The 52114-nt window shown below is 35.8% G+C and overlaps 1 protein-coding gene across 1 annotated transcript; it reads left to right on the top strand.

Annotated features, from left to right (window-relative positions):
* Window positions 1–18333: 18333 nt before the first annotated feature.
* Window positions 18334–46454, top strand: LOC123534299 (G-protein coupled receptor 143-like). The gene is made up of 9 exons (XM_053520275.1): window positions 18334–18346; window positions 29056–29405; window positions 34127–34227; window positions 35686–35774; window positions 39709–39801; window positions 42083–42195; window positions 42978–43086; window positions 43770–43857; window positions 44835–46454. Exons 2-9 carry the CDS (start codon window positions 29126–29128, stop codon window positions 45048–45050), a joined length of 1089 nt encoding a protein of 362 aa, XP_053376250.1. The 5' UTR covers window positions 18334–18346; window positions 29056–29125; the 3' UTR covers window positions 45051–46454.
* The last annotated feature ends 5660 nt before the right edge of the window (window positions 46455–52114 follow it).

Raw genomic sequence — 52114 nt, 5'->3', positions numbered from 1 at the left:
CAGTCATGCCAGCTCAAGGTCAAGGTCACAACTTAGGGTCAAAGGTTTGAGCCTTCCATTTTATGTCCGCTCTATATCTCCTAAACTCCTTGAAGGATTTTCATCAAACTTGGGTCAAACGATCACCTCATCAACGTAATATGCAGAACGTATGAGTCAGCCATGTCGGCTCAAGGTCAAGGTCACAACTGAAGGTCAAAGGTTTGAGCCTTCCATTTTGTGTCCGCTCTATATCTCCTAAACCCCTTGAAGGAATTTTATCAAACTTGGGTCAAATGATTACCTCATCAAAACGATATGCAGAAATTATGAGTCAACCATGCCAGCTCAAGGTCAAGGTCACAACTAAGGGTCGAAGGTTTGAGCTTTCCATTTTGTGTCCACTCTGTATCTCCTAAACCCCTTAAGGATTTTCATCAAACTTGGGTCAGATGATCACCTCATCAAGAACTCATGAGTCAGCCATGTCAACTCAAGATCAAGGTCACAACTGAAGGTCAAAGGTTTCAGCTCTGTATCTCCTAAAGCCCTTGAAGATATTCATCGAACTTGGGTCAAATGATCACCTCATCAAGACGTTGTGCAGAATTCATGAGTCAGCCATGTCAGTTCAAGGTCAAGGTCACAGCTAAAATCAAAGGTTTACCCTTTCACTATCCATAGGAGTGGCGGGGGATTTAGCTGTCTTTCAGACTGCCTTGTTTAAAAGCTCTTACATGTCTTTGTTTTGATTCATCTGCAACAACATTCCAGTGTTTAAACTTAACATAACTAGGTAAAACGTCGTTTTTGACAATTGTTTACATTTATTTCTTTAAAAATGGCATTTTTAGCTCACCTGTCACAAAGTGACAAGGTGAGCTTTTGTGATCGCGCGGCGTCCGTCGTCCGTGCGTGCGTCCGTAAACTTTTGCTTGTGACCACTCTAGAGGTCACATTTTTCATGGGATCTTTATGAAAGTTGGTCAGAATGTTCTTCTGGATGATATCTAGGTCAAGTTCGAAACTGGGTCACGTGCCGTCAAAAACTAGGTCAGTAGGTCTAAAAATAGAAAAACCTTGTGACCTCTCTAGAGGCCATATATTTTAAAAGATCTTCATGAAAATTGGTCAGAACGTTCACCTTGATGATATCTAAGTCAAGTTCGAAAGTGGGTCATGTGCCTTCAAAAACTAGGTCAGTAGGTCAAATAATAGAAAAACCTTGTGACCTCTCTAGAGGCCATATTTTTCATGGGATCTGTATGAAAATTGGTCTGAGTATTCATCTTGATGATATCTAGGTCAAGTACGAAACTGGGTCAGCTGTGTCAAAAACTAGGTCATTAGGTCTAAAAATAGAAAAACCTTGTGACCTCTCTAGAGGCTATACTTTTCAATGAATGTTCATTAAATTTGGTCAGAATGTTCATCTTGATGATATCTAGGTCAGGTTGAAAACTGGGTCACATGCCATCAAAAACTAGGTCAGTAGGTCAAATTATAGAAAAACCTTGTGACCTCTCTAGAGGCCATATTTTTCATGGGATCTGTATGCAAGTTGGTCTGAATGTTCATCTTGATGATATCTAGGTCAAGTTTAAAACTGGGTCAACTGCGGTCAAAAACTAGGTCATTAGATCTAAAAATAGAAAAACCTTGTGACCTCTCTAGAGGCCGTACTTTAATGGATCTTCATGAAAATTGGTCAGAATGTTCACCTTGATGTTATCTAGGTCAGGTTCGAAACTGGGTCACGTGCCATCAAAAACTAGGTCAGTAGGTCAAATAATAGAAAAACCTTGTGACCTCTCTAGAGGCCATATTTTTCATGGGATCTGTATGCAAGTTGGTCTGAATATTCATCTTGATGATATCTAGGTCAGGTTCGAAACTGGGTCAACTGCAGTCAAAAACTAGGTCAGTAGGTCTAAAAATAGAAAAACCTTGTGACCTCTCTAGAGGCCATATTTTTCAATGGATCTTCATGAAAATTGGTCAGAATGTTCCCCTTGATGATATCTAGGTCAGGTTCGAAACTGGGTCACGTGTAATCAAAAACTAGGTCAGTAGGTCAAATAATAAAAAAACCTTTTGACCTCTCTAGAGGCCATATTTTTCATGGGATCTGTATGAACTTTGGTCTGAATATTAATCTTGATGATATCTAGGTCAAGTTCGAAACTGGGTCAACTGCAATCAAAAACTAGGTCAGTAGGTCTAAAAATAGAAAAACCTTTTGACCACTTTCAGGCCTCGATCTTAACCTACTTTTGCTGGTAGCCAGCAGGGCTACCAACTTGTGAAATCAAGTAGCCCGACCAGGCTTCTGGTAGTCCCATTTTGGAAAAGAAAAAAATATATTACAGTCTTCACCTTAATTTTTTTTCAGCAATTGTCCTTTCGGGCAAGTAAGTTAAGAAAACCATTTGCCAGAAAACATTTTTAATTGCCCGAAATCATTTTGTTTATAAATATGATGTATTTTAGTTTATGCTTGATTCAACATTCAGTTATTTAAATGGTAGGCAACAAACCTACCCACACTATCCATGGGCAGGCTAAGCCAACGTAAGTGGATAACCATGTTACAATATTCAAGTAACTAACAGACTGAAATTATGGAGAAAACTGTAGAAAAAAGTAGGACCATACCAGTATCTAGTTATATGCCAGGTTGGGGTTCAAATTTGCACTACCCTTCTAAAAGTTACTTTTTAGCCAGGGCCTTTAAAATATAGTGTACCGTTCAAATTTAACTGCAATAATGGATCAGCCTGGTTAGCCCCCCCCCCCCCCCCCCCCCCCCCCCCCCAAAAAAATGTTGTGTTTCTGGTGGCATGGCCAAAAAAAGTAGGGTCGGTAGGTCGGTATTTGTTTTGTTTTGGGTTTTTTTGCATTATGATCAAGTAAATGTAGCCTATTATCACAGTCCGGGGCGACGTGGACACAATAATCATCATCAACCCACCCGTGTTTAAAGCGAAAAAAAAACATTAACAATTATCGGTAATTATTCTGTTGATAAACAAGTAATTGGCCTTGTTTTCATCATCAATTAAAACCCCCTCAAAGAGCTAAAAGAAATGTGTCGGTATCATGGCATCTAAAGTGGAGATCAAAGGGGTTTAGTTGCCCGAGATTGTCATGGCATTACGTCATCTTTTCGCGCCATGTGACACATCACTGTCTGATCGTACGGCCTCGGTTCTTTAAATTGCTGAGAAGAAATCAGTAAAAAAGTATCTTCTTTAATATTTTTTAAAAGCGAATGCGCAATATTCCGTATAAACTGACAGGTAAATGTGTCAAACGATAATAGTAGATATCCTACCTCTGTGACTTATTTGCCCTCAAGGAATTTACATTATTGTTTGAAAAGAATATCTGACATAGTGTCGAGTCAAAAAAGACATGTACAAAGATTCATTTACTTATTAAACTTATTAAAAACCACAGCGACATCATACTGCTTTATTTTAAAACATTCATTGTTTTTATTTACGTTCACGAGGTCCCGTAACCTATTCATCCGCACTTGCAGAAATCTGTTTGCCAAAAATCGTTTTACTTGATTATTTAAATTGCTGCCGCTTTTTCATTATTTAAGATTTTTTAATTCTGTTTTTTGTACTTTCTTGTCAAAAGTCTGAATTTTATGACCATAGTATGTATTATTTATTTACTTTTAGAAATAAATCAATAATTAAGATCGCGCTGTTTGAAATTTTACAAATAATTGTATGAAACTTCGATCGTTTTTGTAGAATTTTGCCTACATTTCTGTCGACATCTTATTAAAATCGTTATAGAATTCAAACTGTATTATTTCTAAAGCGGTGCTGAAAATTTGAAGCGATTATATTAAAAAATGAATGCACTACAAGCGTTTTTTGTGTACGTGTCGATAAACATTTAAGTAACGGCTATACGATAGGTCGCACGTGCTCGTGGAATGGAAAATTACTGGCATGACGTTTTGATATCTTTACGATTCGCGGGTAAATTCCAGTCAATCCAGGTAATTTTTAGGGATGTAAAGTTACTTTATATATTGCAAATCTTAAGTCATCAATACATGCATAAATATACGAAAGCTAGTATTTAGGATGTACATTTCAGATTCATGAAGTTCTTTTTGTAATTATTGTGAAAATTAAGGGATTTAAATTTCGGAAAAATGGCCGACCGGTGTTATGCGGACCGAAAATATCGTTGTCATTTAAAAGGAAACATCAGATAAATCGGTGAAATTTCACGCTTTTATTATTAACATGTTTGAAAACTTAGTAGCCCGACGGACTACCCAGCTTGGGAAATTCGGTAGTCCGTCTGAAAAACTGGTAGCCTCGGGCTACCGGGCTACCGTCAAGATCGAGGCCTGACTTTAGAGGCCATATTTTTCAATGGATCTTCATGAAAATTTGTCTGAATGTTCACCTTGATGATATCTAGATAAAATTTGAAACTGGATCACGTGTGGTCAAAACTAGGTCAGTAGGTATAAAAATAGAGAAACCTTGTGACCTCTCTAGAGGCCATACTCTTCATGAGATCTTCATGAAAATTGGTGAGAATGTTCACTTTGATAATATCTAGGTCAAGTTCAAAACTGGGTCATGTACCTTCAAAAACTAGGTCATTAGGTCAAATAATAGAAAAACCTTGTGACCTCTTTAGAAGCCATATTTTTCAATGGATCTTCATGAAAATTGGGTCATGTGGAGAAGGTGAGCGATTCAGGACCATCATGGTCCACTTGTTAGCTCGACTATCCAAAGAATAGTCTAGCTATTCTACTCACCCTGGCGTCGGCGTCACACCTTGGTTAAGTTTTTGCATGCAAGTACATACAGCCATCAATTAAAGGCATATAGCTTTGAAACTTATTTTTTCTTTTTCTAGGTCAATTACCAACCTCTCTGGGTCAAGTCCCATAACTCTGACATGTATTTTGAGCAAATTATGCCCCCTTTTGGACTTAGAAAATTTTGGTTAAAGTTTAACATGCAAGTTACTATCTCCAAAACTAATGCAGATATTGATTTGAAACTTCACATGTGTCTTTGGGGTTATAAAGCTAGTTGATAGCAGCAAGTCCCATAACTCAGGGGTCTAGCTAAATTTTTGGGAGAAGTCACTTCTCCCTCAAGCTGTTTTAGGGAGAAGTGGGGAGACTTTAGGGGGAAGTGGGAAGACTTTTTCTACCGCAATGATGTTGAGTGATTCGAAAGGTGGCTGTAATTTTCTTGTTTCTTGATAAAAAACATTGATGTGACCATTCATTTTCTTAGTTAGATCATTTCCCATACAGTGGTTATCGTTTGTTACAAAATTCTGAAAAAAGTCGTTTTCAAAATTCAAGCCGATGCTATAAATGTAACACGCTGAATTTTGGTTATATCTTGTACATGTATGAAGTGTTTATTATTAACACCGAGCAGAGAAGTAGAAGTGTATTTATTTTTTATAGCTCTTTGCACCGAGTCATTCACCGAAGAATGTCAGTATCTCACTCGAAATATAAAACTGAAAGTAAAATGTGTACAGTAATCTGGAAATACATATTCAAATAAATTCATCGATGGAAGTCAATTTAACGTAGTTAACATGTCACTCTTCAAGTATTTCAGTTCTGGTGTAAAATTCATATACACATTACGCCCAATTTTGCGCCCTTATTATAGTGTATTAAGGCAGACCCTACTCGAAACATCTGTCGTGTGTTCGTGTCGGCTGGTCGAAATAACGAAAGGTCGAAAACAGCTCAGTTTTCGTGTGTTCGCCTTTCGCCTTCCGAAGCGAATACACGAAGTAACGAAACATTGAAGGCGAAATAACGAAGTTTTAATACCCGCCAACACGAAAAGTGATTCTTGAGTACAAAAGTTCGTTTGTTCGCCTCTGAAATTTCGTTATATCGCCTTCAATGTTTCGTTACTTCGTGTATTCGCCTCGAAAGTAGAAAGGCGAACACACGACAAATAAGCATTATTTCGACCTTTCGTGTTTTCGTTACTTCGACATTTCGCCTCGCCGACGCGAACACACGAAATCGCAGAAATCAGCCACCATAGATATGTGCTAAATCATTGTATCAAGACAATGAATGTATTTCTTATTCCTAAGATTTGCCATAAAAGCTGAATGCATTCAATCCATCTTGTTTTTGATAAATTCGAAGGATTATATCGGGTCAACTATATATTATATCTGAGAGTGAGGCTGTTACAAAATATCGTTATTGTTTCAATGATAAAATCCTTAGGAAGATGTTTTGGAAGAACAGAAATAATTAATAGTAAACCCGGTTTGAATGTCTCTGTTCATTAGAGGTAGTGGAACACTCCTAACGTCCCGTTATACCGAATAAAGCGGGAATCTAGTAACACTAAATGTACTATAAGGACCAGAAAATATGATTTTGCTGATACTTCATATGATACTTGTTTTATTGTTTTATCCTTGTATATATTATTTAAGACATATCATAGTTAAATTACAGTCATATGAACTATTGTATATTTCCAGTGGTTTTTCATCATTTTAATTTATTTAATACATATAATTCCGTAAGAGATTATGATATGTCTTTCTAATTGAAAATATTACTCATTTTGAGCAGACGACAAATTTCATTACCAGATACACGATGCGCACAATTGCATCAAAAAATCATACACCAAAATCCCTTGAATATAAGACTTTTCTAATCCTTGTGGATGGTGTGAAACAAAATTTCCATCTTTGTTTAGTATTCTATGATATGATTCATTGTCGCCAATAATTAAGACTGAATGGCGATTCTCGCATTATTTGTCCGTCAAAATTAAACAGAAAGAAAGCAATCAAAGAGTAATTATTTCTGAATTACTCGGCTTTGAGCCATATCGAAAATGGCATATGATTCACATTGGGACATTGCTGTAAAATGAAATTCCTCACAATAAATAACGCTTAACTCTGAAAAGTTTGCTTTTGTTTTTATTGTCTGTCCGCTGTAACAATTGTTGCTTATCATTCTTTTCTAAATCTATACAATGTGTGTATATTCGTCAAATAATCAGTGTCTTCGAGTTGTTTGTCGTCTATTTTATCGTGGTTCATAGTTCAGATGCGCAGCGAACTACGAGGGCGTTAAATTTGACGATAAAAAACGAGAAGGCCTTGACTGTTTAAAATCATGCATACATACCCATCGAAATATTTTGATTAAAACCATGCTGGATTTCATTTATGCGAGTAGAAATGAACCGTAGAATATACAGAGCTTGACTTCCTTCTTTGTTTAACTGGCAATCAAATTGAGCCATGTTAGATTATTTTATATATTCAGATGTTATAAACGGTGACATATTATATGCACACATTTGGTCAACATTAAACCTGATGACTATTTGATCAAATAGAGATGAACTTCACAAGAAACAAAGATCGAAACATCCACAGAATGGCGGTAGATCTCGGTATGTTTCCATTTTGCGCTGCAGCTGTCGTTCAACTGAGACGTGAACTGGCAAGGACACTATCGAACTTTCCTGTGCCATTTAGAAGAGTTCTGTATATAAATGTAAGGTGTTTTTCCCATCTGATCTTGGAAGATTGTAAATACATTGATTAACTACCAAATGTTTATCACAATTTCCTTCGACATGACTGATTTTTTTCCATATATTGATTGTCGTTCGGGAATGACAAACTTAACTATCTGGTTTAATATTGAAAAATCCAATCGCTCTGCATTAAGTTTCTGCCAATATTTGACCATGTAATACTGTCATGGCAATATGCTTTTAAAAAGACATACAATTCCATATAATTGTTTTCTTCACTAAATAACCCGTATATATGCCGAACATGGCTACTGAAACTCATAACGTTGGTCTGTACAGAAACTCATTTTTTAAAAATCGTATATTAAGTGTACATCTATATAGTGTATTAAGCATATGGAGTACACTAAACAAATCTTCTAACACAGCAATTAGTGTTTTGTCAAGAAAACTGTAATTACTGAATTATCTATTTTGAAAAATTACACACATCAAAAAAATATATCATTAATAAAATCTGTAAAAAGATCCTCTGAAAGCAAAGAATGCAACCAAGAAAAATAATAGCAGACTCGGTTTGATTGAGAGGTAATGAAAAGGCAACACCCCTCGCGCTCCCTAGCACCGGCTTAAGCGAAACTCTATTACAGATATGTTGAATGGACTCCATGATTCCAAAGGACCAGAAAATATAACAACTCTGAATCCAAGTAAGGGGAGAGTTTGATACATGAAACATGTCAAAATAACAGCAAAATCAAGTCATGCGATCATTTGATTTTATTTAAGGTAGTTCTGCACGTTTGGATCGAAATTTTTTCTACAATGTAGAATTTGATTAAACTCTGATTTTTCAAAACTTCAGAATATACCTAGAAAATTCAGCAAATAAAAAAGATAGGGTCGTGTGCTTGATTTTTTGCTAGACTGATTTGAAAAATTTGGACCTCACGCAATATTTCATAATGGGAGTCTATGGGAAAATCATTACTTTCATAACATTTTCGCGAATAGAATTTTTTCTATAATGTAGATTTTGATGAAACTTCTCACAGTTGTAAATAAACACATGGTCTATACTTTCGTGAAATAAAATGTATAGGTCCGTGTGCTTATTTTTGAGATATCTGACCATGATTAAAGTGAACCGTACATTTCACGCTAATTTTAAGACATTATTTTCATTATTTTAAAGTGTTATATGTTTCAATATCATATTTTGACTTTAGAAATATAGCAACAATGCCACTGTAATAAATTTACTCACATATTTCAATTAATTCATAAAATTATTTTCATTTCCGTACGCCGAATCCAGGCTTTATTCTACGTTTTCCGGATAAATGACGTTACGCCATCACTTCCGGTTTATCAAACGTGCAGAACTACCTTAAGAAATAATATATAGCTACAAATAATAGGCCTAGTGACAACAGTATAAACGTATTCCTTATTACTGCTGTGATTCAGAACGTTCAGGACGGCTTAGTTGAACTACGTCAATACTTAAAGGTTATTAGATCTGTACCGAGAAATATGCACGAGTTCTGCAGCGGAAATATTGCGCGACATTAGAAGCGCAATATCATTCCGCAAAAGAATGAGTGCATATTTCTTGATGCAAATCTAATAATCTTTTTATTACATACGCATAGGCCTACCACACTTATAATTATTATATAAATGATATAATTTATTCTTTAGTAAAATTGAAAATATCGTCGTTTAAGAACTTTTAAACGCAACAGAATGCATACAACTGACGTCAGGAATGACGTCACGCACCCGATATGAAATTTGAACATCCATATGGAAAAATATTGTCGTTTCATGTTTTAATGTAACTTAATGGAGTTTCCAAATGAGTATGATATTCTGTTAAAAACTATAGATCTATATTTGTTTTTTAATTATAGATGTGAATAGACACATTAAATGAAAAAAAGATTCTTTTCACACAGAAAATATATAGACTAGTTGGAAAATTTTCAGAGAGCAAGTCGTATGATTAATCAATCTGTTCAGTCGTTGCAGCTTGTGTGCTAACCTAAAAAGAAACGTTCTCTTTATCAAATATTCCTACGCCGTTTGTTCGCACAATTTGCGTAATTTATATGTAAATCAACCTCTCGACTGACTGATGTGCTTTTTTCCTATTTGGAACATTTCAATAACATTGATTAACTGCCAAGCGTCTACTTAATTCACTCTATATATAATTTAATTTCGAGACACTGCAAGCCGTTCGGAAATGAAATGCTTCGTTTGGACCATCTTGTTAGCTGCCGAAAGCACAATTTTATGGTTTTACGTTTCTTTCAATATTTGATTAAGTTCTTTTATAATCAGAACATCGTCCGGGAATAACGAAATAAACCTCCATTAGAACTCGACCTTAATAATCGTCTGTAGAAAACGTAACAATTGTGGTTTTTATCATGACTGAATCAGGAATTTGACTTTTCGAATAGAAGCAGAATTGTTATCAAAGAATTGTTATAATCAAGAATGGTTATACTAAGACACAATTAGCATGGTAGGCCTAATTACGGTTTGAAATTAATGAAACTTTCCGTGGCCCACACAAGTCCTTCCTTTTTTTCTGAAATACTTACATAATATATATTATATGAAAGAGTTACAAAAATAAAATCAACGCAGTAACTTTTTGAACACATATTTAATCCAATTGTTTTGAAAGACAGCCTTCTGTTTAAATTGTAAAAACATAAGGATTGTTGTGTGTTACATTTACTGAATGATGTCCTGCATTGTGAATTTATTTACGAAACTACAGATTTGTGGGTATAAGATAGAAGATATGTCTGCATTAATTTCCCCTTTAAGGATAATTGCCACTATTTGTATAGGCTGTTTTTTGACAGGTCTGTGTCAGTCCCTAGTCAATGATTTTGTTGGTCCTTAGTCTATGATATACTTTATAATGGTAATTAAAATATCACAGAAAAAGGAAAACAATAAGGAAGCCTGAGTGACAATTAATCAGTCACATACCATGTCGCAATACATTTCAATGGTTAGATGTATAACCGATTCCCAATCGTGGATGATACTTGTAAAACTTGTATATGCAGCACTGAACATTGCGTGTTGTAACAGCTAATTTATAATGTCACAGTCAGTTTGAGATTCTCACATGACCTCTCACCTTCAGGGCGAGTTGTATATAGACTGAGCTAACTGGCTGCCTTGCACATATCCTGCCCAAAATGTGACAAAGTTCGTGACATGGCAGACAACAACAACAAAAATTCTTCCTTGGGTATGAAATGTCTCAGGGTTAGACTAAGTGCAGTCAGTTTAAGGCTCGAACCTATGGCCCTCCCTTTGAGCTAGTGCTCTTTACTTCATATTCTTCATTAAGGAGACAAGTTCATTATGTGACAATCATAAAAAAAACAAGCATTAAGGTTATCAAACGATGTGATTTCATTTTCATCATCACAGGTACTTGATAGTAAGTCAGAATATTAAGCAGAAAAATGACCCCCGCCCCTCTATAAAAAGAGCTTCTATTATATATACAATGATATTTCAATCCACACCTTCATCAGGAATCTTATAATATACAGTTCTGAATTATCTCTAAATATCCTTTGAAAATGAAGGATATAGTGTAATAAAGTTAACTAATGAATGTATGTGGAAGACATTGCTCACATACAGGATAAATATGAATAAGAATGGCTAAATAAAACTTTGTATATTTCCAAGTATATTTTGTAATAGACGTGTCATTGATTCTGTGCCTAAATATTTCAGAAAATCTGAAGTTCCTATTATCTGTTATAAATATAAAACACCTGTAAAACATGTTATATTCATTAACGATAAAATTGTTTCCGACCTAGATGTTCAAACAAATACCCATTCTTACTGCAAATGTAAAAACTCAAAATTTTGCTATTCAGATGCCGGTCATGTCATCACTGGTAGTTTTGATATTACTAAAGACAAGCGTATTCGTAGTTTATTCTTTAAAAGACCTAAATACAGAATTCCTTCAAAAATTGATTTTGATGCTTGTCGTGGTCAGATTGCGGAATCCATCGAAACATTTTGTGTTAAATGGTGTTTTCATGAGAATGTTGATCCCAATGCATTATCGTCTTGGAAACGTAATATTTTCAAAATTGTCAATTCTCGTATAAAATTTTATCAAAAAATGAACACCTACTTCCACCAAAACCCAAGTTTACTTTGAGACATCTGAAAAGAGTATTCTAAGTATGCCTTAGTTCCAGTCGACACGGTGGCCAACAATATAATCGTCATTTGATGCCTACATCATGTTATTGTTTTATAAAACGAACTAAATAGCACTAACGCTAATACACTGAGTCCTTCTGCTGAACAAAATTTGGTCATAGTAGGTATAGATGATCAACAAATTAAACTTCCAACCATGTACTGGATTCCTAAATTGCATAAACAATCATATAAAGTTCGTTTCATCGCTAATTCAAGTTCTTGCACCACTACACAAATATTTCAAATTTTAAAGCTATTAACATCCTGTCTAATTGCTGTAAAAGCCCACGTGAAAAGATACTGTGATAAAGTATACGAAAACTCTGGTAAACACTTATTTTGACCGATAAAAATTCTTGCGAAATCTTGGATAAGTTTGAAATTAATAATAACAAGGTATCTTCAGTCAGTACTTATGAATTTTCTACTTTGTATACCACTTTACCATATAATATAATACATGACAAACTAACTGCCCTAATTCAAAAGACCTTTGCCAGGGAGAATGCTACATGTCTCGCTTGCAATTTCTATAAAGTTTTCTTTACTAACTGCTGCATTAATAAACATTTGCGATGTGGACCTGTGACGTAGTTTGTAAAGCCTTTTACTGTTTGTTGAACAACATTTACGTCAGCTTTGGGAATGCAGTTTTCAGACAATTAACTTTGCACCCATTGTCGCAGATTTGTTTTCATATTGTTATGAAAGAGACTCTATGTTGAGCCCTTCTCCAAATACACAGGCAGATATTATTACTGCATTTATTAATACATCGCGCTATTTGGATGATATTTTTAATATAGACAATCCAGGTTTTTTTGTTGTTTTTCTTTCTTTTTTGCTCAATTAGTGGATACTATTTATCCACGGGAGCTCCAGTTAAACAAGAGCTCGTCGAACACGAAATGACCCCCATCCCCCTTGATGCATTCAGTAATTGCACAAGGAACAGAAATTATATGCTCACTGTAAACAAAAGTTCTACTGTTCTGGTCCAATCTGACCTGGACCTTTAACCTATTAACCTAACAAGAGATCCAGGCACCGACCACCGGGCCATTTTTTAATGTTCCAAATTTCAAGACTAGCTCAAGATCAAAATCAAGGTCAAATTTCATTTCGGTACAAAACACTGTGCATGTGGTCCAAATTTGAAAGCTGTGGCTTGAGAAATGTGAAAGTAGGCCACTAGATCAATTTCAAGGTCAAAGTTCATTTCGGTAGACAGAACTATGCATGTGCTTCAAATTTCGAAGCTGTAGCTTGAGAAATGTGAAAGTAGGTACTAGGTAAAAATCAATTTCAAATTTCAATTCAGAACACAAAAATATGCAAGCAGTCCAAATTTGAAGCCTGTAGCTTCAGAAATGTGAAAGTAGGTCACTAGGTCAATCTCAAGATCAAATTTTATTTCGGAACACAAAACTATGCATGTGGTCCAAATTTGAAGCCTGTACATTCAAAAATGTGACAGTATGTCACTAAGAAGGTCAAAGTTTGTTTCAGTACACAAACCTATGCATGTGGTTCAAATTTGAAGTCTGTAGCTACAGAAATGTGAAAGTAGGTCACTAGGTCAAGATCAAGGTCAACTCATGTCACGGTTCATCTTGTCACTCAAAACAATACATGTGGTCCAAATTTGAATGATGTAGATTGTAGACATGAAGATTCTAAGTTTTTCCCTATATAAGTCTATATGAACCATATGACCCCCGGGGTGGGGTCACATTTGATTCTAGAGGGATAATTTGATTAAACTTGGTAGAGAACCACTAGATGATGCTACATTACAAATATCAAAGCCATAGTCTTTGTGGCTTGGACAAGAAGATTTTCAAAGTTTTTCCCTTTATAAGTCTATGTAAACCATGTGATGCCCAGGGCGGGCCATATTTGACCCTTGGGGAATAATTTGGACAAACATAGTAGAGGACCACTAGATGTTGTCACATACAAAATATCAAAGCCCTAGAACCAGTGGTTTTAAACAAGAGGGTTTTCAAAGTTTTTTTCCTATAGAAGTCTATATAAACCATGTGACCCCCGGGGTGGGGCCATATTTGACCCCAGGGAAATATTCTGAACAATCTTGGTAGAGGACCACTTGATTTTGCTACATACCAAATATCAAAGTCCTAGGCCCTGTGGTTTTGGACAAGAGGATCAGAAACCATTTAACTGTTCCTGGCAAATGTGACCTTGACCTTTGACCTAATGACCTCAAAATCAATAGGGATCATCTACTGGTCATGACCAACCTCACTATCAATTTTCTTGACACTAGACCTAAGCGTTCTTGCGTTATTGCCTGGAAACCATTTTACTGTTACTGGTCACTGTGACCTTGACCTTTGACGTATTGATCTCAAAATTGATAGGGGTCATCTGCTGATCATGACCAACCTCCCTGTCAATACTCATGATCCTAAGCCCAAGAGTTCTTAAGTTATCATCCGGAAACCGTTTACTGTTTAGGGTCACTGTGACCTTGACCTTTGACATACTGACCTCAAAATCAATAGGGGTCATCTACTGGTGATGACCTACCTCCCTATTAACTTTCATGATCCTAAGCCCGAGCATTCTTGTGTTATCATCCGGAAACCGTTTTACTGTTCAGGGTCACTGTGACCTTGACCTTTGACATACTGACCTCAAAATCAAAATATCATCTGCTGGTGATGACCAAACTCCCTATCAACTTTCATGATCCTAGGCCCAAGCGTTCTTGAGTTATCATCCGGAAACAGTTTTACTAATCAGGGTCACTGTGACCTTGACCTTTGACATACAGATCTCAAAATCAATAGGGGTCATCTGCTGGTGATGTCCAACCTCCCTATCAACTTTCATGATTCTAGGCCCAAGCGTTCTTGAGTTATCATCCGGAAACGGATTGGTCTACATACAGACCGACCGACATCTGCAAAACAATATACCCCTCCTTCTTCGAAGGGGGGCATAATAAAACTAACAATTCGGATACTGCTGCTTCACTTTTAGATTTGCATTTCTCTATTCATTTCATGACAATAGTATATATACCAAAACTTATGACAAGAGGGAGGATTTTATTTTTAGTATTGTAAATTTCCCCCATTTGGATGAGGATGTATCTCGGGCTACATCTTATGGGGTATATATTTCTCAATTAATTCGGTAGTCATGTTGAAGATTTCAACGAACGTAATCAATATATTACAAATAAGCTTCTTCGGCAGGGCTACAGTTATTACAAATTGTGTAAATGTTTTGCAAAATTTTACTATCGTAATTCTGATTTAGTTTTAAAATTCAGTAGTAATTCAAAACCACTCCTGCCAAAAAATACTTCAAAACCCCGATTTTTATGGGGATGTGGTTTACAAACTTCGTAAGAATTTGGGTCATGGTAATTTTCAAACTTTATAAACTTGGTAAAATTATAAAACGTTTTATCAAAAGAGGTTACTAGCCAACTGTTTTGAGACACACTGCATGTTTAGTGTTCAACCCGTTTACAGTCGGACACTACGCTTCCGTCTTTGATTCTGTCTGACGGAAGGGTGGGATGACTCTGTGATAGGCAGTTTTGAAATCCCACCTGGACTGAACTGTATCGATTTCTGTCTTCTGGCCTGTTTCGTCGGGCCCTTAAGGGCGTTTCTCTTAATGCTCTGTCATCTGTATAGGCACTGAGTACATGCATTTTTGGTTTTTAAGGCTTGCTTTTTATATAATTATATACAGGAGCATTTTTGTGTTTTACATGCCATATGCATTTTGTTTCCATTGCGTGTGTTAGAGATTCACTTGGCAGGGTTTATTTTTATTTACACTGTCCCGTGACTTTGGAACATGGTAGGGGTAAGAATGAGGTTGGGTGCGAACCATAAACCGGAGTAAACTCCCCAGTGGCGTTTTTTGCCACTGACCGTTCCAGAGCAGTGCCCCACATTGTTTCTTTGTTTGTTTTGTCCTCAGGTGTTTGCTTTGTATGTGTGTGTGTGTGTGTGTGTGTGTGTGTGTGTGTGTGTGTGTGTGTTAGATGTGTGCACATCTGCTTGCTGTGGGTTTCGTTTTAGGGAGGCTGCGTTTTTGGAACGCGGCATACCTTGTTTGACATTTATCCTTGCTTTTTTGTGAACACAGGAAAGTCTTGCTTTGAGGTCATTGTCCTTTTTCCATGCAATAAGGTTCACCGAATCAAGAAAAACTCACCACTGTTGTACAGTTTTGTGTGTGTGGGTGTGAGTGTGTATGTGTGTGTGTGTTTAGGCTAGGCAATTGTTTGTCAGTTTCATCCACAATCCTGTTGTTATTCAGGATAAGACTCTTCCATACACTTCCTAATTAAAGGTCCACCTAGATAACCTTTTACAGTGCCTATCACTGGCGTATACTTGCAGTAGACGCTCCATGATAGCCGCAAAATCTGTTACAGTATGGCTAGTTAGGTCTTGTGGCATTTTGTCCAATTATAGCTCTGTCAATAAAAAAAAACAACATAATGTTGAGAAATGACAGTAAATGATATGTTGAACTTTACCTAAATAAAGGTCAGAGGAAATTTAACAATAGGGTCATGTATGTCCTAGATCGTTCACCTAAGATTCACAGCTTGCTAGAACAATTTTAGTAGAAGAGCATGCAGAGAAATTATTTCAAAATAGTGCCAGTACTTTTTGACAAGTTCCCACTAAACAGAAACGTAAACACAAACACTTGATATGCGCGTGTGTGAGGTGAGAGGTATGTTGAGATCCATGACAAAGGAGGATACTTACTTCTTACTAAGACTAGATTTTGGAAATAAAAATACAAACTTCAGTTAACTACTACTAATTTAGATGTATATGCAAAACTGCTAAAACAATTGAAAGGATTAGGGCTTAAATTACTCTGTGATCGGCTATTTGAAAAGAAAAACTGGTAAAGATCAAATCAAAAAAAGTTTCGGAGAAATTGTGGTATTTTCTGTACAAAGTGAAATATGTCAACAAACAAACAATTGTTTTAAAAGAAAGTTTAAAAAACAACAGAATTCCACAAGTGGAAATATGTTGATAAAGCTCCTGATAGGCAAAGTTATCTTTCTGCTGCATATATATATTTCTCTCTACTATATAAAAGTTCAATTTGTAAGGAATAAACAGCAGCAGACTTCTGTGTTTTACAATTATTTTAATTCTTCACTGCAAGCGTTTTCAATACATATATCTTCAGGCAGTTTACATTTTGAAATAATGTACAATGACGTCACGTCGTAACAAAAATTACGGGAAACGTCGTATACAGACGTTGCGGCAAACTTCAAGAAAAATATATCTTTTCCATTTCGGTAATTCAGAGTGTTGCCGCCTTCCGTATCTCAGAAGTTTTGCATTCCGCTATCTCTTTCGCTGTACAATTCCTTCCTTACACAAGTAAATTGTATTAAAAAAGTCAGTAAAATCCTTGTGCAGGTATAAAATATATAAAAGTTCAATTTGTAAGGAATAAACAGCAGCAGACTTCTGTGTTTTACAATTATTTTAATTCTTCACTGCAAGCGCTTTCAATACATATATCTTCAGGCAGTTTACATTTTGAAATAATGTACAATGACGTCACGTCATAACAAAAATTACGGGAAACGTCGTATACAGACGTTGCGGCAAACTTCAAGAAAAATATATCCATTCCATTGAAATACCTCAACACTCTGAATTACCGAAAATTTCTCTCTACTATATATATATATATGAGTGTCAAAGTACAGGAAAATGTCTTAAAATGCAATTAGATAAAAAAAAAAAGACAATTTCATGAATTTGAGGATTTTAGATGCATAAATGCTTTATCCTGTTTTACAGATAACATAGAAAGGTTACTTTTCCATTCCATTGAAATACCTTAAATGGGTTATGGTTGGCAGTCGTGATCACTCACCAATTTTTCTGAAAAATAAAAAACACACACAAAAATACAGCTCATTTCCCTAGAGTAAAGAGGGTTTCTGGTGAGTCTACTATTGGACAACAGTAAAAAATTGTAAAAGAACTTTTTTGTTTGGTAGTAGTGGTTGGGGAGGGAGGAGGGTAATGTGGGATGGAGCTTGTAGGAATTTGGTAGAGGTCATCTAAGAAACATTTGTATGAAATAAATTTTTGAATTTAGCCCAGCAGTTTCTGAGGAGACAAATTTTAAAGATTTTCATATGGCCATACCCTTGCCATCTATACAACCATGCATTTATTTATTAAACAAATCAATATGATATCCCAAAGAGCTATAAAAATAAATAGGCATATTTCTTTGGACGATATAAAACAAAGCAATCGGTTACACCGACGGATGCTTCCCGAAACTACTAAAGCATACGGGTCTTTCTAGTCACGGAGGTTGTGTTAAGGGGAAATTTGAAATGCTAGAAAATGTCAAAGAAAAAGTGGGAAAAGTGGGAAACAGCTGAATTTAGTGGTGTTCAGCCTATACCCAATTGGATACACCGGTTGCATTCAGATCCATTTTACTTCCGCTTCCGGTAAAAATAAAATTATCCAACAGAACGATAAGTGAGTAATTTATGTCCTTTCTGTGCTATTTCAGGAAACATGATTGAAATAACTTTGCAGCTTGTAGCATAAGGTCATTACCTGCTCTTGTGTAACGACCAAAATGAGTGTCATGCTCGAGTATTTTGCTGTGTCCCATAACTTGACCTTACACAGAGACAGCACAGGTATCTGCGGCTGGAAATAGGAGAGATCGTGTTTGTATACAAATCCGTTGTATATTCTATTTTTAGAACTGATAAGACAAAGACCGGGTGGGCTGTCGCCGAGCGTCCATGTTTTTTTTAAAACATTGATGTTTTTCTAACGGCTTAAACTTTCTTAAATCATAAATGATATCAATAATTTTTTGATCATTGGAAAGGATATAAAACAAGCAATTTATTGATAACTTTTAATTTTTATTTCGAAATAAATTCGATTAATTATGATCGCTTAACTTACAGTGTTTTTTCTAAAAGTTTGGAGCATCGCTACGCCGCTATTAAAATCATATGTCATTTAAAACGGTTATTAATTTTCAAAAGTTATTTGAATATAAAAATATGAAAATCGTAAGCATTTCAAAACTTTTTGAATTTTTAAAATCCATAAATGAACGAAAAAGTTATTAGAAATTAAAAATTCCGATCCCATACACAAACGATGTAAAAATATTTGTTTTGCCCACCGTCAGATAAACAGGTGTTGATGCGTGACGTCAGGGCGATCTCTCCTATAAAGCTGCTGTGTCTACTACCCGCTGTGATTTGGCCGTTGTTTCTCCTATTTGAAATTCTTTACATTTATAGTCACCAAATAACCCACAACTTTCGAATTAAATGCTTCTTTAAAATATTATGAATTTGCCGATGATATTTAAATAATGACAAGGTAGCTCTCACGCCATTTTTATGCTCCCGAAGGGATGCATATAGTTTTTGAACCGTCTGTCGGTCTGTCCGCAATTTTCGTGTCCGGTCCATATCTTTGTCATCCATGGATGGATTTTCAAATAACTTGGCATGAATGTGTACCACAGTAAGACGACGTGTCGCGCGCAAGACCCAGGTCCGTAGCTCAAAGGTCAAGGTCACACTTAGACGTTAAAGGTCATTTTTCATGATAGTGCATTGATGGGCGTGTCCGGTCCATATCTTTGTCATCCATGGATGGATTTTCATGTAACTACGCATAAATGTGTGGCACAGTAAGACGACATGTCGCGCGCAAGACCCAGGTCTGTAGCTCAAAGGTCAAGGTCACACTTAGACGTTAAATGTCATATTTCATGATAGTGCATTAATGGGCGTGTCCGGTCCATATCTTTGTCATTCATGCATGGATTTTAAAATTATTGGGCATGAATGTGTACCACAGTAAGACGACGTGTCGCGCGCAAGACCCAGGTCCGTAGCTCAAAAGTCAAGGTCACACTTAGACGTTAAAGGTCATATTTCATGATAGTGCAATGATGGGCGTGTCCGGTCCATATCTTTGTCATTCATGCATGGATTTTAAAATAACTACGCATGAATGTGTGGCACAGTAAGACAACGTGTCGCGCGCAAGACCCAGTTCCGTAGGTCAAAGGTCCTAAACTCTAACATCGGCCATAACTATTCATTCAAAGTGCCATCGGGGGCATGTGTCATCCTATGGAGACAGCTCTTGTTTCAAACAAAGGAAGTAGAATGAGCCTGGCCCGGAAGTGAAAACACGTGCACATAGCGGGAATCACGCTCTGTTTATCTGTTCTCGCGGGATTTGTTGTTTTCATTGCTAAGCTGGAATTGAATCCACTTCGGTTGGTAGAAAACATGGCGTGAGAGCTACTTTATCATTTCTTTAATATCATTTGAAAATTCTGGATATATTAAAAACGAATGTTGTTGGTTATTTGGTAACTATGTAAAGAATAAATATTCAATTTCAAAAAGGATAAATAGCATCAAATCATGGCTGCTAGTCAAAACTGTGGCTGTATTTCAAGCCGCAAGGTTCCTGTGAGAGACGTCAGTTCGCACATAACAATATCCCTGTGACTTCAGTTTTTCAACGACATAAGGAATCAAATGATTGCCAAAAATATGAAAAGAGAATAACTGAATGGCCTACTTGTCAATCGACAAAATAATACAAGACCTTCACTTTGTGTGTTGTTATTATCACAGGTGGCAGTAATGTACCTAGTATACAGTATGGGTCCATGAGCCTTATGCACTTAAATCTTACTTTGAAGCCCAGTTGCAAACCATTTACACAGAACGAGCGAGCAACGGCATACGAAGCGGTACTTTTTTCTCTGTTCGAATAAATCCCACACATGAAATGAATACACATGTAGAACTTTGTTTATTCTACCAAAATACTACGTGACCACCGCTTGACATGCGCGGGATATGCAAATTAACTGGAAATACCAACATTGACATTGTTGAAAACATATGTCCATCAAAAACATAAGTCCTGAGGATATAGGTGTCTGACCGGACACCTAGTCTGCGTTCTAGCCTATCGGATTCTTCTACCCATCCAGTAGTTAATTTATTAACAAATTACATATTTTTTTCTGTTAAAATATTGTATTTTGATTTGGATAATAAATTGCTAACCATGATATAATCAATTTTTGTGTTAAAAAGGCGGCATAAAGTTATGTTTGTTGTTTCCTGTATTAACATAAACCACATGCATGCAGCAGAAAAAAATCAGCAGTGGACACTTTTGCACAATAAAAACCTGAAAAAGTAATTATTTCATGGTGGGGAAACCAAGAATGCACTGTCATAAAAAAGCAGCGTAAGTGACCTGACCACACACAAATTTACGTCGATTCAGGTAAGAAAAGTCTTGTAACTTTTTTATTGTACCCCCCGACAACAAAGTTGTAAGGGGGGGTATACTGGTTTCAGGTTGTCTGTCTGTCTGTCCGTCTGGCCGTCTGTCCGTCTGTCCGTAGACGCAATCTTGTGCGCACCATCTCTCCTTATCCCCTTGACAGAATTTAATGAAACTTCACACAAGTGATCAGTACCAACAGTAGTTGTGCATGGGGCATGTTAGGTTCTTTTAGAAAAAAAATTTGCAGAGTTATGGGACTTTGTTTTTTTGTTACTATACTATATACATAGACACAATCTTGTGCGCACCATCTCTCCTCATCCCCTTGACACAATTTAATGAAACTTCACACAAGTGATCAGTACCAACAGTAGTTGTGCATGGGGCATGTTAGGTTCTTTTAGAAAAAAAATTTGCAGAGTTATGGGACTTTGTTTTTTTTGTTACTATACTATATACATAGACACAATCTTGTGCGCACCATCTCTCCTCATCCCCTTGACACAATTTAATGAAACTTCACACAAGTGATCAGTAACAACAGTAGTTGTGCATGGGGCATGTTAGATTCTTTCAGAAATTTTTTTTGCAGAGTTATGGGACTTTGTTTTTTTGTTACTTTACTATATACATAGACACAATCTTGTGCGCACCATCTCTCCTCATCCCCTTGACACAATTTAATGAAACTTCACACAAGTGATCAGTAACAACAGTAGTTGTACATGGGGCATGTTAGGTTCTTTCAGAAAAAAAATTTGCAGAGTTATGGGACTTTGTTTTTTTGTTACTTTACTATATAGTGTATACATAGACAAAATCTTGTGCGCACCATCTCTCCTCATCCCCTTGACACAATTTAATGAAACTTCACACAAGTGATCAGTAACAACAGTAGTTGTGCATAGGGCATGTTAAGTTCTTTCAGCGACAAAAATTGCAGAGTTATGGGACTTTGTTTCTTGTTAACATACTACGTACATACAGTCTGCATATGCAATCTTGTGCGTGCCTAATCTACCAAACCCTTACACACAATTTAATGAAACTTTACACAAGTGATCAGTACCAACCCTAGTTGTGCATGGTGCATGTTACATTCTTTTAGATAAATATTCTGCATAGTTATGGGATTTTGTTTTTTGTTACTGTACTGTATACATACAGTCTATATACATACAGTAATTATGCAATCTTGTGTGCGTCAGATTGCAATGTACTGTGTCAGTGCATGCGGGGGGTACATTCATCACCTTTAGTGATAGCTCTAGTTACTGCAGCTTTCACCTCGAGATAAAGAGCACCGTACCCGGCCTGGAGTATACTATTCTGTGGTAGTGTTCCATATTGTATGTATAGCTTGGTTTTTGCTCGAAAACGCGAACAGTTGGCAAAGAGGGTATGAGCTGTACCACACTTTTGTCTAAGAAAGTGAGTTTTGACCGTATTTTCGTGAAATGAGGACAGGTTTGACGCTCATTTAATATCAGTGACTAGCATAATAGTCAACCATTGTTTTATTTTGCAATTTACAAGGATATCTGACGATATTTTATGCAAAACAAACAACATTATTAAAATGAGAACGTCCACATTGACGACTTTGTTAGAGAACATCCACACTCTTTATTACCATTATTGCAGTTATGCTTCCTAAAAGCTGTTTCTTAGGCAGTCAAGCTACGTTGTTCAACAACAAATGTCGTCTATACATACAATCAGCAGTTCAAACCATTTACCGCGAGGCTGTAGACCAGTTAAAATAGATCATTAATCTTTGTGTATAGTGTGGCATAAGGACACTGTGTTGAATTGATTGCATCTTAGGAAAAACATTATTTTAAGATAACAAGACAAATTCGCATAAAAGTCCTGCACACAAAGTTTAAAAGCAAATAAAGGATTGGAATAATTATTGTATTGTTATTTTGTTTATAACTATATCCATCCCAAAGTGCATAAAACACGGACAGTTAGTACTTTAACTAAATATTCTAACTGTAAGATATTTTAAATCTTATTTCAGCAAATGGAAGTCTCCTTCAAATATCAAATACAATCCAACCTTATACATAAAAGGGCATTATCACTTAAGGTGATTATGCACATTTGATAAACCGGCAGAAAGGCATACAATGTATTATCATTACGTAGACTAAAGCCTGGGTTCTGCATACGGAACCGAAATTTATTTATTGAATGGCAATCCCATGACAACAATATTATATTTCTAAAGATAAAACATGATATTAAAATTGTTCAAACATTAAATAGTTCTAAACAGTGTCTTTAAGTCAGCTTGAAATGCGCTGATCTCTTAAAATAAAGGCAACGTCTATAGCCTAGTGGTAGAGCGTCCGCTTTGGGTGCGCGATGTCGTGGGTTCGATCCTTGGCCGCGTCATACATGTACCAAAGAGCAGGAAAAGCACATGACACTATCGATTTACATTTGCCAAAAGTTGCAAGTTTATTCTATAATTCGGAGTTTAATCCAATTTAAAATCAGTGAAGAAAAAAAATGGATCCGAACTTGTAGAACTACCATAAGCATCATACGGGAAAGATTTTCATGTGACGCCTTAAACTTTCATCAGTATTTATACACCTTTCCACACTCCTCACATCCTTGGTTTTCTCTCTCGGCTGTGACGTCTAAGTGTTCCCGCAGAGCAGGTTTTCCGGCTGAAGCTTAGCCCCTAATATCGCACTTCAATCAAATGCTGATTTATTAAAATAAATTTCCCATAATTTGAAATGTACTGCAATGCTATTGGACAAAAAATAATTTCAAACACTAATTACTGTTTATACAACTGTATTAATAAATTTACTAGTTGCGGACACCTATTCACATTAGCAGATCTTAATAATTTCAAACTGTTTTATAGAGTTTGAGCAAGATTGTTCGTTAATAGTAGTTCAGCCCGGAAAATTGTAAGGGTGTTTAAGTATAGGTTTGTGGTTTGGCAAAAGAAATTTACATATACTTTGTTATCTCGCATATGTAATTGGTGCCAAAATAATTTAAATGGGAGGAGAAGTTTTATTTTTCTAATTATTGGCTAACCTGTTAAGTGTTTAAAATTATTTTTTGTTTACATATTTAAGCTCCGCATACAGTATGTGACTTACCGGGTTAATAAACGACTGGAAGTAAATGTTGATTTACCAAAATTAATTTCCCCATAATTCCAAAAATACTGCAATGACAGTGGAGAAAAATAATTCCAAATACTAACAAGAGTGCCAGAATGTCACAGTATACGCCCGTCACAGCAAATTTCTTTACTCTAGCACCTGTATTTGCAAATGGAATTTTAATTTTGTGGTTGTTTAGTAATCATTGTAAGTCTTTTGTTTTTAGTCCACAAAAAAACTCCTTACCAGGTAGAGATGCCTTAAAATACACCTAAAATTGGAAAGTAACATCTATGTTGTACCAAAGAAAAGTGGTCTTATTTTTTCCCTACGGTCAATTATAAGAAAGTTACAATATAATTTTTTTTATAGCAACAACTAAGGGAAGTTAATCTTAAAAAAATCCAAAAAAATCACTGTAAGTCCACACAAAAATCTTTACCAGGTAGAGATTGGTCAAAATACACCTCAAAATTGGATGTAGCGTGCATGTTGTACTACAGAAAAGTGGTCTCGATTTTTCCCTACGACTAGTAATGAAAAAGTTACAATATAAGCTATTTATAGTAACAACAAAGGGAAGTAGTTCTAAAGAAGGGAAACATATGACACTTCGTCTCATGATGGTGTATAATTGTGCCAAGTAACAACAAAATCCCTCCATGCATGAAGAAGAAATTCTCCGGACAAAGTCATTCTTGTATCTGACCTTTGGCCTCTAAGTGTGACCTTGACCTTAGACCAAGGGACCTGGTTCTTGCGCATGACACTCCGTCTCGTGGTGGTGATTATTTATGCCAAGTTATATCAAAATCCCTCTATGCATGAAGAAGAAATGCTCCGGACAAGGTTTTCATTCTTGAATCCTTAGACCTCTAAGTGTGACCTTGACCTTAGACCTAGGTACCTGGTTCTTGCGCATGACACTCCGCTTTGTGGTGGTAAACATTTGTGCCAAGTTATATCAAAATTCCTTCATGCATGAAGAAGATATGCTCCGGACAAAGTTTTCTTTCTTGTATCCTTTGACCTCTAAGTGTGACCTTGACCTTAGACCCGGGGACCTCGTTCTTGCACATGACACTCCGTCTTATGATGATGAACAATTGTGCCAACTTTCATCAAAATCTCTCCATGCATGAAGAAGATATGCTCCGGACAAAGTCATTCATGAATTTGACCTTCGACCTCCAAGTGTGACCTTGACCTTAGACCTAGGGACCTGCTTTTTGCGCATGACACTCCGTCTCATGGTGGTGAACAATTGTGCCAAGTTTCATCATAAACCCTCCATGCATGTAGAAGATATGTTCCTGACAAAGTCTGTGGACGGCGCCCGCGCGCCCATCTGCCTGCCAGGGTCATTCCCATAATACATCCCATTTTCCAAACGGGCGTATAAAATGGTGGAAAAAAGATTTATGTTTTCTTTTCCATTTTTATATTATATATTATATTATATATAACATGATCTTATTCATGTAGAATCTACTCTACTGAATATTTATATAGATCAAACGCCCTATATGGATTGCAACAATATTTTCAAATTGACATTATTAAATTTATGTCATAAAAAGAAATAAATACTGTCATCCGAAACAAAATAACGAATGACACGCAGATTGAATGCAGTGAAACTTATCACTTTTACTTTACTTTTTTACATGTCAGATTTTAAAACAAAAACGGTTTTGTCTTAGATTTTTCTAAATAGTGCATGATAATAGTGTGGATGTTCTCCAACAAAGTCGTCAGTGTGGATGTTCTCATTTTAATAATGTTGTTTGTTTTGAACAAAATATCGTCAGATATCCTTAAAAATAGCAAAATAAAACAATGATTGACTATTATGCTAGTCACTGATATTAAATGAGCGTCAAATCTGTCCTCATTTCACGAAAATACGGTCAAAACTCACTTTCTTAGACAAAAGTGTGGTACAGCTCATACCCTCTTTGCTAACTGTTCGCGTTTTCAAGCAAAAACCAAGCTATACGTACAATATGGGACACTACCGCAGAACAGTATACTCCAGGCCGGGTATGGTGCTCTTTATCTCGAGTCGAAAGCTGCAGTAATAAAAAAGTTACAAGACTTTTTTGACCTGAATCGACGTAAATTTGTGTGTGGTCAGCTCATTTGCGCTGGGTTTTGATGACGTTGCATTCTTGGTTTCCCCACCGTGTATTTGTCAAGTCTTGGGCATGACTGTAACATGCCATAAAAATCATTAGTAGTTTTAATTTTCAAAAACATACTTGATTTGTCATTCATACACATATTAGAGTCCATACAAGTGATGTCTTGGTTAGGAGGGTTAAAATCCTGATATTTCACTGGTCCCTCCCATCTCCAGTTCAGAATTTAAGTTTAGTTGTCCTGCCTGCCAAAATTTTGTAAAAAAAAAAAGTACTTTGCCACATGACCAAGGCATTACCTTTGTCTCACTACACAGATCAAGTGTCAACAAGCATGCTGATCAGCAAACTGTGTCTGTGATGACATGGTAACTATAGACTGCTAAATTTAAAATACTATTAACCCTAAATATCATGCTGGACACCATTGATTCTGCCTTTGCAACCAGTGTAGATCTTGATCTAGATTTCACTGATTGTGCTATGTAATCTTATGTTCTGTCTTTGTGCTAGATATATTTCAGGTTAATTCATTCAAAATAGACCTTTTAATGTTCATAGTTCTTTTAATCATGTCTTTCTTTTACAGCTTGTTTTACTTTTGTTCCCTATAATTTATAGGTAACAATGAAAATAAAACAAGCTGTTTATAGTATAAATTTGTTAATACATGTACATAGTCTGTTCAAAAGCACCTAGAGTGCTTATGTTGTATTGTTACTCCTCTTGCCGACTCAAAATATAATTGATCTTATCTTATCTTGATCAGCCTGTACATCTGTGCAGTCTGATCAAGATCTGCACTGTTTGCCATTCAGTCAGTATCTTTTTGGTAAGCTACCCTTTTAACAGTTAATGGTACTGTCCAAATTGAAAGATGGACAAGTTCATTATAGAAATTCAGCAGTGTAAGGGTTAATTGGTTGAAAAACTAAGAAAGAAAAGTCTCAGTTGACCAAACATTCATTATTCACCATTAGTTCTACATTAAATACCAGGTTATTTTTGCATCTAAGGGCATATTGATAGCTTTTGTTTCTAAATTAAGTAACAATGTCATCTGCAGTTTCAACATACCGTATTTTACACAAAAAAAGATAATATATTTTTCTTAATTTTAGAATTTCTTTCAAAGATATATAATCAAAAGAGATTTTTTTCCAAAAATTACTTTTTTTATGTATTAAATAAATGCTATCAATTATATGTCTAAGGAGTAAACGAAAAGAAAATTTCCAAAATGCATAGAAATATGTCACGCTATGGTATTAAAATAATTAATGACGTGCAAGTGAAGTACATGTAGGTATGAAAATTTCCATACCTTGAGCTTTTAATTGTAAAAATGTATGCTTGACAGATTTTAGTGGGAGGAGTGGGATCTATTAACCTATATGAGTACAATATGTAGTCATGTTTGCTGAGTACAACTATTGCATAATCCATTACATGCATTTGTTTCCTAGACATAATTTGTAATTTGAAAATTTCGTTTCTTCAAAAATGGAATAAGTTGCAGTAAGTACAGCTGCCATATTTGTCACAAGATTTGCTTTTTATAATGTGGGTACAATAATTGGTATTAAGGTACTGGGAAAAATTGGAATAATGATAAATGTGACTGTTTTTGAATTCTTTACCATTTTTATATGCTCATGTTATGAAAGACAAACAAAATTTATTGAAGATAACAAAGAGATTCTTATCTCACTTGATTATTTCAGCATTTACTTTACCATGTCAAAAGATCTACTATATAAAAAGGAATATTTTTGTTCATATTATTAGCTCACCTGAGCATCTTGCATATCTTATTCCTTTATCATCTGTACATATGACTGGTAAATCTTGCATATCTTACTCCATGACCAGCTGTACATATGGCTGGTAAATCTTGCATATCTTACTCCTTTACCGTCTGTACATATGGCTGGTAAATCTTGCATATCTTACTCCTTTACCATCTGTACATACTGCTTGTAAATCTTGCATATCTTACTCCATGACCATCTGTGCATACTGTTGGTAAATCTTGCATATCTTTCTCCATGATCTATACAATTCTTACTCCTCAAGCCCTGTGCTCATGATCAATACAGCCATGCTCAGTTTGTTTTTTAAATGCACTGAAATACTCATTGTTGCTCGTTTGTTTTTAAGTGTTTTTAAGTGCTCAGAAATATTGATTAAAGATATTTAGACTGGAAATCTGAAGGTAATGTAGAAAATGTTTAGAGAATTATCACTGTGTCACAATAGCCTGCCTGCTTAGCTCAGTAGGGAGAGCCTTGGTCTATGGATTTCGGGGTCTTGAGTTCGATCCCCGGGCGGGGCGTATGTTCTCCGTGACTATTTGATAAACAACATTGTGTCTGAAATCATTAGTCCTCCACCTCTGATTCATGTGGGGAAGTTGGCAGTTACTTGCGGAGAAAAGGTTTGTGCTGGTACAGAATTCAGGAACACTGGTTAGGTTAACTGCCCGCCGTTACAAGACTGAAATACTGTTGGAAAACGGCATTAATCCCAAAACAAACAAACAAACAAACAAATACTGTGTCACAAAATAAATCACTTGTAGTTAACTGTTTTTTTTTTATTTCAGAGTTTTGCAAGCAAATACTTTACATGGATGTATGTTTGGAAGAAGGTCATGCAAGACTTTTTGAGTGGAAATGGCATCTGCAAGTTTTGTGTCATCTTGTTGCCTTGGTAACCAGTCTATCATAATCAACAGTGACATCCCACCAAATCATGCATTGCTTGAAGAGACAGTTGTTAGTATAATCAGTTTGATTGTCTCTGTTGCCAGTTTTCTGGGAACTTTTGCTCTAGTGTTACCATGGCGATCCAGACAAGTGACAACATCCAGCAGACAGACCAACTTTGCACAGGGTACTGGTGTGAACCATGTGACTAAATGTCTCATCACAGCTGGTAGCCTTGCTAATATTGGTAAGGGAATTATATGTCTTTCAAATAGGTTATTAGTCCCCAACAGGTGGCACACCGAAGGGGACTATAAAAATGCCCTTTCTCCATCTGTCTGTCTGCAAATCTGGATCCTGCGATAACTGAAAAAGCATTCAAGCTAGGTTGATAGAACTTAGTATGTGAATAGAGAGCAATATGTAGATTATGCATGTACATGACTTATGCTTAAAGGTAAAAGGACAAGGTCACTATTGAAGATCAAGTAAAAATTGTTTCTGCTCCATAACTTTTATACGCATCGATTGATTATCTTAATGAGACAATGTGTCAACGCATGATCTATACATGTCAGTGAAAGGTCAGGGTCACTGTTCAAGCTCAATTGAAAATTTGTTTCTGCTTTCAATTGCATTGAAGGATCCTATGATTAGACTATGTGTCACGCACATGACCCATGGTTGTCGGTCAAAGGTCAAGGACACTATTAAAGGTCAAGTAAAATCATTTTTCACTGGTAGGGGACTTCTGTATTGCTACTGCAATACTTGGTCACTTGTATTACTAAATATTTCAGGCAGGTAACTTAAACAGGTACATGTATCTTGATTATTCGAAGAATAGGTAGAGCTTTTGCACTTGCTCATTGGCTACGGCGTCCCAGTTTGGTTAAGCTTTTGTATGTAAGCTGGTATCTCAGTAACTACTTTTGGGAATGGATGGAAACTTCACACACTTATTCGGTTCCTTAACTCTTTTTTATTTTTAGCTTGACCATTCAAAGAATAAGTAGAGCTATTGGACTCGCCCGTGCTTCGGCGTTTGTGACGGCATCCCAATTTGGTTAAGTCTTTGTTTGTAATCTGGTATTTCAGTAACCTCTAATGGGAATGGATTGATTAAACAGGGTTCTGCCGAGGCCGCGATACCACGAGAATCTCGCGTTAAAAATACGAATGTCGCACTAAAACTGGTCTGGAAGCGTCAGATCATTATTCACATGCTTAGTCACTGTGAAAAACTGACTTACATTGCACAGGTTCCATAACTCTATTTTACTTTTACAAAGTTTTCGACAATTTTTGTTTTAAGATTTTGCATATAAGCTGGTATCTCAGTATCCACTCATGGGAATGGATTGATAATATTACATGCAGTGCACAGGTTCCGTAACTTTGCTTTGCACTTTTTACAAAATTTTGTCCCTTTTTGAAGATTAATGTTCATTCATTAACTTTCTATAGTGACAGGGTTGAAGAATAGTTGAGCATTGTTGTCCTCTGTCAGCTCTTCTTTTTTTTTTGTACCTCCCGACAACAAAGTTGTAAGGGGGGTATACTGGTTTCAGGTTGTCTGTCTGTCCGTCTGTCTGTCTGGCCGTCTGTCCATAGACGCAATCTTTTGCGCACCATCTCTCCTTATCCTTTTGACAGAATTTAATGAAACTTCACACAAGTGATCAGTAACAACAGTAGTTGTGCATGGGGCATGTTAGGTTCTTTTAGAAAAAAAATTTGCAGAGTTATGGGACTTTGTTTTTTTGTTACTATACTATATACATAGACACAATCTTGTGCGCACCATCTCACCTCATCCCCTTGACACAATTAAATGAAACTTCACACAAGTGATCAGTACCAACAGTAGTTGTGCATGGGGCATGTTAGGTTCTTTTAGAAAAAAAAATTGCAGCGTTATGGGACTTTGTTTTTTTATGTTACTATACTATATACATAGACACAATCTTGTGCGCACCATCTCTCCTCATCCTCTTGACACAATTTAATGAAACTTCACACAAGTGATCAGTATTTAAACAACAGTAGTTGTGCATGGGGCATGTTAGGTTCTTTCAGCCACAAAAATTGCAGAGTTATGGGACTTTGTTTCTTGTTAACATACTATGTACATACAGTCTGCATATGCAATCTTGTGCGTGCCTAATCTACCAAACCCTTGCACACAATTTAATGAAACTTCACACAAGTGATCAGTACCAACCCTAGTTGTGCATGGTCATGTTACATTCTTTTAGATAAATATTCTGCATAGTTATGGGACTTTGTTTTTTGTTACTATACTGTATACATACAGTCTATATACATACAGTCCACATAATTATGCAATCTAGTGTGCGTCAAATTGCAATGTACTGTGTCAGTGCATGCGGGGGGGGTACATTCATCACCTTTAGTGATAGCTCTAGTTTTTTAAGCAATTACCCAAATAGTTTGAAGAAATATGTATACTTAAAGTAGCAATAGTTTCTATACGGTTGCTTAAGTAAGTTGGTTTTGTACAAACACAAGTTAATATAATGTATGCACTTAAAATACTGAAAGTTTGTCAAAACTATTCATGTATTAATGGAGACGATGTGCATGTATTTATAGGTAAAGAGCACTTGTTAAACAATTCAGGTACATCAAATATATTTTTGAATTTTTCTTGATATTATCTAATATTATGAAATTAATTTTTCTTTTGATGTAGTGAAATGCAGAGGAGAATCAGTGCATATTTTAAAGCCTAAGTTATAATTTATGTATGTTATTTAAAAGGATGAAAATTTATTGCAGTTGCATACAACTTTCAGCAGTTTTGTTACATTTTTGTTAGTTTGGGAAACAGAGGAAGGTACTCTGGTGCTCGTCATCATTTTTAGCTTCACTATTTGGCATTTTTCATATTTTATGTTGTTTTCCTTTGTCAATGTCAGTGTTTGCATTGGCGTCTGTGTCAGAAAAGCTTTGCCTCTAAGCAGGTTTTTCAAAAGGCAAAATGCCTTCAAACTTGGCATCATTAGATTATTAGAAATTTGGTTAAGTTTTGCATGTAAGCAGGCTTCTTAGAAACCACTAGTGCTTTCATACATCACATGGGCTTACTGAGGTGACCTCACAGGACAAGTTACGTAACTCTAGCCTTCATTTTGTCAAAATTATGCCCCTTTTCAACTTGGAAATTTTGTTAAAGTTTAGCAAATAAGCATGTTTCTCAGAAACTATTAATTAGACCAAGTGTTTTAATATTCTACACATATTATTGGCATCATGGAATGGCCTCACAGATCAGGTGTCATTACTCTTGTTTACATTTTGGCAATATTTCAAGTCTTCATAACTTTTTGCCTTCATCACAAGTCTGAGCCGGGTTCCATAACTCAAGCTTAAGTTTGAGGGATTTGTTTCTTTGATAAACTGACTATGGTAAATGGAGTATATCCCCAGCTGAAAAATATGTTTTTCCCCCAAATGGAAGGGAAAAATTACACAAATTCAGTTGACAATAAACGAAAGGTTATGTTGAATCCAAAAACTGCACCTGAAAACCTTGATATAATTTTTTTATGCTCCCACTTTGTCCGTCCTTCTGAGAATGTTGTGTTGCGCCTAGCTCCAAAAGTATTTGACATAGAGTCACAAAACTTTACAGGAATGTTGATCAGCATGTGTAGTTGTGCCCCTGGGGTTTCGCGTCTGGATTCATTTGGTCATGTAGGAGTTATGGCCCCTGACTTAGTAAAAATTGGTCATTTTAGTGTTGTGTTCAACCTAGCTCCAAAAGTATTTGACATAGAGTCACAAAACTTTACAGGAATGTTGGTCAGCATGTGTAGTTGTGCACCTGGGGTCTTGCGTCCGGATTTATTCAGTCGTGTAGGAGTTATGGCCCCTGACTTAGTAAAAAATTGGTCTTTTTAATGTTGTGTCGCGCATAGCTCCAAAAGTATTTGACCTAGAGTCACCAAAGTTTACAGGAATGTTGGTCAGTATGTGCAGTTGTGCACCTTGGGTTTTGCGTCCGGATTCATTCAGTGGTGTAGGAGTTATGACCCCTGACTTAGTTAAAAATTGGTCATTTAAATGTTGTGTTGCGCGTAGCTCCAAAAGTATTTGACCTAGAGTCACCAAAGTTTACAGGAATGTTGGTCAGCATGTGCAGTTGTGCACCTGGGGTTTCACGTCCAGATTCATCCAGTATTGTAGGAGTTATGGCCCCTGACCAGCAACATATTGTTTTCCCAAAGTTGATCTCTGTCCTTTGTCATGTATTGGGGGCATTTGTGTCCCATGGACACATTTCTAGTTTTTAGAGAATCTTTATTAAAAGATATTTAAACGCTGCAGATAATTTCTCACAGCAAACAACACCCAGAGGGCACTTTATATACCTTGTGACGATGCTGATGATAAAATGTAGTTGTTTATGTTCAAAACATTAAAAATTTTGTAAACTTCTGTTAAAGTGGTGTATGAAACATTGTTAAAATGTTTGTTTCTATGAAATCTAGATCAGGTTTGAAACTAGGTCATCTGAGTAAAAACACTAGCTCTGATTATAGCAAAAAAAGCTTGTTAACCAGAACTGCTTGAAACCTGATCATAATGTTTGTCTAAATGAAATCTAGATCAAGTCACAAATTTGGGTCCTCCTGGGTCCAGCACTAGGTCCCTAGGTCAGTTCGTGGAGAAACTTTGCAAACGTTCTGGAGGCTACATTTTCTACATGAAGTCTTGCAAGAATGTTTGTCTTCATGAAATCTAATTTATGTTTGAAAATGTTTGCTATACACAAATTTAAGTGATATAGGGCCTTCATGGCACTCAGGTTTAGAATCGTTGGGATTTACTGATAGCATTTTCCTGAGAATAGGCTTAGCTGTTTATACTAAAGCCTATAAGATGAGTCAGAAACTCTTTCCTTGACTCTGAACTTAATGTGCCTGTGTTACTATTTGTTAGGTGTGATTGTGAGATCCAGTGTGTGGCTAGGTAAATATTATCCCCCACCAGACGATTCAACCTTCCAGGACGGAAAACACATTTTCTGCATCATTTCTACAGTAAGTACTTCTATGTTCAGAACATATGATATTATGATAATTGTTTGGAGACTAACTGACAGAGTAAAGACATTGATGTTGTAAATAACAATTTTCTCTTGAGGTACTCCAAAATGTCTCCACTAGACTATTACATGTATGTTTCTAGGACTGAGTTCAGACCATATTTGCCATCTTCCATATAGGTACCAGACATTATATACTATTGCAAATGCTAGTAATTTTTACTATTTCCTAAGTCAAAGAAAAGTTTATGCTTATTGTATACAGTTTTTATACGTCCGTCACTGAAAGAGCGGACTGTATTAATGTGAACATCCGTGGCGGCGGGTGGTTGGCATCGAAAGCATGTCTGCTCTCTAAATCAAACAGTTTTCATCTGATCTTCACCAAACTTGCTGACAATGTTTGTGGGCATAATATCTCGACCAGATTTGATCACCAGCCAAATCGACCAGTCACCTAGGCACTCATGGATTATGACCCTTGAATTACTTGAAAAACTGCGAATTTAGCCTTGTTCGCTCTCTAAGTCAAACAGTTTTCATCTGATCTTCACCAAACTTGCTGACAATGTTTGTGGGCATTATATCTCGGCTTAGTTTTATAACCAGCCAAATCGCCTTAGGCACTCTTGGATAATGACCCTTGAATTACTCGAAAAACTGCGAATTTAGCCTTTTCTGCTCTCTTATAAGTTGAACAGTTTTCATACGATCTTCACCAAACTTGCTGACAATATTTGTGGGCATAATATCTCATCCAAGTACTTATAATAACCAGCCAAATCGCCATAGGCACTCTTGGATAATGGCCCTTGAATTACTAGAAAAACTGCGAATTTAGCCTTGTACGCTCTCTAAGTCAAACAGTTTTCATCTGATCTTCACCAAACTTGCTGACAATGTTTGTGGGCATAATATCTCGGCCAAGTTTTATAACCAGCCAAATCGCCATAGGCACTCTTGGATTATGACCCTTGAATTACTCGAAAAACTGCGAATTTAGCCTTGTTCGCTCTCTAAGTCAAACAGTTTTCATCTGATCTTCACCAAACTTGCTGACAATGTTTGTGGGCATTATATCTCGGCCAAGTTTTAAAACCAGCCAAACCGCCTTAGGCTCTCTTGGATAATGGCCCTTGAATTACTCGAAAAACTGCGAATTTAGCCTTGTCCGCTCTCCTAGAAGTTGAACAGTTTTCATCTGATCTTCACCAAACTTGCTGACAATGTTTGTGGGCATAATATCTCATCCAAGTACCATAACCAGCCAAATCGCCCCAGGTACTCTTGGATTATGGCCCTTGAATTAGGCGAAGTTTAATGACGGGCGTATTTTGTGACAGTCTGACACTCTTGTTGTATGTTGATATTTTAAGATTCATTCATACATTCACCTGTATCCATTTTAATACATGTACATGTATAAATATGAGATTTTGTCCTTTTATTTCAGCTATGGGTACAATATTTCTTTCTGAGTGTTATATTTTGGCACTTGGTGTATGGACTTGAGACATTTATGACCAGTAACAGTAAAAGGAGGTAGGTTAAGATTTAATTCAAGACTGGCTCATTTTAGCTAAAATCATGTCCCACATGTAGTTGTTTCAAGCATACAGGTCTTAAAATGGTACAGTTCAAATTAGAAATTGACAACACTTTTAAGAAGAAATTGACAATATTTTAAGAGCAACATGAAACAGGATTTTAAGGCCATTAATAAAGTTTTAGCAAAATGTTAAAAATTCTAGGATGAGAGTAAGGTCACAAGTTATAAATCTGAATTCAAAATTAAGCCAGTCCATCATCAGGTAATGACAACAATTGCATCTTAATTTAAAACACTGGAAAAACTTTTTAGCTCACCTGTCACGAAGAGACAAGGTGAGCTATTGTGACCGCTTGATGTCCGTCGTGCGTCGTCAGTCGTGCGTTGTGCGTAGTCCATCAACAATTTCTAAAAAAATCTTCTTCTTGAAAACCACTGAGCAGAATTACACCAAACTTCACAGGAATGATCCTTGGGTGGCCCCCTTTCAAAATTGTTCAAAGAATTGAATTCCATGCAGAACTCTGGTTGCCATGGCAACCGAAAGGAAAAACTTTAAAAATCTTCTTGTACAAAACCACATGGCCTAGGACTTTGATATTTGGTATGTAGCATCATCTAGTGGTCCTCTACCAAGATTATTCAAATTATCCCCCTAGGGTCAAGTATGGCCCCGCCCCGGGGGTCCCAAGTTTTACATAGACTTATATAGGGAAAAAAGTTTAAAAATCTTCTTATCTGAAACCACAACACTTAGACCTTTGATATTTGGTTTGCAGCATTGTCTTATGGTCCTCAACCAAAATTTTTCAAATTGTTCCCCTTGGATGAAAAGAGGCCCTGCCTTGGGGGTCCCAAGTTTTATATAGACTTATATAGGAAAAAGCTTTAAAAATCATTTTGTCTGAAACTATACGACCTAGGCTTTTGATATTTGGTATGATGCATTGTCTAGTAGTCCTCTACCAAAATTGTTCAAATTATGCCCCTGGGGTTAAAAGAGGCTCGCCCTGGGGTCACTTAGTTATTATGTGAGTTATATAGGAAAAATACTTAAAAAATCATCTGATCCTATTTCCAAGACTGTTTAATTATAATTACCTGATGACCCCAAGTAATATGATGTCACTTGACTGTGACCTTGACCTACTGACCTACTTTCTTGTTTTTTAAGATACGGCCTTGAAATTTTGATGACATACACAGTTTTGCACATAAATCGTAAAACTGAATTTTATTGACCATGAATGTGACCTACTAACTTTCTTAATATTTTATCATCATTTTGACATTTGAAACATGTAGCTCATATTACTCAGGTGAGCGATCCAGGGTCAACATGACCCTCTTGTTTCTGATCCTGATGTTTATGCAGGAACTAGAAACTGGTATATTGTAATATAGTTATCTGAAATATTTTACTAATATCTGCTATTTGTATTTTAACAACAACCAGATTTTGAAAACACCCATGCACCATGGTGATCTTTGCCAAAAGGGATGAAATAAATATGATTAAATTATATTCAAGAAAACTGTTTTCCAAAAGTCTGAGATTGTTACATACATTTATAATGTCATATTTGTTATTTACACACATTTGTGGCATAAATAACATAAAATGAACAGTATATATAAAAATACTTACAGTGACGGTACAGGCTAACCTGTATTAAGAAGTCAGCCAATGGAATGATACAGTCTGACTGTTTACAGCAGGTGGCTGCTTAAGACAAGTTGAAATAACAACAAAATGTGTAATTGGAAGTAAGCTAACTTGCTGCTTAAGACAAGTTGAAATAAGAACAAAATGTATATTTGGAAGTAAGCTACTTGCTGCTTAAGACAAGTTGAAATAAGAACAAAATGTGTATTTGGAAGTAAGCTAACTTGCTGCTTGAGACAAGTTGAAATAAGAACAGAATGTGTATTTGGAAGTAAGCTAACTTGCTGCTCGAGACAAGTTGAAATAAGAACAAAATGTGTATTTGGAAGTAAGCTAACTTGCAGCTTGAGACAAGTTGGAATAAGAACAAAATGTATATTTGGCAGTAAGCTACATGTAACTTGCTGCCTGAGACAAGTTGAAATAAGAACAAAATGTATATTTGGAAGTAAGCTAACTTTCTGCTTAAGACAAGTTGAAATAAGAACAGAATGTGTATTTGGAAGTAAGCTAACTTGCTGCTCGAGACAAGTTGAAATAAGAACAAAATGTGTATTTGGAAGTAAGCTAACTTGCAGCTTGAGACAAGTTGGAATAAGAACAAAATGTATATTTGGAAGTAAGCTACATGTAACTTGCTGCCTGAGACAAGTTGAAATAAGAACAAAATGTATATTTGGAAGTAAGCTACTTGCTGCTTAAGACAAGTTGAAATAAGAACAAAATGTATATTTGGAAGTAAGCTAACTTGCTGCTTAAGACAAGTTGAAATAAGAATAAAATGTATATTTGGAAGTAAGCTAACTTGCTGCTTAAGACAAGTTGAAATAAGAACAAAATGTATATTTGGAAGTAAGCTACATGTAACTTGCTGCTTGAAACAAGTTGAAATAAGAACAAAATGTATATTTGGAAGTAAGCTAACTTTCTGCTTGAGACAAGTTGAAATAAGAACAAAATGTGTATTTGGAAGTAAGCTAACTTGCTGCTTGAGACAAGTTGAAATAAGAACAGAATGTGTATTTGGAAGTAAGCTAACTTGCTGCTTGAGACAAGTTGAAATAAGAACAAAATGTATATTTGGAAGTAAGCTAACTTTCTGCTTGAGACAAGTTGAAATAAGAACAAAATGTATATTTGGAAGTAAGCTAACTTGCTGCTTAAGACAAGTTTAAATAAGAACAAAATGTGTATTTGGAAGTAAGCTAACTTGCTGCTTAAGACAAGTTGAAATAGCTAACTTGCTGCTTAAGGCAAGTTGAAATAAGAACAAAATGTATATTTGGAAGTAGGCTACATGTAACTTGCTGCTTGAGACAAGTTGAAATAAGAACAAAATGTATATTTGGAAGTAAGCTACTTGCTGCTTAAGACAAGTTGAAATAAGAACAAAATGTATATTTGGAAGAAGCTATTTGCTGCTTAAGACAAGTTGAAATAAGAGCAAAATGTATATTTGGAAGTAAGCTATTTGCTGCTTAAGGCAAGTTGAAATAAGAACAAAATGTATATTTGGAAGTAAGCTATTTGCTGCTTAAGACAAGTTGAAATAAGAACAAAATGTATATTTGGAAGTAAGCTACTTGCTGCTTAAGACAAGTTGAAATAAGAAGAAAAAGTATATTTGGAACTAAGCTAACCTGCTGCTTAAGAAAAGTTGAAATAAGGACAAAATGTATATTTGGAAATAAGCTAACTTGCTGCTTAAGACAAGTTGAAATAAGAACAAAATGTATATTTGGAAGTAAGCTACTTGCTGCTTAAGACAAGTTGAAATAAGAAGAGAATGTATATTTGGAAGTAAGCTAACTTGCTGCTTGAGACAAGTTGAAATAAGAACAAAATGTATATTTGGAAGTAAGCTAACTTGCTGCTTGAGACAAGTTGAAATAAGAACAAAATGTATATTTGGAAGTAAGCTAACTTGCTGCTTAAGACAAGTTGAAATAAGAACAAAATATATATTTGGAAGTAAGCTAACTTGCTGCTTGAGACAAGTTGAAATAAGAACAAAATGTATATTTGGAAGTAAGCTAACTTGCTGCTTAAGACAAGTGACTACTTAATACAGGTGTCTGTTGAGACAGGTTTAACTATAATCGAATTTTAGCTATTATTTTAAGGTTACAGTAGCACATTTAGATAAAAAAAATTAGCAAGTAATGTGGAATCAGCCACCGTAGTGTCATCTTTATGGCACTGGCCATTGATAGAAGACTTGTAAAGAGATAAAGGCAATATGTAAAACTGTAACATTTCAGCTCGTGGTGTCTGCAGTATTTCCTTGGATGGGGTGTTCCTGCTGCTCTATGTGCACTGGCTGCAGTCCTGGCATACCAGCCTAGTTTAGAAAAGTAAGGCTTGTTTCTCCATAAAATAATGAAATAATTATTATTGTTCTGACAAAGAACATTAGGATAGTGGTATTACACAAAGACAAGTTAACAGAGAAGAAACATACAAGTCATTTATATTCTTTGTCATGAAAGTTCATACTCTAGGTCAAATTGGCTCTTTTTTATGTGGGTTTATGGATTTTAAATTTTGAAATAGATGTTTGTAATTTTGAAACTGTTTGTACATTGGCATTTAAATTTTATAGATTTACCAATCCACAAACATTCACCATTATTAGACAATATGTTGTCTAGACCCCATAACTAAATGGTTAAAGATTTCTGTAACTTTTATTTGAATAAATGAATATTCATATAACCTGGCACAAGCAGTCCCCATTATTAGATGACCATGTGAAACCTAAGCCCTAGTCCAAAGGTCAAGGTCAAACTTAAAGGTCAAAGATTTTACTTAATTATTATTGTTTATATGTTTTGTACTTTTGGACACAAAGAATATTTGAGCATAATAAGAGGAAATGTCATGTCAAAAACTCAGACCGAGAGTTATGGTCCCTGAAATAGTCAAAAATGCACATTTTCACCTTGTGAGGCCCTAGCTCAAAAAGTATGTCATATAAATTGATGAAAACTTGCATGAGTCTTTATCATGATATGAACTTGTGCATCTTCTATTTTCCATCTGGCTCTGCCCCCTATTTCCAGAGTTATGGACCCTGAAATAGTCAAAAATGCACATTTTCCCCTTGTGATGCGCCTAGCTCAAGAAGTGTTTGATATAAATTGATGAAAACTTGCATGAGTCTTTATCATGATATAAACTTGCACAACTATTATTTTTCGTCTGACTCCACCCCCTATTTCCAAAGTTAATGCCCCTGAAATAGTAAAAAATGCACATTTTCCCCAAATGACGTACCTAGCTCAGAAGGTATGTAAATTCATGAAACTTTGCATGAGTATTTATCATGATATGACCTTGCACACTTGGCATTCTTCTTGAGATTCTTGGCACTTATTACAGAGTTATGGCCCTTGAAATAGCCAAAATAGTGGATTTTTTGTTTGTGATGCTCATAGCTCAAAAAGTATATGGCCTAGAATAATGAATCCTTTATATAAAATGTTTGTTGAGGCTATAACCCCTTAAGACTGCAAACATTTGAGTTATTGCCCCTTATTTGTGACAAATGTACCAGTGGGGTAACATTCTGTGTCCTACAGACATATTCTTGTTTTTGTCAGGTCTATAACTTTATATGCACAGAAGGATATTTAAATGATATACCTGGTAGTACAAACTTTCACCATAACAAGAGGACTAATATCTGATCATTTAAAGGTGAATTAGATATGTATGGTCATTTTTCTTTTCCAACCGCCTCGGTAGCCTAGTGGTAGAGCATCCGCTTTGAGTGCGGGAGGTCGTGGGTTCGATCCCCGTCCGCGTCATACCAAAGGCATAAAAAAAAATAGTACAAGTAGCTTCCTCGCTTGGCGCTCAGCATTAAGAGGATAGTGCTAGGACTGGTCAGCCCGGTGTCAGTATAATGTGACTGGGTGGGGTATCATGCCACGTGTCTATGGCGTGATATTCCAGTGAGACAGCACTATAAAGTTGGGCATTGCGCTCACTGCTACAAGTAGACACCGTCGTTTATATGACTGAAAAATTGTTGAAAAAGACGTTAAACCCGAACACACACACATTTTTCTTTTCCAGTCTATAACCAGTATACATGTTCCATTGTGAAAGTGTCATTACTTACATTTGGGGGTATCCTTGTCCTGGTGACATATTTTCTAGTATAAAGTTCTGTTTTAAACAAAAGAAGATTGTAAATATATCTGAAAGAAGGATTATATCTTTACCAGGTCAAGTAGTCAAAGCTCATGCAAAATAAGAAATCAGACTTCCACATAGTGCGATGTGGATTTTAATTTCTGTCAGTTTGTTTACCAGTAATTTTGTTTGTGTGACACAAACATTTTTTTTTTTTTTTAAATATTTATATTAAAAGTGTATTATAGGTTATTGATATTTATAACTAAATGAATAATTGTATCAAATAGTTTACTAGTAGAATGATGTTCTCCTCAATAAGATATTGACCTCTCATCTCAGCCAGTATGGGTTCAAATCCTTATTAGATTGCAATGTTATTTCCTGATTTCTGTAGCAAGCACAAAAAGGTGATTCATACATTTTAAGTCCTAGACATGCAACCTGAAATAATTGATTTCAGCATAAAGCAGCAATTTTTTTTCACAATTTCAGGTGTGGGGCGAAGCGGAAAGTGAACCGAGCAGTGATTTATGTGATATTTCTTCTACCAATTGTTTTTGTGCTACTTCTGATCATCATTCTCTTTTATAAATCTTATAATAATGGTAAGTGAATATTTTGTTGTAACTTTTGTTGTGTTTAATGTCATACTGACCAAATTATAGGTCATATGGCAACTTTCCACTTTTTAATTGTGGAGGAAGACTCCAGTGCCCGTTTGTGTATTATTTCAGGCACAAGCCAGCACATTCAATGGTAGAATCACTGTCCTTCTGTAAGCCAACTGAATGGCTTCCTGACTTGAAAGAATTCTTCGCCCTAAGCAAGTTGATAGCCTAGTGGTAGAGCATCCGCTGCGAGTGCGGGAGGTCGTGGGTTCGATCCCCGGCCGCGTCATACCAAAGACGTGAAAAATGGTACCAGTAGCTCCCTTGCTTGGCGCTCAGCATTAAAAGGGAAACTGGCCTCTTCTCTCATACCCTCGTGGCGATGGATTCCATCAGGAATGAGGTGTCGAGAGTGATTAATATAAGTTGTACAACTTCCTTCACAATCAACCTAAAATAAATTATGTATAAACTAAGCAAGGTTTGGAACCCTCAGTGATGAGGGGCAAGTGATTGGAAGCATTAATCTTTCTAGCTAGCAACTTTCTTTTATCTGTCCATTGGTCATCCAAAGTGAGATCCTGGGATTAGTTTCAATATATAAATAAATATAATTATGGTTCTTAGGATATGACATATGAAAAGTGCTGCTTGAGACAAGTTGAAATAATAATATATAATTATGCTGTACCTTGATGAATTTCAGGTTTATGGAGAAATTCTCTATGTATTGAATATCATTTGCTTAATTTATTGTGACTTTTGAAATATTTTAACAGTAAAGAGGTCCCTTATAAGACATTTTGGGAGATTTTCAACCCTTGAAAGACAGACCATGGATAACGTATCTGTAAAATTCATCATTATTACCACTGCATTCATTGTTTGGTAAGTCAGGATTTAATTCAGCATTTGTATGAGACATTTTTTGTAATAAAAAGATAATCTGTATTGGTTTTAATGATCACATGGTGGACACAGTCAAAAATGTATTGTCTCGGTTTTCAATAGACTGTGGTTTCAGCTCAACTGGTGTCATGATTTATAAACAACTAATGAGGTTTGTCCTGTTGGGTTGAATGGCAGTGAGCAACAATATTCTAGTGTTACATTGTGGTCACTGTTTAAAACTTTCATGTCTTTTCTCACATCAGTTATATAACTGACAACTTTCCTTCATGATTCAAAAAGGTCAAGAACAAAATGCCTTTAAGAGGAAGGAGTGTGTAACTTGAGTTTCTTGAGCCTAAAATGTAAACCATAAATAGATTAATTTTGAGTTTAAAATGTAAAGCATGGTACTTTCCTTCATTTTCATGCATAAAAGTGAAGAAATTATTTCAAAAATTTCAAATAAATATGCAAAATTCGGTTTAATCTGCCGTTTTGTTTTTTATTGCCATGGAAACAAAATGACCACTGTATTTTTCATCAAATACTGAACTTTACGTTACTAACTTTCTCATAATTATGCTGATTTTGAAAATACATACATTGTTAAGTATTCTTGAAGTGGGTAAAAACCATTCAATGAATATTTCTGTCATAGTTAATAATAAATTTTGTTTCAGTTGGATCCCTAATATAATGAATGGAATATTTGTGAATGTGCTGGATGATAGATCAGGACAGTTGGTTCTTGTGTTCATTGTACTTGAGGTAAGTGTTTTAGCTGGAAGAATAGTGACAGTTGGTTCTTGTGTTCATTGTACTTGAGGTAAGTGTTTTAGCTGGAAGAATAGTGACAGTTGGTTCTTGTGTTCATTGTACTTGAGGTAAGTGTTAGCTGGAAGAATAGTGACAGTTGGTTCTTGTGTTCATTGTACTTGAGGTAAGTGTTTTAGCTGGAAGAATAGTGACAGTTGGTTCTTGTGTTCATTGTACTTGAGGTAAGTGTTTTAGCTGGAAGAATAGTGACAGTTGGTTCTTGTGTTCATTGTACTTGAGGTAAGTGTTTTAGCTGGAAGAATAGTGACAGCTGGTTCTTGTGTTCATTGTACTTGAGGTAAGTGTTTTAGCTGGAAGAATAGTGACAGTTGGTTCTTGTGTTCATTGTGCTTGAGGTAAGTGTTTTAGGTGGAAGAATAGTGACAGTTGGTTCTTGTGTTCATTGTACTTGAGGTAAGTGTTTTAGCTGCCAGAATGGTGTCAGTTAGTTCTTGTGTTCATTGTACTTGAGGTAAGTGTTTTAGCTGGTAGAATAGTGACAGTTTTTCTATGCACCTTAGAGTCTTTGTTGCCTTTAGTGTCACTACTTGCTTAAAGTTTTGTGTGCAAGGCAATAGCCTATATTTGATGCTGGATAACCACTTTTAACTTGCCTGCCAGTTTGTCGAGTATGGTTTTTCACCTAGACTCTCATACAAATATGTCTCGGTGTTGTTTGTAACAATGTGAAGTAGCTTACAAAATTTATAGTTGAAACTCAGTTACATTTACAGTGAATTAACTCATTTTGAAATATGCAATCTCACATGAACAAACTGGTATTTTTAATTTGGAAAAACTCATTTTTTGTAGGAAACAAAGAAATTCCTGTTTTTAAGAAATATGAAAAACCTATCTTTTAGAACAGATTTGTGTCTAGCATACACTTCCCTAATTTGTTGACACATGTATATATGTGTATTTTACAGTCGGTGTTGAATCCTTTCCAAGTGCTGATAGACTCCATGGTGATGTTCGGATGGCCGCCAACAGGCTGTTGTTGTCTCATATTTAGGTCACATTCTCATGACAGCAGTAACTATGCCAACATCAATGACCTACAGAGGTCACAAAGGTCAAGGTCACCAAGAGCTAAAGAGACAGATCCGCTGCTAAGTTTCAGCAGAAACCAACATACTCTGTGATAGATGTTATTTCCTGTTTTAAGTTACTGCCTTCTTTGAATTTGTCATGTTGTTGTTGTTGTTGTTGTTGCTTTTTTAGGATTCATATGGATAGGATTTGCTCTTGCATGGATAGAACCATCTTTACAATGTGCTTATTATCACTAAATCTCACCACCTTTAGATTTTTATTAGTCTAAAACTACTTCATGAATGTGAGCAGTAAAGAACTGAAAGAAAATTGTTGTGTTGAATGCTTCAAATACAGTGAGGATCACTTTGAAAATCCCATGAGGAAATTTTTCTCTATATTACAGCTGATTAGATAAACCTGTGATCATTTAATTGGCAATTAATTGACCTTATTGTTTAGCAGAAAACTGTTCTCAAATTTCATTGATCTATACATGACATCAAGTGATAGATCTGCATTTTTCCCTTTTATAAGTGAATGTCTTTTCTCATTGTTAAACATAAATGAAAGCATAAAATGCAAAAAATAGATAGACTTATTCAAATATTTTATTTGGGATTTTAAGCTTGCTTTCTTAACTGAACATTGTATGTTCTGAAAAAAAAAAAAAAAAGATTACAAACCGAAATATTTCCAATAGTACACATTGTTGTCATACACTGTAAAACAAAGTGCTTGTATTTTTTTTAGCTCACCTGTCACAAAGTGACAAGGTGAGCTTTTGTGATCGCGCGGTGTCCGTCGTCCGTCGTCCGTCCGTGCGTCCGTAAACTTTTGCTTGTGACCACTCTAGAGGTCACATTTTTCATGGGATCTTTATGAAAGTTGGTCAGAATGTTCATCTTGATGATATCTAGGTCAAGTTCGAAACTGGGTCACGTGCCATCAAAAACTAGGTCAGTAGGTCTAAAAATAGAAAAACCTTGTGACCTCTCTAGAGGCCATATGTTTCATAAGATCTTCATGAAAATTGGTCAGAATGTTCACCTTGATGATATCTAGGTCAAGTTCGAAACTGGGTCACGTGGGGTCAAAAACTAGGTCAGTAGGTCTAAAAATAGAAAAACCTTGTGACCTCTCTAGAGGCCATATTTTTCATGAGATCTTCATGAATATTGGTCAGAATGTTTACCTTGATGATATCTAGGTCAAGTTCGAAACTGGGTCACGTAGGGTCAAAAACTAGGTCATTAGGTCTAAAAATAGAAAAACCTTGTGACCTCTCTAGAGGCCATATTTCTCAATGGATCTTTATGAAAATTGGTCAGAATGTTCACCTTGATGATATCTAGGTCAATTTCGAAACTGGGTCACGTGGGATAAAAAACTAGGTCAGTAGATCTAAAAATAGAAAAACCTTGTGACCTCTCTAGAGGCCATATTTTTCATGAGATCTTCATGAATATTGGTCAGAATGTTCACCTTGATGATATCTAGGTCAAGTTCGAAACTGGGTCATGTGGGGTCAAAAACTAGGTCAGTAGATCTAAAAATAGAAAAACCTTGTGACCTCTCTAGAGGCCATATTTCTCAATGGAACGTCATGAAAATTGGTCAGAATGTTCACCTTGATGATATCTAGGTCAAGTTCGAAACTGGGTCACGTGCGGTCAAAAACTAGGTCAGTAGATCTAAAAATAGGAAAACCTTGTGACCTCTCTAGAGGCGATATTTTTCAATGGATCTTCATGAAAATTGGTCAGAATGTTTACCTTGAAGATATCTAGGTCAAGTTCGAAACTGGGTCACGTGGGGTTAAAAACTAGGTCAGTAGATCTAAAAATAGAAAAACCTTGTGACCTCTCTAGAGACCATACTTTTCATGAGATCTTCATGAATATTGGTCAGAATGTTCACCTTGATGATATCTAAGTCAAGTTCGAAACTGGGTCAGGTGGGGTCAAAAACTAGGTCAGTAGGTCTAAAAATAGAAAAAACCTTGTGACCTCTCTAGAGGCCATATTTCTCAACGGATCTTCATGAAAATTGGTGAGAATGTTCAGCTTGATGATATCTAGGTCAGGTTCGTAACTGGGTCATGTGCGGTCAAAAACTAGGTCAGTAGGTCGAAAAATAGAAAAGCCTTGTGACCTCTCTAGAGGCCATATTTTTCACGAGATCTTCATAAAAATTGGTGAGAATGTTCACCTTGATGATATCTAGGTCAAGTTTAAAAGTGGATCACGTGCCTTCAAAAACTAGGTCATTAGGTCAAATAATAGAAAAACCTTGTGACCTCTCTAGAGGCCATATTTCAATGGATCTTCATGAAAATTGGTCAGAATTTTTTATCTTGATATCTAGGTCACATGTGCTCAAAAACTAGGTCACTATGTCAAATAATAGAAATAACGACGTCATACTCAGTTCAACACTGGGTCATGTGGGGATAGGTGAGCGATTCAGGACCATCATGGTCCTCTTGTTTATATATATTTCGGTAAGCTTATGATTACCATTATATGATATTCATGTTATTTATATTTTTTGTGCTGTATAATTTTAGTCCCATTATAAATATTTCAGTCATTGTTATAATTGTTATACTGTCTTAGTTTTATGATCTAATTCTACTATGTAGTTGGTGGCTTAAACTCATGGCTATTTCATGGGGACATGAATTTCAGACAAGGTGGCTAATCCTTGACAGGACATGCATTAATGGCTTTCATGGTTTCAGACAAAGTGGCTATTTCATGGAAACTTGCTTTAGTGGCTTTCATGATTTAGACAAAGTGGCATTTTCATGGGGACATGCTTTAGTGGCTTTCATGGTTTCAGACAAAGTGGCTATTTCATAGGGACTTCAATGGGTGGCTTTCATGGTTCAGTCAAAATGGCTGTTTCATCAGGACAAGCATTAGTGGCTTTCATGGTTTCAGACAAAGAGGCTATTTTAAGGGGACTTCAATCTATGGGTGGCTTTCATGGTTTCAGCCAAAATGGCTATTGCATGGGGACAAGCATTAGTGGCTGTCATGGTTTCAGACAAAGTGTCTATTTCATGGGGACTTCAATGGGTGGCTTTCATGGTTTCAGTCAAAGTGCATATTTCATGGGGACTTCATTGGGTGGCTTTCATGGTTTCAGACAAAGTGGCTATTTCATTGGGGACATTTATAGGTGGCTTTCAAAATTTTATGTTGTGATATGCCCAGGTTTCATGTTTTGGAAAAAAGAACAGTTACTATGCTGGAACTATGTAAGGACAAAAAAACATATTTGCATTTAACAGTATTGTGCGCTACATGTAACTTAAAAATAGCACACACTTAATAAGATTTAATGGACAATCTAACATTAAACTGTTGTTTTCTAATGTTTTTTTAACAGAAGAGAAAAGTTATTAGCAAAGTGAACACATAGTAGTAACACATGTAGACTAGCGGCTGGTCGAATATGATTTTCTCAACTGGGTACTATTCCAAATATATCTCCGTATTGTACAGAACAATGTTAAATAACCTAATATGATACCACAGTGCCAGTATTTTAGATCAGATTGTGTCAGTGATATGATACCTTTTTGTATCTGTAATTGTGGATATATGCAATATAATGAATTTATATTCATTTTTAACTAATTTATTGTATTGAATGACCAAATGTGTTTTCAGAATTGTTACATTTTATGCTATGTATATTTTAGTATGTTATGTTTTATTATTTTGTGTCAGATACTCTTTTTAGCTCACCTGTCACAAAGTGACAAGGTGAGCTTTTGTGATCGCGCGGTGTCCGTCGTCCGTCGTCCGTCCGTGCAACTGAACGATGATTGAGGGCCAAAAAAGTCGCCCAGTATATAACAGGGGGGCATTCGTGAGCAAGGGGCCATGGCCCCCTGTTTAGTTGCTTAAACAGGTGCTAAGGGCCTTTTAAATCTGTCCATCTAGAAACTAAAATATGGCCCTTTGTAAATTTGTCCATATCCATAAGTTTCTAAAGTTGGACTGTCCTATAATGCATGTATCTTAACTGCAAGAGTTACTGTTCCTGACTCATCTACCACACGGATACTCTCGGTCTCGATCGTAAGCTCATGCCTACGTCATAGTTGTATGGACATAGGTAAGGGGCCTTTTTCAACATTTCCCGCGCTTGTGACGTAGATTAGCAAAAAGTCGCGTTATTTTAGCACCAAGATCGCGCGGACGGCTCCCAATCATTGCTCAGCTGCACATCAAGATGGAACCGTGTTTCAAACGGGCACGTTTTATTGAGGTATGTTTGTTTTTAAATATTGAATTCACAATATTGTTGTTATTTTTATATGCTAATTATTTCTTTCTTTGCTTTTTTTGAGGTTTATAGTCAAATTAAGTTCGGGCCCGTTATGCGGATGGACAATATTAATGACATGTGCATTCCAAAGTTGGACCTCCATGATGGATATTTGTTATTCAGTGTTTGTTTTGCATGATATAGACGTGGTCAGAGCTATAAGTTTCATTCCGTTACGGCTAATGAAGCATCATAGTGTTCTCAGATACCACAACGGCTACCTTATTCATTTTGACCACTACGGTGTTTTTATCATGTGCATAACGGGGCTGGAAGCACTTGGTGTATTTTTCCAGGAGTTTAGGCAGTAAAATGTACGATTCTTTTAATGTTCGCTATGTTTGTGTTGAATTAAACGTAAAAAATTAATATCAAAGTCTAATAATTGATGACAACTGACGAAAAATAAATTCTCAGTTAGTACGATTAGGTTTGAGTACGAAACACGTAGTTAGTTTCCACTCAACATTGTTTTCAAAATGGCTGAATACTAGTATACAGTTCATTTAGAGCGTACATAAATAAACATCGATAACACGTGAAATAGCAAGGAAACCTCATAAATGTCGTCAAAACATAGATTGTAAGCATTTGTTTATTCAAATATATGTACCGGTATATTATGAATTAAAATCGCTAATGTATACTTGCATTCGCAAGTTGAATGGGGATTTTTAACGGAGGTGGCGAACGACGAATCGCCGATCAGCTGGACCGTGTGAAAAACAGAATATCTAGCGTTATTTCACTCAGGAAATGACAGAATGGTACACAGATTAATTAAAACGGATTCTTTGATTGTTTAAGTCAGCCCATTTTCATCCGTTTTTGCTTGAAATCAGCAGTTCGATCGTTTATTCCTTCGGTCACATTCGTACTCAAATTGTTCGTACCAACGAAATTCAATAAGGGATGATTGTCATACATGGTTAAATGTGGATTGATTGACATACTGGATTCAATATGTGTTGACTGTCATACAAGTTTCAACTCGGACTGATTGCCATACTGAATTCAATACGAGTTCATGGTCATACATGGTTCAATCTGGCTTGACTGACATACTAGACTTAATAAAGTTGATTGTCATACATGGTTTACTCTTGTATTACTGACATACTGGATTCAATAAGATTTGATTGTCATACAAATGTGGATTGATTGACATACTGGATTCAATGAGTTTATTATTCATTGTTCAATGAGAATTGACGAATATTATGAATTCAAGTTAATTTTTTGTCATACATGGTTCATTGTTGATTGACTGACATAGTGGATTCAATACGAGTTAATTGCCACACATTGTTCAATATGGCATGAGTGACATACTTAATTTAATAAAGTAGATTATCATAGATCGTTCAATTTTGGTTCAATCTGGCTTGACTTACATAAAAGATTCAATAATAGGATTGATTGTCATACATGGTTTAATCTGGCTTGCCTGACATATTGAATTCAATACGAGTTCATTTTCATACGTGTTTCAGTTGTGCTTGACTGACAAACTGACTTTTATACGAGTTAATTGTCATACATCGTTCATTGTAGATTAACTGACATACTGGATTCTAAAAGAGTTGATTGTCATACATGGTTCAATCTGCTTTGACTGACATAATGAGTTCAATACGAGTTGACTGTCATACATAGTTCAATCTGGTTTGACTGACATAATGAATTCAATACAGATTGATTGTCATACAAAGTTCAATGTGGATTGACCGACATAATAAATTCAATACGGCCTAATTGTCATACATGGTTAATTTTGGATTGACTGACATACTGAATTTTATAAGAGTTGGTTGTCATACATACATTTGTGTACTTAATTGTCCACATTGACTGGACATAATGAATTTAATAAGAGTTGATTGTCATACATGGTTCAACGTGGATTGACTGACATACTGGAATGAATACGAGTGGGTTGTCAAACATGGTTCAGTGTCAATTAACTGACGTACTTAATTAACTACAAGTTTATTGTAATACATGGTTTAATTGGATTGACTGACATACTTGATTCAATAAGCGTTAATTGTAAAACATGGTTCAAACTGCCTTGACTTACATAGTGAATTCAGTAAGAGTTAATTGGCATACATGGTTTAATCTGGCTTGACCGACTTACTCGGGGCTCACACTGGTCTTCAAAAAATAATGGCCATCATTTGAACCTTGACTTACATATTTTCAAGCACAGTAAATATTTTTCATCTACAACAAATGAATGAAGTATTGCCATGCAATACAAAGTCCCCTACTTGAAGGCACCTAATTTTCTCTACTGCAGTATAATTAATGAACTGGTATCTGTCAATGATGTATAAAGAATATTGTACTATATATACAATAAGTTAAAGCAAAACACGTGGATTAAAATTTGCATATACAAAACCCAAAGTTGTTTTCATATTGAATTTTTTGGTCGATTATAAAAAAGTTATCATATAAGTTACTTATAGTAACAACAAAGGGAAATTAATCCTAAAAAATATATATATAATATAAGTCCACAAGAAACTCTTTACCCGGTAGGTCAAAATACACCTAAAAATTGGATGTAACATGCATGCTGTACCACAGAAAAGTGGCCTCGATTTTTCTCTAAGGCCTGTAATAAAAAAGTTGCAATATATTATATTTATAGTAACAACAACGGGACGTAATTCTAAAAACAAGTGCCTCATGATGGTAAACATTTGTGCCAAGTTATATCAAAATCCCTGTATGCATGAAGAAGAAATGCTCTGGACAAAGTCATTCTTGAATTTGACTTTTGACCTCTAAATATGACCTTGACCTAAGACCTAGGGACCTG

This window comes from Mercenaria mercenaria, chromosome 12 (assembly GCF_021730395.1).
Source record: "Mercenaria mercenaria strain notata chromosome 12, MADL_Memer_1, whole genome shotgun sequence".
Lineage (NCBI taxonomy): Eukaryota > Metazoa > Mollusca > Bivalvia > Venerida > Veneridae > Mercenaria > Mercenaria mercenaria.
This window is presented reverse-complemented; position numbering and strand designations above follow the sequence as displayed.

Bases quoted from the DNA above. Each gene is read 5' to 3' on its own strand.
- LOC123534299 (XM_053520275.1), top strand. From the start codon at position 29,126: ATGGCATCTGCAAGTTTTGTGTCATCTTGTTGCCTTGGTAACCAGTCT. The intron at 29,406-34,126 runs GTAAGGGAATTA...ACTATTTGTTAG, and splicing joins TGGTAGCCTTGCTAATATTG to GTGTGATTGTGAGATCCAGT. The intron at 43,858-44,834 runs GTAAGTGTTTTA...TGTATTTTACAG, and splicing joins TTGTGTTCATTGTACTTGAG to TCGGTGTTGAATCCTTTCCA.